The 72,089-nt window shown below is 38.2% G+C and overlaps 1 protein-coding gene and 1 long non-coding RNA gene across 2 annotated transcripts; one reads left to right on the top strand and one right to left on the bottom strand.

Annotated features, from left to right (window-relative positions):
* Positions 1 to 14,872: 14,872 nt before the first annotated feature.
* LOC142554862 (uncharacterized) lies at positions 14,873 to 43,317 on the top strand. The gene is made up of 2 exons (XR_012822228.1): positions 14,873 to 15,085; positions 43,061 to 43,317. It is a non-coding gene; the product is annotated as an uncharacterized LOC142554862 (long non-coding RNA).
* On the bottom strand, positions 43,112 to 44,338 carry LOC142554861 (large ribosomal subunit protein eL18y-like). The gene is made up of 4 exons (XM_075665520.1): positions 44,256 to 44,338; positions 44,029 to 44,157; positions 43,464 to 43,646; positions 43,112 to 43,324 (listed from the first exon to the last, which is right to left on the bottom strand). The coding sequence occupies exons 2-4, from the start codon at positions 44,089 to 44,091 to the stop codon at positions 43,166 to 43,168; spliced, it is 405 nt and encodes a 134-aa protein (XP_075521635.1). The 5' UTR covers positions 44,092 to 44,157; positions 44,256 to 44,338; the 3' UTR covers positions 43,112 to 43,165.
* Between the last annotated feature and the right edge of the window lie 27,751 nt (positions 44,339 to 72,089).

The raw sequence follows: 72,089 nt of genomic DNA, 5'->3' as shown, positions 1-72,089 counted from the left end.
GTGGAATATCTTTCAATTTTAAGGTGTAGAGATCGTTTTCAAGTTCTCCAGTACCAATTAAACATTCATTCTTGTAAATATTGCAAACACCTTTGCTAAATAAACAAGAAAATCCATCTTTATCTAACATAAAAATGGAAATAATGTTTTTCACCAACTAAGGTACAAACAAAACGTCTCTTAACAACAACTTAAAATCATTGTTTAAAATTAAAGAAACATCTCCAACAGCTTTGGCAGCAACTCTTGCCCCATTGCCCATCCTCAAGAAGGTCTCACCTTTCCTGAACCTCCTACTTCTTCCCATCACCTGCAAATCATTACAGAGATGTGAGCCACAGCCGGTATCCAATACCCAAGAAGTAGAGTTAATTGAAATGTTTACTTCGATATAGAACAAACCGTTTCCAGAACTCTTCTGGGCCAGATATTCCCTTGCAATTACGCCTCCAATGTCCAGGCTTCTTGCAGTGATGACAGATGTCAACAGTCTTGTCAGCCTTAACTGCTGCGGCTGCCACAGCGGGAATCGGAGTCTGCCTCTTTAAGGGCGCGTTCTTCTTGGGACATTGGAAAGAACGCTTCTTTCCCTTCCCAGGTGGACCGGTCTTCGTACCAGATGAAGAGCCCACAAAAAGAACCGGCTTCTCTTTCTTGATGGTAGACTCAAAGGTCACAAGCATGTTCACCAACTTCTCAAGGGTCGGCTCCATCTTGTTCATATTGAAGTTCACCACAAAAGGATCAAATGAGCTAGGCAGCGATAAGAGCAACACGTCGGTGGTCAACTCCGAAGGCAAGATCACATCCATGCCAACGAGCTTGTCCACGAGCCCAATCATCTTCAAGCCATGCTCATGGACCGAGGCCCCATCTCGCATGCGCATAGTGATCAGCTCCTTGACGGTAGCATGCCTAAGAGGCCGAGTCTGCTCACCAAAGAGCTCCTTGAGGTGCAAATGAATGTCAGCAGCATTCTTTGCATCCTCAAAACGCCTCTGCAGCTCATCATTCATAGAAGCCTGCATATAACACATAGCCTTCAAGTCATAGTCACACCAATCCTTGTAGGTCTGCAATTCCTAAGGAGTGCAGCCAGTCGGAGCCTCAGTAGAGGGCGACTCAGTCAGTGTATATGCAATCTTTTCCGAGTTTAGGACGATTTTCAGATTTCTTAGCCAAGTAAGATAGTTAGGTCCGGTTAACACATGTTTTTCGAGTATAGCGGATTGCGAATCAAAGACATTGTCAAAGTTTTGTACTGACAAGTAAAACAGATAAATGTTAATGACTATTTTAAAATATTTAATAAGATATAAAGTTTGGACTTTAACTTTATAAATTTTCGCTCCCACTGTTTTGACATTTTCACTACCCTCTTGTGAAAACGGGAAACTTCTTTCCTCAGTAGGTACGTAAGGTCCAATTAGCGAATTATGATCCCGAATAATATCAGCCAATCATAATTCCTAAAAGGTAGTTTCCAATTGCATCACAATGCAACCCTTACGTAAACTTTTGTCTCACGTTTGATTAGGACCCAATAATATGACGTCGTTCATCTTTATGTGTCAAGCCTAACCCATCGATATTGAACCTTAATGGACGGTCGCCATAATTTCCCTCAATAATATGAGCCAAAATCATTGGAGTTCCACGTAGTTCACATCACCATGTCAATGGATGTCACAGCTTTCCGGCACCCAGGGCCCCCCCAATAATATGAGCCGAGCCCCGAGTACGGGTAGCGTTCATCATGCACCCATTGTCGATGGAAGACATGGAAATTATAAACAAATTTATAATTCCCCTTTTCGGGCTTGATATTAATTTTGAATCTTAATAAAAATGAGAGTTTTTAATTTTGAAAGGTCTCATCATTAATTTTATTTAAAAGATCGCCATGTTTGATCGTATATTTGACGGATTCATGCAACTTTGTTATTATCATAATAATAACGCACATACTCATTATTTATAACATATCATGCATAATATATAAACAGTAAACAAAACAAGGATGATCAATCGCCCCAAAACTAATGGCCCGTGTGAGCTAAACACAGGCCTAGGTCCAATCCTAGGGAAATGCATGGGATGCAAATGCAACTATTACATTAGCTTCCAATATTAACATGTCTTCGATCTTCATAATCATCATGGCCACCATCTTCCAATCTTGATCATCCACTATACTAATATTTACAAATAAATATCCATGGCAAATAGGGATACATCTCATGGGGGTGGGAACTGGCCATAAACCAAGCCCACTTTATAAATTGATAATTATTACAATCATTCAACACAAAATATCATAGCATACACCTAGCAAATTGGGCTTGGGCTTTTGATCATCCTTCATGCATAATATCACATATCATACACCATCAATTAAGTATCACAATAATTAATTGATCCAATATTATATATCTTGATCCAATCACTAACCGCCACGATTATAAGCTAAATTAACAAAGTATACAAACACCTTTGTCTACTTTCCAATTAATTTATTTATAACCGAATTTCTTATAAATCACAATTTACTATAAATAATTAATGTCCAACTTCAATTATTTATTTTATGAGAAAAATTTGCAACTTTTGTAATTTTAAACTTAAGGGCCCAAAAACTTATTTTTCACCAAAAAACATTTTGGCCCATTTAAAATTCACAAATATGTTAGCCATTCAATGGCCCAACAACTCAAGGCCCATGACACTTTGATATTCCAAAACACTTTTGGAAACCCTAGTCGTCATCGCCGTCGCCGGAGCTCCGTCGCCGGATTCCGGCAACAAAATTATTTTTTTTTATTTTCGATAGAGGGGTTCGGGCAGCCTCTCGGGCTGCTCTTGCTGCCCGAAACGGGCAGCCCCTCGGGCAGCCCGAGCTGCCCGAAATACCCCTTTGTCATGCCTTGATTTTTGTTGCAAATTTCATTCTCATGCGCTTAGAAATCAATCTCAATATAATATCTTGTAAATGCTACACAAAATCGTAACCATAGCTCGTATACCACTTGAAAGGGGATCGATTACGGTGACCAGAAGCGCAACGGAAGTTAAAAATTTTGATTTTTCATCAAGAAATTTCGGCCTCCTCATATTTTGTGTAGCAAATACAACAAACACCAAATATCATACAAAAGGTGTTTTAGAATTTACCTATCAATCTCAAGAGATTGATGAATGGCACCAACCAAGTTGTAAACAACTTGGCTCTTCAAGGATGACAAGTTTACAAGCTCTCCTTCCTTCAAAAATTAGGCCCACCACTTGCTAGGTAAATCCCCTCTTAATTTGCACTAGAAAATTAAGAGGATTTTTCAAGGAGAAGAATATTTCTTCCTCAAACTTGAAGAAGAAATTGAGAGAAAAACTTGGAGAGAAAGATCCCTAAGATTTCGGCCAAGGTGGTTAGAATGAGGGAGGGAAGAGTTGTCTTGGTAGTGCAAAAGGTTTATCCAAAAAGTTGCATGCCATGCAATATTTTAATCAAAAGTATTCCCCAACTCTTCACCTCCGAAGCATGCAATGTGACTTGGGCTTGTAACTATTACAAGGCCCATGGACTATTTAAATTGTCTCAAACATATTGAGCCCAATTAGACTTTACTTGATTTTACTCAAGCCCACTAGTTAAATAATTATTTCCAATTGGGCTTTACAAGGCCCAATGTTATTTAATTAATTCAACACTTGATTTGATTTAATTATTTGGACTCTACTAGGCCCACTAGTGTTTAATTAATTCAACACTTGAATTAATTTAATTTAGTCCATAATAATGTTTATGAAATCACAATTTTCAAATACATTATTCACTTGGACAACTTTTAATTTAGGAACACATTCATAAATTAAAAGTGCATTTCTCTCATAGAAGTCATACTTCTATTTTTCCTTACGCTTATAAACTCATTTATAAGCCGTTCAACACATTGAACTATTTTACTTCTCAACGAGATCTAGAAAGCTAGTACTTGTGTGGCCCTCAATGGTTCACTGATACAACTAGCCGTGGGTTCACATCTCCATGTGATTTGGACTAAACATGTCCTTATTTGAGCATACCCCAATTGCTCTCCATTCTTACTTATCAACTCCTTGATAACAAGAACGTCAGAACTCAAGTCTGATAGTACCCAACCAATCATGTTAAACGCCTAGCAGTATCGCTTACATGATTTCCTAGGTATCAAATGATAGTGCATGCAAGAACCATTCTATTATGGTTAGCGTACAGTATGGTCCCTTCAACTCATATATACCGTCCGATTCGACAACCATTGGTATATCGAGAGTTTTCAATGAATCGATACTATGTGTCATGTCGTAGTTGCATCGATGGTGTAATCTAAGAAACCCCTTTCTTAATTACCACCATATTCTGATCAGAGATTTCAAACTACATATACATGAGAACACATAGGATATCCATACCCGAAGGTAAGCGGTGAATCCCCGACTACAATGCATCGACTCCTATATGTTTCGACAGAACACCCAACATTGCCACCTGATGAACCCATGAGAGTCGGTAAACAAGTCAAAGTGTAATTCTAGCACATAGAGTCTCAATGTTGTCCTGGGTCATAAGGACTAATGGTGTACAACCATAAACTAGGACTTTTCCACTCGATAAGTGAGAACCACTTGGAAAGTCCTTTATGAAGGGTTGTTCAGTGAACTGTACAAGGAGCACCTATCTGCATGTTCAGACATCACAATGTCCCCTACCAATGAAACATGGTACTCACATCGCAGATACTAGTCTCGAACTCGAGCAGCCTATATCTTACTTAGTGGCAGCTGAATCGACTAGGAACCGTTTAAAATATACAGTATTACAAATATGAGTTTCATGATACTCATCATATGAGCATCTCATATTCTTTCTACTATTTGTATATTCAAGGGCTTTATCTATGCAAATAGCATGGGTATACAGATAAAAAAGTACCAAAATAATAATTTCAAATATTATTTAAATAAAAACTGTTCATACATAGAGTTTTAACATGAACCCTCGGCCAACACTTGGCTCGACGGGCACCTACTCTAACATACCTGGCATGAGATCAATTGTAAGGCCCGAGATTTTAATTACGGTAATCTGAGATTAATCTGAAATGATTTATTGATTACTTGATGGGACACGTTGGAATTGGATTTTGTATTGTGAAGTGCGGGTTGTGCGTGACCAGAAGGTCTCGCGCATATGCGCGGAAAGTGTGCGCGCATATGCGCGAGCCATGCGAGAAGCCAAGGGAGAATTCCAGAGAGTTCGGCGGATATGCGCGACGTGGATGGGCGCACATGCGCGAGGTAGGCAGAACATTGCGCGCACATGCGCGACTTGAAGGCACGCACATGCGCGAGGAAAAAAAAACCATGCGCGCACATGCGCGGCTTGAATGCGCGCACCTGCGCGGAACGTCCAGAGAGTTTGGCGCACATGCGCGGCGGGAGGCACGCATATGCGCGAGTGAAGGGATGTGCGAGACAGAACATCTCGCACATATGCGCGAGATATGTCGCGCATATGCGCGAGAAGATAAATGCAGAAGGTGCCGGGCTGAACCTCCGGCGCATATGCGCGGCTTTGTGCGCGCATATGCGCGCGACATGCAGAACAAGAAGAAGCCACTTGTCATTTTAGGTGCAACGTGTATATATATATATATGTATATCCAAGCAATTTCCTCAGAATTGAGAAGGGAAGCACCGAGGAAGGTTTGCGTGAGATTTGAGATTTACGAGTGATCCGTACTTCTGATTTTGAATTCGAGTACGGTAACGAGTTCCTATCAACGCAGGCTACAACTGGACGTAAGTTTTGTTATGTTTAGATACGATTTGAAATTATGATGTTGTTAGAATTGAATAGGAATCATATATGGTGTTTCTGATACTGTGGACATCGTATAATCGAAGTCAGATTAAAGAACAGACTGGTTATGTAATTGATATGATTTTTAGAATTGATTGATTGAGATTCGATATCAGATTTGTATTGTTATTGAAATTATGAGTTGCACCGATATTTATTATGAGTTCTGGTATTATATCTGTAGTGTTGGAAGTGACGGGGTTATCGAGACTGTATTGTTATGCCGTCGAAACATCCGTAAATTGATATTGATCAGACTCGGTATTGCTTGAGATGGTATTGTGGTATCATATGTCTATTGGCATTGATCAGATTATGTTTTGATTTTAGTATTAATCAGAACAGGTTTTGAACTGAGTTATATACTGATATTGTATCTATTCGATTGTCATTATCAGATTGGGTATGGACAGAGTTGAATTCGGGACTTCGTATTCATCGGACCGAGAAGATAAAGGTATAAATTAATGTTGAGTTGGGATTGCACAACTCTAGTAAGGTTTGGCTCGAGTTTTCCTAAATCACATACTTTACCTTATTGCATTGATTTGACTGATTTACTTGTTCTCTTGATTTATAGATAGCAGGTATTAGACGAGTAATCTTGTGACAGAAGTGCCTGATAGTGGTGGGATTGCCACGGGCACATTGCACGATGTCACAAGATAGTGTATTGGCGATAGTGCCAAAGTCTGTCACCGGATGTTTGGCTATCGATGTGAATAGAATTGTAGTTTCTTCTATTACTGGTGATCGGTACCGTATCGATGTGGATAGAATCATAACTTCTTTTATTAATGATGGTCGATATCATATCGATGTGGATAGAATCGGAGTTCCTTCTATTACTGGTGATCGATACTATACCGATGTGGATAGAATCCCAGCTTCTTCTATTACTGGTGATCGATACCATATCGATGTGGATAGAATCGGTATTTCTTCTATTACTGGTGATCGATATGGAATGCTAACATCTGGAACCGGGATCCCTAGACTAGGATTGAGTCTAGTCTAAAATGTAGAGTCGTGAGTCTAATTGACAGTTTATATTGAGTTATGTTGATTATGTTCCTGAATATTGTACATGATGAATTATGTTCCTGATGATGGTACATGTTTAGAATAGGATTTATTATTGATATGGATTTATATTCTGATTTGAATACATGTTAGAAATATCTGTTATATGCTTTTATATTGTTTTTATGATTGCATGTATACATGATTTATACTGAGAATGTAATTCTCACCGGAGTTATCCGGCTGTTGTCTTGTTTGTATGTGTGCATGGCAACAGGTGGGATAAGGTTAGGGTCAAGAAAAGAACGAGGCTGGACTAGATAGCGTGGAGATTCGGGCTCTGAGGCAACTTAGGATTCAGCACTGTCATATAGTTGAACCTAGTTGAATTCTTGTAGACAATACATGATTTGTATGTTTATATTTAATATGTAATTTGAATTGAATTACATTACGTTTTCGTTTTGTATTTTAAAAAAAAATTTAGACTCTGTTTATTATAATTGTTTGAATTATTCCTAAAGATGATTAAAGAATGAATTAGCGTCCGGGTCCCCACAACAGGTGGTTTTAGAGCATTAGGTTCCAGAACAGTAGGTTCTAGAACTGTCAGTTCCTTAGATTGAGATAGAGGAGAATGAGCGGGGTAGATTGAGTTTTCTTTCTTGCTTTTGATTGCTAGCATGTGATTTACTTATAATGTGGAATTACATTGTGTATGCTAGCATGCTATTATGTCTACTGCTTTTAAATACATGTTATCTGAATACCTGAGTTGATTTGGTAATATGTCTGATTTGAAAATGAATCAGAACCAATTCTTGATTAGAAGGTAAGCTGATCAGAAAGGGACTGAGATTGATGTATCTCATGTGATACTAACCCTTGTGTTAATCAGATATACCTCCAAGAAGAATTCGAGAATTGGGTAGTACTTCGACTGATCAGATGGATGAGACAGAAACTCTGATGAAACACAGTTGAAGAAATTTCAGTCGTTTCAACCGCCGATTCTGAAGGGTAATGAGACGCCAGTGGAGTGTGAGAATTGGCTAGAGGATATAAAAATGTTATTTGAATTTCTTGGTTTTACAGATGATGGTAGAGTTAAACTGGTTGGAAATCAACTACGGGAAGTCGCTAGGAGTTGGTGGATTACAACCAAAAGAGTATTAGAATAGCGGGGTACGATGATTACGTGGGAAGTCTTTAAAGCTAAATTTTATCGAAGATTCTTCTCAGGATCGTACCGAGAGGACAAGAGAGCAGAGTTTGAGAATTTGAGACAAGGCCAACTGAATATTGAAGAATATGTTGCTAAATTCTCTACTCTACTGCGTTTTGTTTCTCAGATAGCTGGGAATGATGAAGCTGTAACTGAGCAGTTCATCAAAGGATTGAATTCAGAGATAGCTGCATTGATAAATATGCAGCGACCTAACCATTTTGATGATACTTTGAATAAAGCAAAAAGAGCTGAGGCGAGTTTGATTAGACAACAAGAAAGGTTGTGTGCAATGCAACCCCAAACACAACAATTCCCTCTCCGATTGGATAGTGGAAGTACGAGTGGGAAGCAAGATTTGCTGAAAGCTTGAAAGAAACAGTTCAAGAAGTTAGGGAGCGGTTCATCTAGCTCCAGTGGTTCTAGTACGAGTTATACCGGAGTTTATTGTAGAACCTGTGGAGAAAGGCATCCCACAGAACAATGCCGAGGTGTACTTGGTAGTTGTCATGTTTGTCGACAACCAGGACACTTTGGTAAAGTCTGTCCACAGAAAGGTTCCCGAAGATTTTAGGGAGCAGAATCATCTGGTGGTAGTGATCGAGGAACAGACCCAGGACACACGTGATGATATAGTGGCAGGTAACAATCTTTTATGTTTATATTGCATAGGTATTGATATATACTAATGCATTCCCTACGATTATCTTTGACTGAGTTGTATTGATATATGTTGTACCTGCTGGGTCTGTATTACTGTAGTATTGATCTTTGTACCTTTTGGGGAGAGGAATTGATATCAGTGAATTCTGTGATATATTGTGTACTGCAGTAAAAAGAGAATGAGATTGAATTAGATTGTATTGTACTTGTGTTATCTGATTCTGACTACATTATTGATATTAATATGCTAACAAGTACATAACTATTATAGATTCTTGCCAGAAGATGGTAAGATTCGAACCTGAAATATCCGATGACCGAATGATGTACGGTAAGGATTTTTGATTTTGAATTCCTTGATATCCGTATTATGTATGATTCGATGATTATCGAAAAGAATGGAGTAACTCCTTATGTATTCAGTTGATTACTGAAGTTGAGCCTATCTGGGAATGATTTGTCAGTAGCAGGAGAGTTGCTATAGTCGTTCCAGATGAAATTCCGGGTTTGTCTTATATCAGGGAGAGCGACTTCAGCCTTGATTTGATATCAGTTCTGTGTATGGGTTGATAAATCATGTGTTCCGAATTGTTCTGATGACCTTATGCTCGTTTTATCTATGATATTTTGATATATTCGCAACGTATGATTGATTGAATCGAACAGTTGAAATTTGTATTGAATATTCTGGGAACTGAGATTGTTGTATACAGAATTGTTCGGCTATGAATTCAGATTGCAACAGATTGTATTCAGAGTCTGTTATATCTGAAAATAGTATACTGAGTGATTGTAGCACAGTTGAGACGATGATCAGTGGCTGAAAATGACCTTAGTAATGGCAGAACTTCAGAACGTTCAAGCCGACTCAGAGCTGATGTTGAAAATTACAGCAGTTCCGAAGTTGATCAGATTGTTCAGAACTTGATTTCGATTGTCAGAACAGTGTGACAATTAGAATACCAGGTAGGTAATGCTTTATTTTATATAATTAGCTGATTGTTTGTGCCAGATATTTCGAATTTGAAATAACAGGTATTGTCAGATGCACACAGTAGTAGATTCAGTATTATTCTTGTAACAGGAAATGTGTGATAATTCGAACGGACAGTTTTGATGTAAATAAACGAAATCAGTTATGTCAGAATTTGTATTGAAATGTCGAAATCGCTGACAGATGAAGACAGGAAGATAGAAACCAGGAGATTGAATATACAGATTATCGATTCCTGAGTAGAAATAGGAGTATAATTCTATGGATCTGGTGATAGACTTACCGAAATCGTGCCAAGAATGTACCAGGATATGGTTATGATTGAACGATTGTTCAAATCGGCATATGTATATTGTACAGGATGACATACAGATATGACAAGACGACTGAGAGGTATGTCAAAAAAAAAAGGGGGTCAGATGGTATTTCCAGAGTTAATTATATCATACCGTGATTTTGGTTGATTTTATACTTTTGGCAGAATGTATGCATGATTTTCATCTATGGTTATAGATGGACGGATAGTAGGAGCAAACTATCTAGATACTGGAGGATATCCAGGAACTGTAGTGCTGGATTTTTGCAATAGTGACCTGATGTCTTGTCACTTTATTAATTATTGTACAATAATAGCTATTAGATGAGTATCGAGATAGCTCTAGTCGAGGTATTGTACAGTGAGAACTGCGAATTTCCTTCATATGGGGATGATACTGCGGTGATACCTGAGATTGGATTTGACGGGATCCAAGATCTGATAAAGAAAATGAAACTGAATCAGAAGCAAATGAAGATAGTTCGGAAATTGATATGAACTAAGCCAACGTCGGGCGATGACTGTTGGTGTTTGAGGCCGAGATTGAGTTGTTAGGAGCTATTGATTGGTATATACGGATGTTGTATAGCCAGTATTTGCAATTAACTTTATCAGAATGGTTTGGTAGAATGAGTTTTCTGAAGTAACCTCTATTATACATTCCTTCTTTATCTGAATAGATTGTATGTGATTTCGAGGACGAAATCATATCTTAGAGGGGGAGAAATGTAAGGCCCGAGATTTTAATTACGGTAATCTAAGATTAATCTGAAATGATTTATTGATTACTTGATGGGATTTAGATGGGACACGTTGGAATTGGATTTTGTATTGTGAAGTGCGGGTTGTGCGTGACCAGAAGGTCTCGTGCATATGCGGGGAAAGTGTGCGCGCATATGCGCGAGCCATGCGAGAAGCCAAGGGAGAATTCCAGAGACTTCGGCGCATATGCGCGACGTGGATGGGCGCACATGTGCGAGGTAGGCAGAACATTGCGCGCACATGCGCGAGGAAGACAGAACCATGCGCGCACATGCGCGGCTTGAATGCGCGGAACGTCCAGAGAGTTTGGCGCACATGCCGCGCATATGCGCGAGTGAAGGGATGTGCGAAACAGAACATCTCGCGCATATGCGTGAGATATGTCGCGCATATGCGCGAGAAGATAAATGCGGAAGGTGCCGGGCCGAACCTCCGGCGCATATGCACGGCTTTGTGCGCGCATATGCGCGCGACATGCAGAACAAGAAGAAGCCACTTGTCTTTTTAGGTGCAACGTGTATATATATATATATGTATATCCAAGAAATTTCCTCAGAATTGAGAAGGGAAGCACCGAGGAAGCTTTGCGTGAGATTTGAGATTTACGAGTGATCCGTCCTTCTGATTTTGAATTCGAGTACGGTATCGAGTTCCTATCAACGCAGGCTACAACTGGACGTAAGTTTTGTTACGTTAAGATACGATTTTAAATTATGATGTTGTTAGAATTGAATAGGAATCATATATGGTGTTTCTGATACAGTGGACATCGTATAATCGAAGTCAGATTAAAGAACAGACTGGTTATGTAATTGTTATGATTTTTGGAATTGATTGATTGAGATTCGATATTAGTTTTGTATTGTTATTGAAATTATGAGTTGCACCGATATTTATTATGAGTTCTGGTATTATATCTGTGGTGTTGGAAGTGACGGGGTTATCGAGACTGTATTGTTATGCCGTCGAAACATCCGTAAATTGATATTGATCAGACTCGGTATTGGTTGAGATGGTATTGTTGTATCATATGTCGATTGGCATTGATCAGATTATGTTTTGATTTGAGTATTAATCAGAACAGGTTTTGAACTGAGTTATATGCTGATATTGTATCTATTCGATTGTCATTATCAGATTGGGTATGGACAGAGTTGAATTCGGGACTTCGTCTTCGTCGGACCGAGAAGATAAAGGTATAAATTAATGTTGAGTTGGGTCGGACCGAGAAGATAAAGGTATAAATTAATGTTGAGTTGGGATTGCACAACTCTAGTAAGGTTTGGCTCGAGTTTCCCTGAATCACATACTTTACCTTATTGCATTGATTTGACTGATGTACTTGTTCTCTTGATTTATAGATAGCAGGTATTAGACGAGTAATTTTGTGACAGAAGTGCCTGATAGTGGTGGGATGGCCACGGGCACATTGCACGATGTCACAAGATATTGTATTGGCGATAGTGCCAAAGTCTGTCACCGGATGTTTGGCTATCGATGTGGATAGAATTGTAGCTTCTTCTATTACTGGTGATCGGTACCGTATCGACGTGGATAGAATCATAACTTCTTCTATTACTGATGGTCGATATCATATCGATGTGGATAGAATCGGAGTTCCTTCTATTAGTGGTGATCGATACTATACCGATGTGGATAGAATCCCAGCTTCTTCTATTACTGGTGATCGATACCATATCGATGTGGATAGAATCGGTATTACTTCTATTACTGGTGATCGATATGGAATGCTAACATCTGGAACCGGGATCCCTAGACTAGGATTGAGTCTAGTCTAAAATGTGGAGTCATGAGTCTAATTGACAGTTTATATTGAGTTATGTTGATTATGTTCCTGAATATGGTACATGATGAATTATGTTCCTGATGAAGGTACATGTTTAGAATAGGATTTATTATTGATATGAATTTATATTCTGATTTGAATACATGTTAGAAATATCTAATATATGCTTTTATATTGTTTTTATGATTGTATGTATACATGATTTATACTGAGAATGTAATTCTCACCGGAGTTATCCGGCTGTTGTCTTGTTTGTATGTGTGCATGGCAACAGGTGGGATAAGGTTAGGGTCAAGAAAAGAACGGGGCTGGACTAGATAGCGTGGAGATCCGGGCTTTTAGGCTACTTAGGATTCAGCACTGTCATATAGTTGAACCTAGTTGAATTCTTGTAGACAATACATGATTTGTATGTTTATGTTTAATATGTAATTTGAATTGAATTACATTACGTTTTCGCTTTCTATTTTAAAAAAAAAATTTAGACCCTGTTTATTATAATTGTTTGAATTATTCCTAAAGACGATTAAGGAATGAATTAGCGTCCGGGTCCCCACATCAATAGTTCTCTGGTGGAATACCAGTAACGTCATCAGGGAATACATCAAGAAAGTCCCTCATAAACATCTGATAACAACGGACTGGGAGCATCAGTGGCTGAAATAGTACTGGCTAAGAATGTCTGATTATAATATATAATTAAAATTTTCTAAAAATGCAGGAGTCCAAATTAACTTACAAGTTGGGTCTTATTTTACTCAGGAATCCGATTTTGTTAAACGAATGACTTATAAAGACCGAAAGTTTTTATTTTTGAAAGTTTCCTTAATAAACTTTTATTTTATAATTAAATGGGCCTAAATTGGTGTGATTCATCTAGAATTAATAGGCTTAAATATTTCTAAACTTAAAACCTAAAACCCTAACATCTCATTAAACCTAAATTTCGAAAAAAAAAACAAAACAAAAGAACTAGGGTTCTTGGCATCTTGCAGCAGCCGGAAGCACACACCGTATTTTCAAGAATTCAAGAGCAAAATTTGAAGGCTAGTCGTCGCACGTTCGCTCTTCTTCACAATCCGCGCCAACGATTGAATATTCGAACATTTTTAACACAAAGACACGTTTTAAAACTTTCTTTTTGCACCATTCAAACCATATTATGTATGATTTAATTTTTTAAGCATGAAAAATGTGTGGATCAAATATATTTAGTTGTTTAAAGGTTTATTTTAAAAATTTTGACGTTTTTACACTCGTTTGAGACGTGTTATGATTTCTAAAGAACATGCTGCTGTTATGAGACGTTAAAGGATTGGAAAAAGATTGGAACGAGGGCTGGACAATAGCATTAGGGCCGTTGATCGCCGCCATCGTGATCCTATCACCTTCTGCCTTCTAACTCTCAACGCCAAATTTCTTCTATCTTCTGTAGTACGAATTAGAAGATGAATCATGTTTCGATTGTGGAATGGAAAAGGAGAATGAAAAAACGGTGGTTAATCCAATAGATCGATTGTTTGAACTTACTAGAATGATCATCTACATTAATACCGGAATAATTTGGTGTACATCATTTAGAATACAAAGGTAAATAACAATAAACATCATATACATAGATTTGAATCATATTACGCCCAAAAATTTTGATTGTCAAAACGTAAATTTCTTTGAAAATTTTCAACTTCTGTTACGTCTTATGTGCGAAAAAATAGTATTCCCGAGCATTTTCCAACTCACATTTCCTTTTCTTGGTTACATTTTGCAGAATTTCCCGCAACACATTTATCTTTTTTGGTTAGTTCAATCCTACCCTCAAGGCATTTCGATCTTACCCTTTGAGCAACGACATACAAAGAGACATGATTTCTCATGAGGACTATAAATTGGACGAACACTTGTACGCCATTGGATGAACACTTGTTAGAGCATCACCCTCGATACCCTTTCTTTTCTCCTTTCAGGTTCTTATGGAATAACCATGACAACAAGTAATCATTCACCAGGTGAGTTGTATATTCAAATTTCAATAAGATGGGAATTAAGGAACTAAATAATTAAATCGAGTGGCTTAAGATATTTTGGGTTTTATTCCTTTGGGAATGCTTGTAAACTTGGCTAGTTGGTGAACTTAGTTAGAGATCCTCAACGCAAAATACTAATTCATGTCATTCTTTCTTTCCTCTCTTTGAATGCAGCATTGAAATGCATATTCAGTGGCACAAGTGAACAACTCGTATCTTTATAATAAAATAAATTTTACATTTGAACATGAAAATTAAATAACAAAACATATAATTTAACAAGTTCCACTTATAGAAAGTAAAATGTTTCAACTCGCAACAGTTCTTTAGACAAAATTTCAAAGAGTTGATAAAGAGAAAGGCGTTGCCACTGTTAGAGTAGATGTCCTGCAAGCCAACTGTTGGCTAGGGAATTTATTGATTCAAGTGTAATAAACAATCTTTATTTTGATATAATTTAACTTTTTATGGTCTTGTTATACTTTATCTGTATACTCATGCAAACAGCATAGATAAAGTCCTTGATTATGCTTTAATACAAATGAATCGTAATTCGATGTTGAAACTCATTTGTAAACACTGCATATTCTAAATTCGTTTCTAGTCGAGTCAGCCGCTTAAAACAGGGATAAAGGTCGTTTGAGCTCGAGACTAGCATCTGTGATGTTGTGTACTGCGTTTCTTGGTAAGGACATGGAGATGTCCAAACATGCAGATGGGTAGTCATATGATGATTATACCAAACAACCCTCGCTCGGACTTTCCAAGTGGTTATCATTCATCGAGAGCATAAGTCCGTGATTATGATTGTACACCATTAGTCCTTACGACCCGGGAAAACACTGAGCTCTATATGCTAGAGCTGTGCTTTGACTCGTTTACCGGCTCCAGGAGATTCATCAGGTGGCGAGGTTGGGTACAGCTGCGACATATATAGGAGCCAGTGCATTGTAGTCGGGGATTCAGCGCTCACCTGCGGGTGTGGATATTCTATGTGATCTGATGAAATAATAGTGCATGGAATCTCTGGCCAGAGTATGAGATGTACGTTAGAGAAGGAGTTCTCAAATAGTACACGCGATGCCACTATTATAGTTATCACATAGTTATCGAATTATTATGCAACCCTCGATGAACCAATGGTTGCAGATTCGATCGGGATATATGAGATGAAGGGACCGTACTATACGTTAATCATAATCAACTGGTTCTTGCAGTCACTATCAGTAATACATAGGGGATCATGGGGCGATGCTACTAGACGCTCTTACCATGATCCGATGGTTGCAATCAGAAATGAGTTCTGGCATTCTTGATCAAGGCGTTAATGAAAAGAATGGGGCTAACTAGGGTAAGCCTGAATAAAAGATTATATCCTGAATCACAAAGAGTTGCGAACCCACGGCTAGCTGTATCCCTGAACCTTTGAGGGTCACACAAGCACTGGATCGTTTGTTCCTGTTAAGAGAATAAATTCAAGAAGTTGAATTTATATTATATAGTAAATTTAAGGAGTTGAATTTATGATAATTAAATTTTGAGAGAATAAATTCAAGGAGTTGAATTTATAAAATTTGAGAATTTAATTTATTAAACTCAAATGTTGAGTTTATTAAATATTAAATTTTGGAGGTGATGAAAATTCAAGTAGTTGAATTAATAATTTAAATAATAAATTCAAATGTTGAATTTATAATTTATTTAATTTATTAAGCTCAAAAGTTGAGTTGATTAATTAATAAATTAAATATGGTGGGTAATATGTTTAATGGGCTTGTCGGAGTATAAGTCCAACATAATAAATAATTAAAGTTTTAATAGACCTTGATTAAATTAATCAAACTAGTTGGACTAGCCCAATTAATTAAATCAAGCCCATTAATGTTAATTATGTAATTAAGCTATAATTTAATTATAAATAAAGGTTGATAGGTCAACCCTAGCCTCCACCACAACAAAACTCACGAGAACTCCACTTTTCAAAGATAGAGAATTTCGGCCACTTGTTTTTGAAAAGAAATATTGTGTCGTCTCTCAATTTGTTTTCTCCAACGTAAAATCTCTTCCAATATTTCTAGTGCAATTTGGAAGATGAACAAATCATCTAGTCGTGGACCTGATTAGAAGCAAGGAGTCCTTGAAGAAAGTTCGTAGGGATTCATCAAGAGCTAATCCGTTTATACCGGATTAGTTGGAGCCACGTGATTAATTCACCAAGGTATAATTACTAAATATCCTATGAATGTTTATGATAAAATCATACGAGCGCCCAAAGCAAAATATATTTTGATTGTCAAAATAAATAAAATTTTTAAAACTCCCGCTGCGTTTGGGATTGTAGAAAACTCAGATCCAACAGTAGTATCAGAGCCAGGCTTTCTGAATCGTATGATTTTAAATTATATTGAATAATTTGTTTCTAACCACACAAGAAAATTTTCAAAAAATTATAGCACCATAAAAAATTATTTTTTCCAGAAAACAAAAAAAATTATTTTTCGTATCTGCCTGGAACTGTTCCGTGCAGACCCGCGCGTGCCTGTGAGCGCAGGTGTGCCGCCACTGCCCGAAACGTTCGGGCAGCGGGCGCGCAGCGAGGGCGGCTGCTCGGGATCATCTCGGGAAGCGTGCTGAATGGCGGGCTTGAATTGTTTGGGCCCAAGGTGCAATTTTCTGATTTTTCCAAATTTTTGGGCAAAATTGATATTTTTGGAAAATGGTTCAATTTTTATTTTGGAAAATTAATTTTTGGAGAATTAATAATTTTCTTGTAAAATAAATAATTAGAATATGATTTTAATTATTTATGGTAAAAATAAGTTTTATAAGAAATCAGTTATTATTGATTTAATTGGAAATTAAATAAAGGAGTTTATTTAATTTATTAAACTCTTTAATAATTGTGGTGGTTAGTGATAAAGTTATTAGATATATGATTTATCAATTAAATAAATTGTTTAATTAAATTGATTTTAATATTTGATATTAAATGCATGAAGGATGATCGAGAGCCTTGACCATTGTGTTAGGTGTATGTTAGGATATTTTACTGTTTTATTCGTTTTTAATATTTGATATTATTAAAGTGGGCCTGGTTTATGGCTCGTTCCCACCCCCATGAGATGTATCCCTTATGTGTCATGGCTATTTAAATGTAATTTTTAGAAATAATGGGAGATCAAGACTGGAAGATGGTGGGCCCGATGAACGAGATGAAGACAAGTAAAATATTGGAAGCACTTGTAATAGTTGCATTTGCATCCCTGCATTCACCTAGGTTTGGACCTGGATCCATGTATGGCTCACATTGATCTAATAGTTTTGGCGATCGATCATCCTTATTTATTGTTGAATGTCATATTATGATATATGCGATATATAGTAGTATGCATGTATGTATATTATTAAGTAATATAGTTGTATGAATCCGGCAAACATACAAACTCGTGGCATGCGATTTTAAATTAAAATGATGAGACAATTTTAAAAATTAAAAAACCTCATTTTGAATATGATTCAAAATTTATATCAAACTGAAAAAGTAAAAATTAAAAGAGTTTAATTTTTCCTTATCTTCCATCAACCGTGGTTGCATGTTGATCGCTACCCGCGGACAGTATCTGGCTTATATTATTGGGGAGGCCTGGACGTCGGAAAGCTGTGACTTCCACCGGACATATGATGTGAATTGAGTGGAACTCCCATGACTTTGGCTCATATTATTGGGAGAACTCATGGCGACCGTCTACTACAATTCAATATTGATGGGTTGGTTTGACACGCGAAAATAAACGGCGTCATATTATTGGGTCCTTATTAAACGTGAGGCAAAACACGCGGAAGTTGCATAGGGATGCAATTGGATTCTACCTTTTAGAAATTATAATTGGATGATATTATTCGGGATTATAATTGGCTAATTGGACTCTACGTGCCCACTAAGAAAATACGATTTCCCTTTTTCATCAGAGGGTGGTGAAAATGTTAAAATAGTGGGAGGGAGATTTATAAAATAAAATCCATATTTTATATCTTAAATTTATTTTAAAATAATCAACAACCATTATTCTGTTTTCGTATCAGTATATTTTCGATTTCGCCACGTAATACATTTCTGTTATTAACAAGCTAACCGAATCTAATTTTCAAGACTGGTTGGGAAATTGTTCTGAATTCGGAGAAAATAACATACACACTAATGTCAATCCTGCTGAACTGACAAAGCTTGCAAGATGGTAGGACCATAGTATGCAATCTAAAGTGTAACATGCTCGCTTCTATGTCAAATGAACTGTAGGGACAGTTTGAGGAAATGTTGAATGCTGCTGACATTCGAATACACATGCAAGAGTTTCATGGTACATGAAACCCGTACATTGATGCACACCATTTTTAAAACCTCATGATTACATGCATGCAAGATGGGGCTATGGCCCATGAGCATGGTGTACGTATAACTGGGCTTATTGAGAATGTGGTGGACCTGAATATGTGATTCCTAACAAGTTACTAGATAACATCAATTTGTTGTCTTTCCCTTCCTCATTTGACAGGGTTATGGTGAACTTCAATTTGAATAAGACAGATGATAGCCTTGAAGAGCCAGTCAATACGCTTATAACTTATGAGATCACCATAAATCAGGGAATTGTTGTTTTTCTAATGGGCCTCTCGTCAGATGAAAAATGGCCCACCAGGTAAGGGAAAGAAATGTTCTGCCACTCACAAGAAAAACAAACCCAATAAGAGGCAAAGTCTAAAAGACACTTAAAAGGCCTGCAAAGCCCGGTAAGTTAGAACATATTTATTTCACTGCAAGAAGTCCAGACATAAGAAATTATATGTGCCAGAAATGTTCTGGAAATGATAAGTGAATGTCCAAGTAAACATAATTTCAACAACAAACAAAAGAAAAATAGAAAACCCGAATCCCGCTCAAATATGGCAAGCTAGACAAGGTCATATTTCCCAAAGAAGGATGCACAAGCTAGTGAGAGAAGGCATGTTTGACTTGTCAGACATAAATTCTCTACCAACTTGTGAGTCCTGTCTAAAAGGAAAAATGAATAAATTCCATTCAATGGAAACATGGAACATGCGCATGGTCTACTGGATTTGATCCACACGAACGTTTGTGGTATGGGTACGTTTATTTGATGAAACACAAATCTGAAGCATTTGAAAAGTTCAAAGAGTTCAGATCTGAAGTAGAAAATCAGCTGGAAAGAAGTATTAAGGCACTTCGATCTGATTGAGGTGGAGAATACTTAAGTGCTGAATTTTTGGGTTATCTAAAAGAGAATGAGATTCTGTCACAGTGGACTCCACCAGCAACACCACAATTGAATGGTGTTTCTGAACGTCGAAATCGAACCTTGATGGACATGGTTCGATCTATGATGGGATTCACTGAATTGCCTATATCGTTTTGGGGCTTTGAGCTTGAAACTGCGGCAATGTTGTTGAATAATGTCCATACTAAAGCAGTTGATAAAACATCATATGAGATATGGATTGGAAAAACTCCCAAATATTCTTACGAGAGAATATGGGGATGTCCTGCTTGCGTGAAGCAGACATTGGGAGACCAATTGGATAGTAGATCCACTTTGTGCTACTTTGTAGGATATCCAAAGAATTCAGTTGGATAATATTTCTATCACTGCACTCCCTCAACTATAGTAGTTGAACCTAATCCCCAACAACCAGTAGTTGAAGTACAAGCTCCTAGAAGGTCTGATAGGCTTATTAGACCACCTGCAAGATATACACTTCTTCATGAACAAGGTCATGATGAGCCTTGTGTTGGATGTGATCCAATGAACTTTAAAGAAGTAATATCTGATACTGATTCAACCAAACGGCTTGAAGCCATGCAGTCAAAAATGGACTCTATGTATTCAAACCAAGTCTGGACATTAGTGGATCCAACTGAGGGAATCGTTCCCATAGGATGCAAATGGATCTACAAAAGAAATCTTGGGGCAGATGGAAAGGTAGTGACCTTCAAAGTAAGACTGCTTGGAAAAGGTTATACTCAAAGATAAGGGGTTGTCTATGAGAAAACTTTTCCACCAATTGCTATGTTTAAGTCCATTAGAATACTACTAGCCATAGCAGCATGGTATGACTATGAGATTTGGCAAATGGATGTAAAGACTGCATTCCTCAATGGAGACATCAAAGATGAAATTGATATGTCTCAACCTGAGGGATACACATCAGTGGGAAGTGAGCATAAGGTATGCAAACTTCAGAGATCAATATATGGTCTCAAGCAGACGTCAAGGAGTTGGAACCTCAGATTTGATAGCATTATCAAAGAGTTTGGTTTTGCTAAGAATCCTAAGGAACCATGCGTGTACAAGAGAGTTAGTGGGAGTGCAGTGATATTCCTTGTACTTTATGTTGATGATATCCTGCTCATTGAAAATGATGTAGAATTATTGCAATCAACTAAAGTATGGTTAGCCAGTAAATTCTTCATGAAAGACATGGGTGAAGCATCCTACGTATTGGGAATACAAATCTATAGTGATAGATCAAAGAGGATGCTCGGCCTCACCCAAGCCACCTATATCAATACCATTATAAAACGATTCTCTATGGAAGAGTCCAAAAGAGAATACTTACCAATATGTCATGGTATTACTCTATCTAAGGCAATGTGTCCCAAAATTGATGAAGAGATAGAGATGATGACACGCATTACATATGCGTCAGCCATTGGTAGTGTCATGTATGGTATGATATCGACACGTCCTGATGTTTCTTACGCTTTGAGTGTTACAAGCAGATATCAGGCGAACCCTGGTCCACTACATTGGAAGGTCGTGAAAGAAATTCTTAAGTACTTGAGAAGGACTAAGAACTTGTTCATGGTCTATGGGGGTGGAGAATTAAAATTGGAAGGCTACAATGATTCTAGCTTCCAATGTTACGTAGATGATTCGAAATCGACCTCTGGGTTTGTATTCATGCTTAATGGTTCGGCTGTCTCTTGGAAGAGTTCCAATCAAGACACCGTTGCGGATTCCACCACTGAAGTTGAATACATTGTTGCATATGCCGCAGCAAAAGAGGTAGTTTGGATGAGGAATCTTGTCCAAGAGTTGGGTGTTATTCCTAATGGAGTTGATCCAGTCCCGCTGTACTGCGACAACACTGGTGCCGTTGCGCAAGCAAAGGAACCACGGTCTCATCAGCGATCCAAACCTGTACTGAGGAAGTTCCACATCATACGGGAGATTGTGGGAAGAGGAGACATATCGGTCGAAAGAGTCCCCTCTGCAGATAATGTAGCTGATCCACTTACATAGCCCATGCTAGGACCATTGTTTGAAAAGCATCGCGAAGCAATGGGATTAACGTTTATGGGTAGTTGACTCTAGGGCAAGTGGGAGATTGTTAGAGTAGATGCCCTGCAAGCCAACTGTTGGCTAGGGAATTTATTGACTCAAGTCTAATAAAAAATCTTTATTTGATATAATTTAACTTTTTATGGTCTTGTTATACTTTATCTGTATACCCATGCAAACAGCATAGATAATGTCCTTGATTATGCTTTAATACAAATGAATCGAATTTGATGTTGAAAATCATTTGTAAATACTGCATATTCTAAATTCGTTCCTAGTCGATTCAACCGCCTAAAACAGGGATAAGGTCGCTTGAGCTCGAGACTAGCATCTGTGATGTTGTGTACTGCGTCTCTTGGTAAGGGCATGGAGATGTCCAAACATGCAGATGGGTAGTCATATGATGATTATACCGAACAACCCACCCTCGGACTTTCCAAGTGGTTATCATTCATCGAGAGGATAAGTCCGTGGTTATGATTGTACACCATTAGTCCTTACGACCCGGGACAACACTGAGGCTCTATATGCTAGAGCTGTGCTTTAACTCGTTTACCGGCTCCAGGAGAGTCATCAGGTGGCGAGGTTGGCTACAGTTGCGACACATATAGGAGCCAGTGCATTGTAGTCGGGGATTCAGCGCTCACCTGCGGGTGTGGATATTCTATGTGATCTAATGAAATAATAGTGCATGGAATCTCTGGCCAGATTATGAGATGTACGTTAGAGAAGGAGTTCTCAAATAGTACACGCGGTGCCACTATTATAGTTATCACATAGTTATCGAATTATTATGCAACCCTCGATGAACCAATGGTTGCAGATTCGATCGGGATATATGAGATGAAGGGACCGTACTGTACGTTAATCATAATCGACTTGTTCTTACAGGCACCATCAGTGATACCTAGGGGATCATGGGGCGATGCTACTAGACGCTCTTACCATGATCCGATGGGTGCAATCAGAAATGAGTTCTGGCATTCTTGATCAAGGCGTTGATGAAAAGAATGGGGCTAACTAGGGTAAGCCTGAATAAAATATTATATGTTGAATCACAAAGAGTTGCTATAATGGCCCGAAAATTCGTGTTTGAAAATTTGCGGAAAAATTTTTAAATTTTCTTTTTAAAATAATTAAAATGCCTCATTCACAAAATAAACTGATAAATCAAGTTTAATGTTCAAAATAGCAGCGGAAGAAATTATTGTTCGCAAAATAACAAGTTAAAGTAATCCAACAACTGATAAAAATGTTTAAGCATAAAAATGGTAAATGCTGTAAATGAGGTCCTCGGGTTCCACTACTGCCGACCCAAGCTAGCTCACTGGTCCCCGCCCTTGGTCCCGACCTCATCAGTACCTACAACAATCAAGTCTAGTGAGTCTAAAGACTCAGCATGCATATATCGTAAATAACGAGTAAATAATATAATAAAATTGCATGAGAGTAAAAATATAATGTCATGAGGCATAACGTAAAATATCGTGTCATGATTAATTATAATACGTGCATAACTGAACTGAAAATCATAGTGAAAATGTTTGCTCCTTGGAGCCTTGTAATGAAATAGCATGTAATAATTTTCTGGTGAGATTATGGTATACGCAAGTGGCCCCTGCACTGAACTGACCGGTAAGTGACCACCGGGTGAAGTAATGTTTGTCTGATCAGACTAATGCCACAGTATACTGGGTGAAACTGAGCTGAATCGGTAAGTGACCACCGGGTGATACAATAATCTCATGATAGTGAAATGGCCACAAGCAATATCGCATAAATCTTAAAAATGAATATTTTATATTTTTATGCACGTAATATAATTAAATGGCATAATTAAATATCCTGTATTATTTTACCACATGGATTGGATCGTTCCTAGGCTTGCTGCGACCTAAATTTAACATGAAAAATATGCAAATGATTTTCTTGACCAAACTTTGTAATTGAATCCAAAAACGAGACAATTACGCCCAACGACTTTGTATTTAATCATGACTCCGTGCCAACCCGAAACAACACCGAACCATCATTTAGTCATGATTAAAATTCACTTCAAATGATGAAATAATGCTCCTAAAATGATAAAACGTGAAACGCTCTTTCGAGAGTCAATTTGGCACATCGCACCGTAATTTCTCGTACGACCTCTAAAATGATCTGAATCACAAACGTCCAAAAAAATGACCTTCCTAACTTGATGAGGCACTGTCCAGTTCAAGGCCATAGGCTAAAAGCCAACCAAAAACACGGAACACACCTCTGAACCGCGACGTCACTTTCTGTCAAAATATAGCAGCAGCGCCTTTGATTACTTGCGTCGTTTTCGAGACTACCGGCCATTGGGTCTTGAACCACTGACCAGAGCCTCTTACCAACGTCCTAAGGAATGATTTGAACCATGGCTAAGGGCCCTAGGCCAGCCACAATTCGAACCACACCATGAAACCAGCCGAGAAGTCCCACCCGAGAGCACCCTTGCGTGCGTGAGGTGTATTGCTTCGCTTGCTGTCTTGTGTCGTTCCAGTGGTCATTTGATTGACCATGGCACGATCTAGACATCAAGAGGTATGGTATGAACCGTAGCTAAGGGCCAGAGGCCAAACAAGATCCACACCACTCTACAAAACCGAAACATTACATGCAATAAGGGGAAAGGGGCCGAGGGGCTGTTCTTGTTTGTTTTGGTTAAAAACCGATTCCACCATGGACCATGCCTCGAAAGGGCGACTTGGTCACGTCTTAGACATGACCAGGAGATGTTCTAACCATGGCTATAGCCCTTAGGGCAGCCAAAATCAGATCCATCAATCTTTGACAGCAATCAAGAAAATCGAATGCAAATGGGACATGTTTGGGGAGTTGCTGTCATTTCTGGTTTCCAGCGGTTATGGGGCTTGAACGAATGGATCATTATGATCCTAACATGTCCTAGTACATGTCTAGATGCAGCTTTGGGAGCCTGGACACGAGCCAATCATATGTACTCAAAGAAACAAGCAAACCGTAAAGAACAAGAGGGCCGAAGAAATCTGCACTTCATGTTTCGAAAATAGCATGGAAAAATTTCGGTTTTTGCTTGAATAAAATCATGAGTATGTTGTTTAAAATACTAATATGGCTTGATTGAAGAGCAAATAAAAACATATACATGCCTTGGTTTCGTTTTGAAAAGAAAACGAACGAATATGACGACGCGGCGCGGAGGAGACGGAGTGTTCTTCTTGTTCTTGCTTCTAATCGATTTCTCTCTTGTTCCTTCTATGAGGCTCACGATTTTAGCTCTAAATCCTCTCTGAATTTCGGTGGTGAGGAGTGGGAATGATGGTTAGGAGAGATGGAGGGGAGTTGCAATATAAAAGGGATTCAAATGGCATGACCAAGTCTTGCTCCCTTTTGAATTTGAAATGTTTTGATATCAAATATTCTAGGAGGGATATAGGAGGTACAATGACCGATTCATCATTTCATCTCAAGGCTAGGATAATGATTTATTATTAATAATTAATGGTGATAAAAGTGAAAGGATTATCATGCCAAGAAATAATAAGGAAAGGGTCAAAGGTGGTGAGTTGTCAAAGAATTGATAAGTCATCTATGAGGTGGCCGAATCATGCTATTAAGTGGAGGGGAAATATTGCTTAGTTAGTGTATTTTAAACCTTTATAGCCTTACCTATCCTTTAAATAATTTAGTGAATTAACACATTAATTATGGAACCTAAATGAACTTATTTCCTACTTACCTCAAGTTACTTAAATAATTCCTTAAACCTTCTTTTAACTTAAATTAACTTATTAGTTAGCTAAAATAAATTCTGGGAATGTTTTCTTAATATTAAATTTTATCTCAAAACTCCAACTCCAGTCCGGCCTCACTTAATTAACTGAAAAGACAATATTTAAAGTACTGCATAAAATAATTAAATTTAAAAGAAGAATTTAAAACCTCAAGCAATAAAATCATTTTAATTTAAAATACTAGAATTATGCATGACTTATACGTAGTCTAATTTACGGGTTCTACAACTCTCCCCCCTTAAAAGACATTTCGTCCTCGAAATTAAAACTCACCGAATAACTCAGGGTACCGACTCCTCATCTCTGGCTCAGACTCCCACGTTGGTTCCTCCTCTGAATGGTTGAGCCATTTGACTTTCACTCACTTAACCAGTTTGTTCTGAAGCTTCTTCTCCTGTCTGTCTAAGATCTGCACTGGTCTCTCCTCATAAGACAGGTTCGGAGTAAGCTGCAACGGCTCAAAGTTCAAGACATGCGAAGGATTCGCCATATACTTCCTCAGCATAGAGACGTGGAACACATTGTGTACTCCGGCCAGATTCGGCGGAAGAGCCACACGATAAGCTAGCGTCCCTACTCTGTCGAGGATCTCAAATGGTCCAAGAATCTCGGGCTGAGCTTTCCTTTCTTCCCAAATCGCATGACACCTTTCATAGGTACTACTTTCACAAAGACATGGTCGCCCACGGCTGTAAGGCTTGAGATTTATTATTCTTCATTGATGTGATATTCGGAAGATATGAGTATGCATGACATGTAATGAGAAGCACTAAATGAGATTATGAAGTGTTGCATGAGATATAGACTGCACCCGCGGTAAGGAAAGGACCGCACCCGCGGTTGAGCTCATAAATTGTGAAAGAATTACAGTAGCATGAGCGCACATGCGCCTAAAGAAGGACTGCACCCGCGGTGCATGGACAGAAAGTTGAATAGAATTACAGTAGCAACACCGTACCCGCGGTCCCAGAGGTAGCGCACCCGCGGTGCTGCTACACTAGGGTGAGCGTACCCGCGGTGTAAACCAAAGCTCCCCCGCGGCCGATGGCTCTGCATTTTGGATAGGGCTGCCGAGAGCAGACCGCACCTGCGGTCAAGAAGCCACCGCACCCGCGGTGCAACGTGTTTATTGAAAAATAATAACATTTGTCCTGGCCGTGCATATAAGGTGTATGTGTCTTCATTTCCTTCTTTGCTAGCCTAAGAACCGAGAGAAAGGGAGAGCAAGTTCAGCAAATTCCCTCAAGTTTCATTCCATCTTTGAATTGTGATTACTCAAGATTTAACCATCCCAACTTCAATCCAAACATAGATTATTGCTCCTCTCATCAAGTGCTACAAGGGGATGTAAGTATTGTTCATTTCCAGCATGTTTTGAAATCTATATGTTGGAGGAATGATGATTTGAGTAGAGATATATGTTCTTGAGATTTTGTACATCGTAGAAACGTAAACGGATTGAAGAAATGATATCGTATATGATTGTTCTCAATTTCCAGCATATACATATTCCGATTTCTGCAGATTCTAAGATGCTAACGAGTATATTATGTTGGTTATGAATTGAGGATTATGGTTTGTTGATATATGTTGAGATTCTTATTGTTTGAGTTGATCGGTATCGAAAGATTACGCCGTTATACCGTCAAGATTGATCATTGATTCGTAGATGTGTTGAATTGAATAGAGATTGATAGAATGCATCTCGACATTGCCATTTCAGATTTGATATTGACAGATTCGACATCATGACTTCGATCACGATAAAGATTGAACGACAAGAAGGTATAATTCATGTTTTGTTTGGGGAAGACACAACTCAAATGAGATTCAATTTGAGTTTCCCAACAAAATCACATACTAGAATTGTTGTTTAATTTTTATATGATTATGCTTTGTTTATAGATTTATATTCAAGCATTTGAGATAGGAAAGTCATTTGGTAGATTCGCCAAATCACTAGATGTTCGGTGTTATCGACGCTTCGGATCAGATTCAATCCGATTGTAGACATTCGATACAGACGGGGCCGAAGTCTAGGAATAAGACGTACAGTTACCCTGATTGGGATGGTAGGTGACAGACAGTGACGTCTTATTCACACCGGGATCCCTAGAGTTAGAGTTGAGTTGAGTCAAGATATGAATTGAATTGAGTTGCATGCTTGTGTTAATTTGGTTTCAGAGATTATGGAACCCATTGTTACTGCTTGCTTATTTTGATTTAGTTTCATAGACTATGAAGCCTATTGTTATGAATTTTATGCATGATAATATGCTTTATGATTTATATTGTGTATATGCATGTATACATGTTTTATACTGGGATTTATTCTCACCGGAGTATCCGGCTGTTGTCTTATTTTGTATGTGTGCATGACAACAGGTGGGACAAGATCGGGGTCAAGAAGATGATGAGAGAAGATGAGTTAGAGTGGTGATTCCGGACTTATTGTAGACTTGGTTTAATACTTGAAATTTAGTAGTTGAACCTTAGACTAGTTTGAATAATTGTTGTACATTATTGTACTTTTATACTGAGATTTATATTAGTTAAATTCCATTACGGTCCTCACTTACATTTTAAAAAAAAATATTTAGACCCTGTTTAGCTTAATTGATAATTAAATCCCAAAGATGATTAACGTCCGGGTCCCCACAACAGGTGGTATCAGAGCGATAGATCCTTTAGACTGAGATAGAAGAGAATGAGAGGGGTAGAGTGAGTTTTATTTCCTTGCATGTGATTGCTAGCATGAGATTTATTTTAATGTTGACTTACATTGTGTGTGCTAGCATGACATTATGCTTTACTGCTTTAAAATACATGTTATCTAATTATTTGATTTGAATTGGTAATATGTATTATTGAGTATTAATCAGATTTGATTCTTGATCAGAGAAAGATTGGAACAGATTTGTAGTATTTGAGTACTAATGTTTTGAAAAGCAGATATACCTCCACGGAGAATTCCAGAAAGGGGTAAGTACCTCGACTAAACAGATAGATGTATCAGAAACTCAGATGGAAATACAGTTGGAAGAATTTCAGTTATTTCAGCCGCCGATTCTGAGTGGTGTCGAGACGTCTGAAGATTGTGAGAACTGGTTTGATGACATAGAAATACTGTTTGATTTACTTAATTATTCAGATGAGCAGAGAATTAAACTGATATTCCACCAGTTACGAGAGACTGCCAGAAGTTGGTGGATTACAAGTAAAAGAATGCTAGAACAGAGAGGTACAGTGATTTCGTGGGAAATATTCAGAACTGAATTTTCTCGAAGATTTTTCTCAGTTTCGTACCGGGAGGACAAGAAAGCAGAGTTTGAGAATTTGAGACAAGGTCAACTGAATATTGAAGGATATGTTGCTAAATTCTCTACTCTACTGCGTTTTGCTCCTCATGTAATTGGGAATGATGAAGCTGTAGCGGATCAGTTCATCAGAGGATTGAACTCGGAGATATTTGCATTGATGAATATGCAGCGACCTTACCATTTTGTTGATGCTTTGAGTAGAGCGAAGAGAGCGGAGGCGAGTCTGATTAGACAACTAAAAAGGGTGTGTGCGATGCAACCCAAGATACAGCAATCCCCTCTCCGATTTGATCGCGGCAGTACGAGTGAAAAGCAAGATTTGCTGAAAGCTCGAAAGAAGTTATTCAAGAAGTTAGGGAGCGGACTGAGTGGTTCGTCTAGCTCCAGTGGTTCCAGCCCGAGTTGTACTGGAGTATATTGCAGAACTTGCGGAGGGAGACATTCCACAGAGCAATGCCAGGGAGTGACAGGTAGTTGCCATATTTGTAGACAGCCGGGACACCTTGCTAGAGTTTGTCCTCAGAGAAGTTCCCGAAGATTTTAGGGAGCAGAAGACCGAAGAACAGACCCAAGGCACACTTGATGATATAGTGATAGGTACTGTTCTTTTATGATGATATTGCATATGTATTGATATATACTATGCATTCCATATGATTATCTTTGACTGAATGACATTGAGATATGCCCTATCTGTTGGGTTTGGTTGTACTGTAGTATTTATTCTTTATCTTTTGGGGGAAATGTTGACATCAGATATTTCTGTGAAATAGCGTATACTACAGTAAGAGGAGAATGAGATCGAGTTAGATTATGATGTACTTGTGTTTTCTGATTTGACTGCATTATTGATATTAATATGCTGAACAAGTACAGAACTGTTATAGATTTCCTTCAGGAAAATATAAGATTCAGACCAGATAAGGCTGATAAATAGAAATTCTACGGTAAGGATTCTAGATTCAGAATTCCTTTTATATTTAGATTGTCTATGACTCGATTATTACAGAAAGGAGCAGATGGCATCCTTATGTATTCAGTAGACGCACTGAAATCGAGCCTAGAATTGGCAGATTTGCCAATAATGTACGAGTTGCTGATATTTTCCAGATGAGATTTCGGATTTGCTTCTGATTGAAAGATATACTTCAGAATTGAAATGAGATCAGGTACTGGTTGTGTTTTAGAATTCAGTACAGAATGATATTGAATGTGCAGAATGTCATTGAATGAAGTGAAAGAATTGAAAGATCAGTAGAAGAGTACGGGCCAGGAGTTACATTTGATTTAGTGTTTCTCGGTGGCATATTTCAGTATGTTCAGAGATATTCTGATGATTTCATGCTCGTTGTATCTATGACATTTTGATATATTTGTAGCATCTGATTGATTGAATCGAATATCTGAAGATTGTATTAAATACTCTGAGAACTGTGATTATTATATACAGAAATTATTCAGATAAGAATCTTGCTTAAAAATAGATTGTAGTCAGAATAAGAGATATCTGAAGTCAATATACCGATTGATTTTGACATAGATTGAGATTGTGATCAGGGACTGAGAACGATACCGATATCAGAAATTTCAGAATGTCAGAAATTTATTTTGGTCTTAGTTGGCAGATTATCTTATACGATTGTTGTTTTGTATCTGCTTGAGTATTGTAATCGTTCTAACACAATATTTGAGACAACTTATATTGTTTGAGGGCATATTATATTTGCAAATGATATATAGCAGTTGATCAGAACGACATGAAGACGTGATTGATTAGTCAGAATTGACAATATTGCCAGGAATTGCCGTTTTATGAGTTTACTAAACTCACTAGATCAGTATAGATTATTGATATTATGAATCTGATTTGATAGTACTGTTATTCTGAGTCAGTGTTTGACATAGATTATTCAAACCGAATCAGAGTTGAACTCGAGAATTTCGGCAGTTCAGAGATTTAATCAGAATGTTCAGAACTTAAATTCGATAATCAGAGCAGAACATCGATCAGAGTGACAGATATGTGATTTTGTTACTGTATGAGAATGATTATCGTGTGATATCAAATGTTTCAGAATTGCATGACAGAATTTGATATCGATAGTCAGAACCGAATACCAGGTAGGTATATTTTTTTTAATTTATATTATTAACTGATCTGTTTGTACCAAATGGTTCGAATCTGAAATGACAGGTAGTGTCTGAAACGCACCATAGTGGATTCAGTTTTCATTTTGGTGACTGAGAATGTATGATATTCGAACAGATAGTTCTGATCTAGACAGATTAAACCAGTTGTGACAGAATTTGTACTGAAATGTGGGCAGAATTTGTACTGAAATGTCTGAATCGCCAATAAATGAAGATAGAAAGATATAAATCAGAAGAGTTATTACAGAATTGGTATATTTCTGACTAGACATGGGGAGTATAATTCGATGAATTTTGTAATGAGATTACTGCAATACTTTCCAAATTGTAAATATGATATGATTGTGATTGACAGATTGTTCAATCTATATTTATTAGTTTGTACAAGATGACGTACAAACATGACCAGAGGACAAAGATCGATGTCAAAGAAATGGTCAGATTGACCAGAATGTAGAACTAGACTATATCAGATTGTGATTTTGATTGAGTTTGTAATTGTGGCAGAACGTACCATGAACTCATTCATATATTATCCACCGACTGACAAATAGCCAGAGCGTACTATCCGGATATTGAGAGATATCCAGAGAGCTGCAGTGCTGGATGCTAGCACCAGTTGAGATGACATATTGTCGCGGTGTGATTTATTGTACGATAATAGTTAGCAGATAACCAGTTGGATAATGAAATATTTACAGACGATATATTGTACAGTGAGTACTGCAGATTTCTTTGGTATAAGAATAATATCTCGAAGATACCTTAGATAGGAGCTGATACGGTCAGAGATATGACAAAGAAAATGTAGCTAATTCAGAAGAGAATGAAGATAGCTCAGACCAGACAGACTTAATACGCCAACGTCGGATGATGACGATTGGTATTTGGGGCCGAAGATTTAATATATCCTTGACTGGGATAAACAGATCTGATATCAGCTGATGGTATTGATTTAGTATAAGCTGTTGATTGGTATATACGGATGTTGTATAGCCAGTATTGTGAGATTGATTCTGTCAAAGTTATTTCGAAGGGTATTATGATATTATGCTCTTGAATTATTATTCCAATTTAGAATCACAGATCCGTACAAGAAAGATATTTCAGAATAAAGACTATTCTATTATTGAAAATACAATAAATTGACAGGGCATCAAAGAGACTATCTGAAAGACAGAATTTGTCATGAGATTAAGATTTCAGAATGGATTCATTGAGATGAGTTTCTGATTTAAACTCTGTATACATTCCTTCTGATAGGTCTGAATTGATTACTTGTGAATTCGAGGACGAACTCAGATCTAAGAGGGGGAGAAATGTAAGGCTTGAGATTTATTATTCTTCATTGATGTGATATTCGGAAGATATGAGTATGCATGACATGTAATGAGAAGCACTAAATGATATTATGAAGTGTTGCATGAGATATAGACCGCACCCGCGGTAAGGAAAGGACCGCACCCGCGGTTGAGCTCATGAATTGTGGAAGAATTACAGTAGCATGAGCGCACGCGCGCCTAAAGAAGGACTGCACCTGCGGTGCATGGACAGAAAGTTGAATAGAATTACAGTAGCAACACCGCACCCGCGGTCCCAGAGGTAGCGCACCCGCGGTGCTGCTACAGTAGGGTGAGCGCACCCGCGGTGTAAACCAGAGCTCCCCCGCGGTCGATGGCTCTGCATTTTGGATAGGGCTGCCGAGAGCAGACCGCACCTGCGGTCAAGAAGCCACCGCACCCGCGGTACAACGTGTTTATTGAAAATAATAACACTTGTCCTGACCGTGCATATAAGGTGTATGTGTCTTCATTTCCTTCTTTGCTAGCCTAAGAACCGAGAGAAAGGGAGAGCAAGTTCAGCAAATTCCCTCAAGTTTCATTCCATCTTTGAATTGTGATTACTCAAGATTTAACCATCCCAACTTCAATCCAAACATAGATTATTGCTCCTCTCATCAAGTGCTACAAGGGGATGTAAGTATTGTTCATTTCGAGCATGTTTTGAAATCTATATGTTGGAGGAATGATGATTTGAGTAGAGATATATGTTCTTGAGATTTTGTACATCGTAGAAACGTAAACGGATTGAAGAAATGATATCGTATATGATTGTTCTCAATTTACAGCATATACATATTCCAATTTCTGCAGATTCTAAGATGCTAAAGAGTATATTATGTTGGCTATGAATTGAGGATTTTGGTTTGTTGATATATGTTGAGATTATTATTGTTTGAGTTGATCGGTATCGAAAGATTACGCCGTTATACCGTCAAGATTGATCATTGATTCGTAGATGTGTTGAATTGAATAGAGATTGATAGAATGCATCTCAACATTGCCATTTCAGATTTGATATTGACAGATTCGACATCAAGACTTCGATCACGATAAAGACTGAACGACAAGAAGGTATAATTCATGTTTTGTTTGGGGAAGACACAACTCAAATGAGATTCAATTTGAGTTTCCCAACAAAATCACATACTAGAACTGTTGTTTAATTTTTATATGATTATGCTTTGTTTATAGATTTATATTCAAGCATTTGAGATAGGAAAGTCATTTGGTAGATTCGCCAAATCACTAGATGTTCGGTGGTATCGACGCTTCGGATCAGATTCAATCCGATTGTAGACATTCGATACAGACGGGGCCGAAGTCTAGGAATAAGACGTACAGTTACCCCGATTGGGAGGGTAGGTGACAGACAGTGACGTCTTATTCACACCGGGATCCCTAGAGTTAGAGTTGAGTTGAGTCAAGATATGAATTGAATTGAGTTGCATGCTTATGTTAATTTGGTTTCAGAGATTATGAAACCCATTGTTACTGCATGCTTATTTTGATTTAGTTTCATAGACTATAAGCCTATTGTTATGAATTTTATGCATGATAATATGCTTTATGATTTATATTGTGTATATGCATGTATACATGTTTTATACTGGGATTTATTCTCACCGGAGTATCCGGCTGTTGTCTTGTTTTGTATGTGTGCATGACAACAGGTGGGACAGGATCGAGGTCAAGAAGATGATGAGAGAAGATGAGTTAGAGTGCTGATTCCGGACTTATTGTAGACTTGGTTTAATACTTGAAATTTAGTAGTTGAACCATAGACTAGTTCGAATAATTATTGTACATTATTGTACTTTTATACTGAGATGTATATTAGTTAAATTCAATTACGTTCCGCACTTACATTTAAAAAAAAAAAATTAGACCCTGTTTATCTTAATTGATAATTAAATTCCCAAAGATGATTAAGAAGATGATTAGCGTCCGGGTCCCCACAACGGAAAACTCTAGATCTCTCCTCCTCTGATCCGCATAACTCTTCTGTCGACTCTGAGCAGTCCTCATCCTATCACGGATCTTGACTACTACATCGGCAGCCTGGTGAATAATCTGTGGACCCAACTCTGCTCTCTCTCCTACTTCATCCCAATGAACAGGAGATCTACATTTACGGCCATACAGTGCTTCATACGGTGCCATACCTATAGATGACTGGAAACTGTTGTTATAGGTGAACTCTACTAATGGCAAGTTCGACTCCCAACTCCCTGAGAAGTCAATAACACAAGCACGGAGAAGATCCTCCAAGATCTGAATAACTCGCTCTGACTGCCCATCTGTCTGAGGGTGGAAAGCTGTGCTAAACAGCAACTTCGTACCCATAGTCGAATGCAAACTCTTCAAAAATGAGGAAGTGAATCTGGGTCGCTGTCAGATACGATAGAAACTGGAATACCATGAAGTCGGACTATCTCCCAGATATACAACTTTGCATACTGAATCATGGTGAAAGTCGTCTTAATAGGCAAGAAATGCGCTGATTTGGTAAGACGATCTACAATCACCCAGATGGCATTTGATCCTCGGACTGACTTCGGCAAACCGGTCACGAAGTCAATGGTAACATTCTACCACTTTCACTCGGGAATAGGAAGAGGCTTGAGCAAACCTGCTGGTCTCTGATGCTCCGCTTTCACTAACTCGCAAGTCAGGCACTCGGATACAAATCATCTGATGTCCTTCTTTATTTCGGGCCACCAATACAATAACTGCAGATCTCTGTACATCTTCGTACTCCCAGGGTGAATAGAGTACGACGACATGTGAGCCTCTGATAGAATATCTGCTCGGAGAGAATCACTGCTAGGAACCCACATCCTGTCTCGATATCTTACTATGCCGTCGCTCACTGTATACAAGACACTGCCCTTGGCCTCATCTCTCTACTTCCACTTTGCTAACTGCTCATCTGCTGCACTGACCACTGCGAATACGATCTAGAAGATATGACTGAATAGTCAAGGTAGATAGACGAAGAACTCTACCTCGAGGATAAGTCTCTAGACCAAACCTCTGCATCTCAGTCTGAAGAGGTCTCGAAACTGTCAAATAAGCCATCACTGCGACTTTTCTGCTCAATGCATCCGCAACTACATTAGCTTTACCCGGGTGGTAGCTAATGTCGCAGTCGTAATCCTTCACAAGCTCCAACCAACACCTCTGATGCATGTTCAGCTCTTTCTGCGTAAAGAAATACTTGAGGCTCTTGTGGTCGGTAAAGATCTGGCACTTCTCTCCATACAAATAGTGCCTCCAAATCTTCAAGGCGAAAACTACGGCGGCCAACTCTAGATCATGGGTGGGGTAGTTCTTCTCATGGATTTTCAACTGACAAGAAGCATACGCTATCACCTTCCCATGCTGCATCAATACTGCGCCTAAACCGAGCTTCGAAGCATCGGTGTACAGAACAAACTCACTGGGCCCTGACGTCATAGCCAAAACTGGTGCTGAGATAAGAGCTTGCTTCAAAGTATCGAAGCTCTTCTGACACTCCTCGCTCAACACAAATTTAGCATTCTTCTTGGTCAATGATGTGAGTGGAACGGCAATAGAGTCGAATCCCTTAATGAACTTTCGATAATATCCTGCTAGCCTAGGAAAACTTTGGATCTCTGATGCATTATGCGGCACAACCCAATCTCTGACTGCTGCCACTTTTGCTGGGTCTACCTCAATACCACTGCTAGAAACAATGTGGCCTAAGAACGCCACCTTCTCTAACCAGAATTCGCACTTACTGAACTTTGCAAATAACTTGTGCTTCTGCAAGGTCTGCATGCACTGTGGTCAGATGTCTGCTGTGATCCTCCTGATTCTTGGAGTAGACGAGAATGTCGTCTATGAATACTATCACAAACTGGTCAAGATATGGCTGAAATAAGCGATTCATGAAATCCATAAAGATCGCTGGCGCATTCGTCAAACCAAACGACATCACAAGGAACTCATAGTGGCCATAACGAGTCCTAAAAGCAGTCTTGGAAACATCATCATCTTTCACTTTCAACTGGTGATAACCGGAGCGCAGATCTATCTTGGAGAATATCGAAGCTCCCTGCAACTGGTCAAACAAATCCTTAATCCTCAGGAGTGGGTATTTGTTCTTCACTGTAACCCTGTTCAATTCCCAGTAATCAATGCAAAGTCTCATCGTGCCATCCTTCTTCTTTACAAACAAGATTGGCGCGCCCCATGGTGAAAAACTCGGGCGAATGAACTCCTCGTCTAGAAGTTCCTGAATCTGCTTCTTAAGCTCTGCCATCTCTGTCGGAGCTAGTCGATACGACGCTTTGGAGATCGGAGCTGTACCTGGCATAAGCTCAATAGAAAACTCCACCTCTCGCTCGGGTGGTATACAAGAGACGTCTTCTGGAAAAACGTCAAGAAAATCTTTAACAATAGGAACATCTCCGGCTTGACTGACTGGGTGCCTTGGGGACAGCTATAAAAGTTGCTAAAAACGCCCGACCCCCTCTATGCATGAACTTCCTAGCCTTGACATAAGGAATAATGCGCGGTATGGGAAATACCTGTCCGGCTCGAATAAGAACTGCGTCATTCTAGGCGGTCGGACTAGAACAGATCTCCGAGCGCGGTCAATCAAAACTTTGTTCCGCAATAGCCAGTCCATCCCTAGAATGATGTAAAACTCTGGCATCGGCAACACGATCAGATCCGCATAAACAAGGTTGCCATGGAACTCAAGATCTATGTCTCGGATCACATTGGTAGCTGCCATCTCCTCACCAGAAGACAATACTACTAAATAGGCTACATCTAGCCCAACGGTCTTGACCTTGAGGAAATTAGCAAAGACCTCCGAAATAAATGAGTGAGTGGCCCCTGAATCTATCAAGGCCATCGTAGCGGAACCAGATATAAATATCTCCCTGAAAGGTTGGAATACTAAGCTGAATCCAATAATCACAAGAACTAACTTATAAACATGCAAAGGTCAAAGTTCTTCTAACTTAAATTCACAAAATAATACTGAGTAGAGCATGCAATCCTACTGCAATTCTATGTTCAAAAATCTTAACCCAAAATTTAATTCCCAAATTTAAACTTAAAGCTTAAAGGTACCTGTCATAAGCATGGTCTCCGGGTTCGTCTCCGTGGCATGGAGAGCAAAAACTCTGCCTTGGGCAGGCAGATTCCTCTGAGGGCACTGCAGAAGTAAGTGGTCTGGACTACCACACTTATAACACTTCCTTGAACCATACATACATGCTCCAGGATGGCGGCGTGAGCACTTGGGACAGACTGGGTGCTCAAAGGCCCTTGGGACTGCAAGTCCCTGATACTGCTGCCTCTGTCCTCTGTTCTTGGGTGGGCCATGGAAATGCCTCTTGTTCTGATGCTGCTGCTGAGGAGGAGGAGGGCGGTGTGGTACTGGGACTGGTCGCTTACCCTGGCGGTCCCTCTCAATGTCGATCTGATCTTGCTCTGCAGCAAGAGCTCTGGAAACTGCGACTTCAAAAGTAGTAGGGCCTGCCACTCTAACATCACGGCGCAAGATCGGCCGCAGACCATCCATAAAGTGTCTCAGTTTGGCTCCAGCATCACTGGCGATTATGGGCACAAAGTGGCAACCCCTCTCAAACTTACGGACGAACTCCGTAACAGTCAGATCACCCTGCCTCAGGGTCATGAACTACCTGGTCAACCTGGAACGCACCTCATCAGTAAAATATTTGGAGTAGAATACCTCCGTGAAGCGCGTCCAACTCAGTGTAGCCAAGTTCAAAGCTACTGATGCTCCTTCCCACCATAGGCGTGCATCTCCTCCGAATAGATAGGTGGCACAACAAACTCTGTCTGCATCTCCAAGCTCCATGAACTCGAAGATAACCTCGAGGGACTTGATCCAGCCCTCGGCAATCATGGGGTCCATCGTCCTTGAAAACTCCTTAGGACGCATCTTCATGAATCTCTCATAAGTAGCCTTGGGCCATGTCGGCCTGGCTGCCACAGCATGGTTCCCCGCAAACTGTGCGAAGAACTGAGTCATCCCAGCTAGCATCTGGGCATTCATGTCAGGTGGAGGTGGAGGTGGTAAGTCCCTCTCCCGCCTCTGGTTCATGCCGTCCTCCTAGCGAGGCTCATCCTCTCTAGTGCGCTCGAGGATGCGTCTAGGGGGCATATTGTTCCATACATAACCCATACGTAACTACCATGCATAATTCTATAATTTATTTAAATTTAAATACAGAACAATAAAAATCTGGATGTAAAATATTTCATGAAAACATGCTGTCCTAATATTTCATGCTTTAAATAAAATGCGTAAATGTAAAACTTACAGACCGAAGACGTGACTCCATGAGCTTCTCGTGGTCAGTAGTAGTACAACCCTTTACAGAACCATTGCTCTGATACCAGCTATAATGGCCCGAAAATTCGTGTTTGAAAATTTGCGGAAAAATTTAAAATTTTCTTTTTAAAATAATTAAAATGCCTCATTCACAAAATAAACTGATAAATCAAGTTTAATGTTCAAAATAGCAGCGGAAGAAATTATTGTTCGCAAAATAACAAGTTAAAGTAATCCAACAACTGATAAAAATGTTTAAGCATAAAAATGATAAATGCTGTAAATGAGGTCCTCGGGTTCCACTACAGACGACCCAAGCTAGCTCACTGGTCCCCGCCCTCGGTCCTGACCTCATTAGTACCTACAACAATCAAGTGTAGTGAGTCTAAAGACTCAGCATGCATATATCGTAAATAACGAGTAAGTAATATAATAAAATTGCATGGGAGTAAAAATATCATGTCATGAGGCATAATGTAAAGTATCGTGTCATGATTAATTATAATACGTGCATAACTGAACTGAAAATCATAGTGAAAATTTTTGCTCCTTGGAGCCCTGTAATGAAATAGAATGTAATAATTTTCTGGTGAGATTATGGTCTACGCAAGTGGCCCCTGCACTGAACCGAACTGAACTGACCGGTAAGTGACCACCAGGTGAAGTAACGTTTGTCTGATAAGACTAATGCCATAGTATACTGGGTGGAACTGAACTGAACCGGTAAGTGACCACCGGGTGATACAATAATCCCATGATAGTGAAATGGCCACAAGCAATATCGCATAAATCTCAAAAATGAAATTTTATATTTTTATGCACGTAATATAATTAAATGGCATAATTAAATATCCTGTATTATTTTACCACATGGATTGGATCGTTCCCAGGCTCGCTGCGACCTAAATTTAACATGAAAAATATGCAAATGATTTTCTTGACCAAACTTTGTAATTGAATCCAAAAACGAGACAATTACGCCCAACGACTTTGTATTTAATCATGACTCTGTGCCAACCCGAACTAACACCAAACCATCATTTAATCTTGTTTGAAATACACTTAAAATGATGAAATAATGCTCCTTAAATTATAAGGTCCGAAATTTTGGTAATTGGAGGCCAAAACATGAAACGCTCTTTCGAGAGTCAATTTGGCACATCGCACCGTAATTTCTCGTACGACCTCTAAAATGATCCGAATCACAAACAGCCAAAAACATGACCTTCCTAACTCGATGAGTCACTGTCCAGTCCAAGGCCATAGGCTAAAAGCCAACCAAGAACCCGGAACATTCCTCTGAACCGCGACGTCACTTGCTGTCAAAATACAGCAGCAGCGCCTTTAATTACTTGCATCGTTTTCGAGACTATCGGCCATTGGGGCTTGAACCACTGACCAGAGCCCTTACCAACGTCCTAAGGAATGATTTGAACCATGGCTAAGGGCCCTAGGCCAGCCACAATTCGAACCACACCATGAAACCAGCCGAGAAGTCCCACCTGAGAGCACCTTTGCGTGCGTGAGGTGTATTGCTTCGCTTGTTGTCTCGTGTCGTTCCAGTGGTCATTTGATTGACCATGGCATGATCTAGACATCAAGAGGAATGGTATAAACCGTGGCTAAGGGCCAGAGGCCAACCAAGATCCACACCACGCCACAAAACCGAAACATTACATGCAATAAGGGGAAAGGGGCCGAGGGCCTGTTCTTGTTTGTTTTTGTTAAAAACCGATTCCACCATGGACTAAGCCTCAAAAGGGCGACTTGGTCACGTCTCATACATGACCAGGAGATGTTCTAACCATGGCTATAGCCCTTAGGGCAGCCAAGATCAGATCCATCAATCTTTGACAGCAATCAAGAAAATCGAATGCAAATGGGACATGTTTGGGGAGTTGCTGTCATTTCTGGTTTCCAGCGGTTATGGGGCTTGAACGAATGGACCAATATGATCCTAACATGTCCTAGTACATGTCTAGATGCAGCCTTGGGAGTCTGGACACGAGCCAATCACCTGTACTCAAAGAAACAATCAAATCGTGAAGAACAAGAGGGCCGAAGAAATCTGCACTTCATGTTTCGAAAATAGCATGGAAAAATTTCGGTTTTTGCTTGAAAAAAATCATGAGTATGTTGTTTAAAATACTAATATTGCTTGATTGAAGAGCAAATAAAAACATATACATGACTTGGTTCCGTTTTGAAAAGAAAACGAACGAATATGACGACGCGTCGCGGAGGAGACAGAGTGTTCTTCTTGTTCTTGCTTCTAATCGATTTCTCTCTTGTTCTTGCTATGAGGCTCACTATTTTAGCTCTGAATCCTCCCTGAATTTCAGTGGTGAGGAGGGGGAATGATGGTTAGGAGAGATGGAGGGGAGTTGCAATATAAAAAGGATTCAAATGGCATGACCAAGTCTTGCTCCCTTTTGAATTTGAAATGGTTTGATATCAAATATTCTTGGAGGGATATAGGAGGTGCAATGACCGATTCATCATGTCATCTCAAGGCTAGGATAATGATTTATTATTAATATTTAATGGTGATTAAAAGTGAAATGATTATCATGCCAAGAAATAATAAGGAAAGGGCCAAAGGCGGTGAGTTGTCAAAGAATTGCTAAGTCATCTATGAGGTGGCCGAATCATGCTATTAAGTGGAGGGAAAATATTTCTTAGTTAGTGTATTTTAAACCTTTAGAGCCTTACATATCCTTTAAATAATTTAGTGAATTAACACATTAATTATGGAACCTAAATGAACTTATTTTCTACTTACCTCAAGTTACTTAAATAATTTCTTAAACCTTCTTTTAACTTAAAATAACTTATTAGTTAGCTAAAATAAATTCTGGGAATGTTTTCTTAATATTAAATTTTATCTCAAAACTCCAACTCCAGTCCGGCCTCATTTAATTAACTGAAAAGACAATAGTTAAACTATTGCATAAAATAATTAAATTTAAAGGAAGAATTTAAATACTCAAGCAATAAAATCATTTTAATTTAAAATGCTAGAATTATGCATGGCTTATACGTAGTCTAATTTACGGGTTCTACAGTTGCGAACTCACGGCTAGCTGTATCCCTGAACCATTGAGGGTCACACAAGCACTGGATCGTTTGTTCCCGTTAAGTGAATAAATTCAAGAAGTTGAATTTATATTATATAGTAAATTCAAGGAGTTGTATTTATGATAATTAAATTTTGAGAGAATAAATTCAAGGAGTTGAATTTATAAAATTTGAGAATTTAATTTATTAAACTCAAATGTTGGGTTTATTAAATATTAAATTTTGGAGATGATGAAAATTCATGTAGTTGAATTTATAATTTAAATAATAAATTCAAATGTTGAATTTATAATGTATTTAATTTATTAAGCTCAAAAGTTGAGTTGATTAATTAATAAATTAAATATGGTGGGTAATATGTTTAATGGGCTTGTAAGAGTACGAGTCCAACATAATAAATAATTAAAATTTTAATGGACCTTGGTTAAATTAATCAAACTAGTTGGACTAGCCCAATTAATTAAATCAAGCCCATTAATATTAATTATGTAATTAGGCTATAATTTAATTATAAAAAAAAGTTGATAGGTCAACCCTAGCCTCCACCACAACAAAACTCACGAGAACTCCACTTTTCAAAGATAGAGAATTTCGGCCACTTGTTTTTGAAAAGAAACATTGTGCCGTCTCTCGATTTTTTTTCTCCAACGTAAAATCTCTTCCAATATTTCTAGTGCAATTTGGAAGAGGAACAAATCATCTAGTCGTGGACCTGATTAGCAGCTAGGAGTCCTTGAAGAAAGTTCGTAGGGATTCATCAAGAGCTAATCCGTTTATAACGGATTAGTTGGAGCCACGTGATTAATTCACAAAGGTATAATTACTAAACATCCTATGAATATTTATGATAAAATATACGAGCGCCCAAAGCAAAACATATTTTGATTGTCAAAATAAATAAAATTTTTAAAACTTCCGCTGCGTTTGGGCGTGTAGAAAACTCAGATCCAACAGCCACAGCTATCAAGTGCATCCATAAGCAGTAAATAAGATTGAATTAACACACGGGGAAAAAAAATCTCACTTTTTTTTAACCGACAAATTAACTGCAACCAACTTCGCTTATTAAACCCGGAAGCCCTTGATGTTTCTTCTTCCTCTGGCGCGCTCAAACTTCCTACCCTTTGCTAGAACGTAAGGCTTGGTGTGACTGTGTGGAACACCAGGTGTTGGGCCAAAATGTTTCACTGCTTCTCGAGCCTTAGTTGAACCCCTCAGGAGTACCTGATCATAGATCATTTGTAAGTCTCTCGCGATCCACTTCGAAGTTTTTCCCATTTTGAAGTATCAGAAAACAAAAGCCCTCGCAAACTATTCAATCAACATTACAAACTAGAGATACAAAAGCTCGAAAAGTCTTTACCGTATTCTGCCCAAGAGGAGCTCTAAGAGCGAGCTGATCAAAAGTCAAACATTCTCCACCGGCCTTCTCAATCCTAGCCCTCGCAGTCTCTGTAAACCTGAGAGCAGTGACCCTCAGTGTTGGGACTTCGCATACACGAATATCATCAGTGATAGTACCCACGATAACTGTAATCTTGTCTTCCTGGCAATGACCATAACAGAGTACAGAACGTCAGCCAATGAATGTGAAATGTTTAATATGAAATGAAGGTGTTAACATAAGGTTCTACGTTGAAAATGTGGACAAGAGTTGCAAATAAAGATAGCTGTGCAACTTAGAATTTGCATGGAAGTAACCATACTAAAACAGATGCCATGCCAATGAAAAAAAATCACAAGACCCAAAAGTAATACAAAACAAAAACTTAACAAACGTTATAATTAAATTTCAAACCCTAGCACCAATCGCATTTCTTCGAATAATTTGTTAACTTGCTAGTGTCACAAACGACAGTACTTATCCGACTTCTTGAAATTAGACAAAGTAGCACAGAAACATAAAAGAAAGACTTGCGAAAATGTACCTTGCCCTTCATGAGAGCTATCAGACGGGAGAGAGAGAGCGGTGCCTTGTTGACCTTACTCATGATCAGTCTCTTCAGAATCACCGCATCGAACCTGCTCCCAGTTCTCCTCACAAAAAATCGGTACAACTGCAAGCGTTATCACATGCACTTATCAGATCTAGAGTTTGAACCCAACAGCTCAATAATAACAAATCAAACCAACATGACAAAAACAAAAAAGATACCTTGACGAGGAGTTTAAGATATATATCATTGGATTTCGGGACGGTGCGCTTGGTCTTCTTGCACTTACCTCCGGCAACTAGATCGACCCTGGATCAGGGGCGGAGCTAGAATTTTGATTCAGTGTAGGCTATGATATGCTATAATTAATAAAACAAAAAAAATCTTTTAATCATAAAACATCACAAAATAACTACCTTACAATTGTTCTTTTCGAGTCTTCATATTTTACAATAGATTCATTATCTAACGGTCAGCAATATATCTTTCTCTACATAGACAATAAGACTATCATTCATCCAATCATCACACATTCGATTGCGCAATCTTTCTTTCACAATTCTCATGGTAGAAAACACCCTCTCTACTGTCGCCGTTGCAACCGGTAGAATTAATGCCAATGTCAAAAGCTTATAAACCAATGGGTACACCATATTTTTCTTTGACATAAACCTGATCCTGCATTAAAGATATGAGAGGACTTATGACTTATCACCACATCAGTCTTTTTTGCAACGAACGGAAGAGGAATTGGCCCACTTATATTTATAAACCCTATTATTTTTTTTTCCAAAGTATAGAGGGCTTTTAAAAAAAATTATTGGCCCACTTATATTTATAAACCCTATTAATTTTTTTGGCCCACATTTATAAATATTATTAATTTTTTTGGCCCAGTGTAGGCAGCAGCCCACACTGGGCCTTAATAAGCTCCACCCATGCCCTGGATCACAAATGTTCAAACATTATTGAAAAGGAATTTCGGGTGAAATACTTCTAGAGAAAGAAAGAGAGGTAGAGTTGATTTCGAACCATGAATGCCGATGTTGCTTTCCGACGGTTAATGAGATCCTACCTATGTGATCCTACCTACGTGGACATTACCCTCATTTCATTTCAATGGGTAAGATCTTGTCACACATACAATTTTAAAAAAAAAGTGGGTGCTATATATGCATGGGCAAATCTTGGTCATCCATTCTATCATGTGGGCATTACCCACATGGGGATAAATAAACCCTTTCCGACCGAATGGGGGGTGGGTTGATTTCGATTGAGCAGAGGTGAATCCCTCGTTAGGGTTTTGTGTTGTTTAGAAAGTGGCGAGCTAAAATAATGGCCCATTCATCTCAAATTAGGCTTTTAAGTTTAGGCCCAACGCATTTTAAGTTTATGTCCAATTCATTTCAAATTAGAACCGTATCAATTGAATTGAAATTGACCCAAAATTTTGAGGGTTAACTTAAAATATAAGCCTGGTATTTTATTTTCTAATCCTAATAATCATTGTTATTAAAAAAGTTCCTCTGCAGTTTATTTTAACAAAAAAATTTATAAATCAGATCCATTTTCCTAAATATCACGATAATAGCTCAAATATTTTACCTTCCAACAATTTAATTTGTAAACCAACCTTCATTTAAAGTTTCATCACATTCGGTCAAAATTACCCTTACATTGCTCAAACCTAATTAATCTAACTAAATTACTCATTTACTCTAATCTAAAATTTGATTTCCCTCCTAAGTCTGTCACATTTTTTGGGGCTTCCTTCTCCTATTCCCTTTTTTTCGATTTTTTTTCGTATTCTTGATTATTTTATTTCTTCTTCTTTCTCCTGGATATTTTTCATATCCAAAAAAAAAAAACAATCTGACATCATTCGCTTATCCTCAGTAACGATTGTATATATAATTTATGTTATTTGTTTACTTCGATTATTTATATTATTTTTGTTCATTTGTCTTCAAACCATGTAAAAAACTAGGAGTTCTAAGAGCACGTGACTTGCCAGCATCTGCAACTCATGTTCATTCCATCATTTTTTTAAAAAAATAATAAGATAAGTAGTTATGAAACAACTGCTACTCGTTTTCTTAAAACGTGCTAATTTCTTTTTTCAAACCTCACATAGCATTCGACCGAACCATAAAATATTTTTGACATCATTTTAAAATAAAACACCCAAATAACATTTGAAAATCAAAGGAAATAATTTAGCATAAAATTATCCAACATTTTACTAAACCTAAATATAACATTTGAAAAGTATAGCCCATACTATAACCTCTCAAAAACCACTCATAAATCAATCGTCGTAAAAATATCTTTAACATCACTTAAAATCATGAATCGAAAACTAGTGCGGAAAACTAGCTTAGGTCCTCGGGTTATGTGCACATTCAGTCCAGCAAAGTCAATCATCAAGACCTCTATTAACATTATTATCATAATCACCTGCATCAATCACACCTAGTAAGTCTAATAACATGCACTACATATACAGATCACATACGACAGTAAAAAATACTTGTAATTTAAAATATTGTTTTCATGAAGATGGATAAACTTAAAACATAACATTTTCGTAAACATTTTCATGATGCATAAAACTTTCAATAAAAACGTTTTCATAATCTTATGCATAAACATTTTCATACACATTTTCATATAAACTTAAACATATTCATATTCGTATCGACATATTTATAGTCGTGTCAATATATTTATATCATGTTCGTGTTTTATTGAATTCAGATCGTGATTGTGACTCGTACTCTTGATCGTATTTGGCGATGGATCCATCTAGAGAAAACCACAGTACTGGGCGGCGGGAGACACCAGCAACACTCTCACCGGTCAACTGCGCCCTGACCAACGTATTAACATATTCGTATTCGTATTCGTATCCGTATCCAAGGAAACACGATCGTCGGGCTCCCACTGGGACCATAACCCTTACGATATTTCCAACATATTTAGTCATAATCCCTTCACGTCCTTCAACATTTCATATTTCCATTATTTAATAAAAACATTCATATAATATCATTTTTCTTTTAAACAAGCATTCAACATATCTTTTAAATGTCCAAATTAAATCATAAAATTCATTAACATCTAAAAATCATAATTTAACATATTAAAATCATAAATATCCATAAATATTTCAAAATAAACATTTTTAATAGATTAAAAATCCGTAAACATTTAAAATAAACGTTTTAACGTATAAAAATCATAAAAAGCCATAAACTTTTCAAAATAAACATTTTAACATCATAAACGTTTAAAATAAATACTTAAATCATAAACATTTAAAATAAACATTTTAACGTATTAAATCATAAAACATTTAAACATATTAACATCTTAAAAATCCATAAACATTTAAAATTGACATATTAACATATAAAAATTCCATAAACATCCATAACCATTGAAAATAATCATATTAGCACATAAAACAGCATTCAGGACACTCAGGCTGAGCCCCTGCTACCTGCGCAATTCTGCAAAATTGTGCGCCTCATGCATCTCTCGGGTAGGAGTCCTTGCCAACAAGGACTCCTCCCAGCCCACTTAGCTCGAGTCCTAGAATGGCTATGACTCCACCCTGGACTCACCCACGGACATGGCTGGCCCCTGGTCCCAACCAAACCAAGCCCAGCCCTCCAAACATAGAAACCGAACCCCCATGATAATTTAGTGCAGAAAAGTGTTTCCCCTCTTGTTTGATCTGGTGCAGCGTGTGTGCGCATGGTTTGGTGTTCAAAATCACGTGAAAGCATGTTGGTCTATTCCTATATCATGGCAGCCCTTAAACCATACAAAAACATGAAATGGGAAACAAAAACTTTGCTTGAAATTTCATGTGACATACAAAAACGAAAATACACAAAGTGTCACTTGTTTTCCATATTTTATTTTCATGCATAAAAACATATTATGGTGTGATGATGAGTAAAAGGAGAATATGACGTGCCTTTGCATTTTAAACACATGATTATTCGTTGACAATTTGCGAAGAACGGAGCAATACCTTTGGCTTGAATTCCTCCTTGCAAACTCTCGATTTTTCTTCAAAAAATATGATGGTGTGTGCCATGTGTTTGAAGGATATTGGGGTGCCAAATTCTGAAAAGTGCCGTGGGTATTGTGTAGAGTTTAGGATGTGTTTTACATATTATATACTAATCAATTCACTAATCAAGGCTTTAGGCTTTTTAAGCATAAGTTTAGGCTCATTAGTGCTTGATTAGGATTTAATTAAAATATTAAAATAGTTTTGTTTAAATAAGTTTTTGAATTTATTAGCCGGGTTCCAATAAGTTCGTATTTTTGTTGAAAAACCAACATCGATAAAATTTACGTCCCGGCATATAAAATCACTTAAAAACCCCTTATTTTCAAAAATATGAAAAACCATCAACCATGTTTTAAATAATTAAAAACAAATAATCAATAAAAACATTTTCTATTTTTCGGTCCTCGGTCTCCGTTCCTCGATCGCAACTGAAATAACCTTTAAAAATACATTTTAATGCAACCATGTAGAAAAATATAATTTAAACATGTCAATATGAACAACATAATTAATTAATGCAATTAAAACAATTAATCGAAATACAATAGAATTTAATAATTGAATGAATGTGGTTTGCGTGGACCTTTAAATTTTCGGGATGTTACACTTTAGTCATGGACGTTCCTGAATATTAATATTCTATTGATTTAAGAATAAGACAAAAGGTGGAAAAAAAACTAAACGGTCAACTTTTAATGTCCTATTGCTTCAGAATTTCCAAAGAATGTCCTGGAAAGCCATAAATTTGATGATGTTGAAATAACTATGTCAATGTGAAAGATCAAGTATACGCGAATTGTGTCTTGAGCAAAAGTGAGCTCAAATTAAAATTCAGTTACTCAACACATATTTGTGATCATATTCTTTGTCCGACATATTTAAGATGTGAAAAATGTATGTTGACCTATCTATTGTTTGGTGATACACATCATCACGATTTTTTGGTTCGACAATTCTTTTTTCAGTAAGATGTGTAGATGATAACTGCAGTTGGAGGGTGTGTGTAGCACAAAAAAAAGATCATCACGTTTTTCGGTTCGACAAACAAGTGCAGCTATAGTAGCAGATATGATGGTGGAAAATTTCAAAGGACAACAAAAAATGCTCGCCATGAAATCAGTACAACAATGATATAAAATAAGAGCGTCAAGATTAGCTACTTAAATCTTGGAAAGGCAAGCAGGTTTCCATAAATTAACTGAGGGGAGATTTTGTCTAAATTTTCAAATTTGCGTCCTACATATCTGTATATGATGTTAGAGTAGGTGCACGTCGAGCCAAGTGTTGGCCGAGTGTTCACAAGAAACTCTATTTATAAACCATCTTTATTTTAATAATATTTGAAATTATTATTTTGGCACATCTTTATCTGTATACCCATGCTAGTTGCATAAATAAAGCCCTTGAATATACAAATAGTAGAAAGAATATGAGATGCTCATATGATGAGTATCATGAAACTCATATTTGGAATAATGTATATTCTAAACAGTTCCTAGTTGATTCAGCCGCCGCTAAAAAGGATATAGGCCGCTCGAGTTCGAGACTAGTATCTGCGATGTGAGTACCATATTTCATTGGTAGGGGACGTTGTGATGTCCGAGCATGCAGATAAGTGCTCCTTGTAGAGTGCAATGAACAACCCTCCATGAAGGACTTTCCAAGTGGTTCTCACTTATCGAGTGGAAACATCCTAGTTTATGGTTGTACACCATTAGTCCTTATGACCCGCGACAACATTGTGACTCTATGTGCTAGAATTACACTTTGACTTGTTTACCGACTCTCATGGGGTCATCAGGTGGCAAGGTTGGGTGTTCTGTCGAAACATATAGGAGTCGATGCATTGTAATCGGGGATTCACCGCTTACCTTCGGGTATGGATATCCTATGTGTTCTCATGCATGTGTAGTATGAAATCTCTGATCAGAGTATGGTGGTAATTATGAAAGGGTTTCATAGATTACACCATCGATGCAACTACTACATGACACATAGTATCGATTCATTGACAACTCTCGATATACCAATGGTTGTCGAATTGGTCGGGATATATGAGTTGAAGGGACCGTACTGTACGCTAACCATAATTGAATGGTTCTTGCAGGCACTATTATTTGATACCTAGGGAATCATGTAAGCGATGCTGCTAGGAGTTTAACATGATTGGTTGGGTACTATCAGACTTAAGTTCTGACATTCTTGTTATCAAGGAGTTGATAAGTAAGAATGGAGCAATTGGGTGCTCGTATAAGGACATGTTTAGTCCGAATCACATGGAGATGTGAACTTACGGCTAGTTGTATCAATGAACCATTGAGGGCCACACAAGTACTAGCTTTCTAGATCCCGTTGAGAAGTAAAATAGTTCAATGGGTTGAACGGCTTATTAAGGAGTTTATAAGCTTGAGGAAAAATAGAAGTATGAGTTCTATGAGGGAAATGTAACTTTCAATTTGTGGAAGTGTTCCCAAATTAAAAGTTGGCCAAATAAATAATGTATTTGAAAATTGTGATTTTCATAAACATTATTATGGACTAAGTTAAATTAATTCAAGTGTTGAATTAATTAAACACTAGTAGACCTAGTAGAGTCCAAATAATTATATTAATTCAAGTGTTGGATTAATTAAATAACATTGGGCCTTGTGGAGCCCAATTAGAAATAATTATTAAACTAGTGGGCTTGAGTAAAATCAAGTAAACTTTAAATGGACTCAAATATGTTTGGGACATTTAAATAAAAATCAATGGGCCTTGTAATTGTTACAAGCCCAAGTCGAAAGCATGCTTGGGAGGTGAAGGGTTGGGGAATACTTTTTTATTAAAAAATTGCATGGCATGCAAAATGTTGTCTCTACTTTTTCAAACACCTAAGAAAAAAAATCCCTTCACTCCTCCTACACACCATGGCCGAAATTTCTTGTCCCTTTTTTCCCTCAATTTTGTTCTTCAATTGTTGAGGAATTCTTGCACTTCTCTTTGAAAAATCTTCTTACTTTTCTAGTGCAAAGTAAGAACGGTTCTAGTTAGCAAGTGGTGGGCTTGATTTTGAAATAAGGACTCAAGGACTAGGAAAGCTTGTAGATTTGTCTTGTCTTTGAAGAGCCAAGTTGTTTACAACTTGGTTGGAGCCATTACGTTAATCCTTGTGATTAATAGGTACTTTCTTAACACCATATGTATGACATAGTTGTGTTGTTGTATATGTTACACACTAGTACTAAGGTGTTCGAAATTTTTCCCTTTAAATTTCGGTAGTCTTGCTTTCAAAACATTTTGAACTTCTGTTGCGCATTTGAACACCTAAAATCGATCTCTTTCAAGTGGTATCAAAGCTAAGGGTACTAGTTTTTGTAGCATATACATAATATTATGTTGAGGTCGATTTCTAACCACATGAGATTAAATTTTTTCAATAAAAATCAAGGCATATTTGGGCGATTTTTGGGCAGCTTGGGTTGCCCGAGGGGCTGCCCGAAACGGGCAGCAAGGGCAGCCCCTCCTTTGAAAAATAAAAAAAAAATTTTGGCCGGAATCCGGCGACGGTGATGACGACTAGGGTTTTCAAAAGGTGTTTTGAAATATCAAAGTGTCATGGGCCTTGAGTTGTTGAGCCATTGGATGGCTAACATATTTGTGAAATTTAAATGGGCCAAAAATGTTTTTGGTGAAAAATGATTTTTTGGGCCCTTAAGTTTAAATTTACAAAAGGTTGCAAATATTTTCTCATGAAATAAATAATTGAAGTTGGACTTTAATTATTTATAGTAAATTGTGATTTGCAAGAAATTTGGTTATAAATAAATTAATTCGAAAGTAGACAAATGTGTTTGTATACTTTGTTAATTTAGTTTATAATCGTGGCGGTTAGTGATTGGATCAAGATATATAATATTGGATCAATTAATTATTGTGATAATTAATTGATGGTGTATGATATGTGATATTATGCATGAAGGATGATCAAAAGCCCAAGCCCAATTTGCTAGGTGTATACTAGGATATTTTGTGTTGAATGATTGTAATAATTATCAATTTATAATGTGGGCTTGGTTTATGGCCTGTTTCCACCCCCATGAGATGTATCCCTATTTGCCATGGATATTTATTTGTAGATATTAGTATAGTGGATGATCAAGATTGGAAGATAGAGGCCATGGTGATTATGAAGATCGAAGACATGTAAATATTTGAAGCTAATGTAATAGTTGCATTTGCATCCCATGCATTTCCTAGGATTGGACCTAGGCCCGTGTTTAGCTCACACAGACCATTAGTTTTGGGGCGATTGATCATCCTTGTTTTGTTTACTATTGATAATATATGCATGATATGTTATAAATAATGAGTATGTGCGTTATTATTATGATAATAACAAAGTTGCATGAATACGGAAAACATACGATCAAACATGACAAGCTTTTAAATAAAAATTAATGATGAGACCTTTCAAAATTAAAAACCCTCATTTTGAATAAGATTCAAAATTAATATCAAGCCCGAAAAGGGGAATTATAAAATTTTTTATAATTTCCATGTCTTCCATCGACAATGGGTGCATGATGAACGCTACCCGTGCTCGGGGCTCGGCTCATATTATTGAGGGGCCCTGGTTGCCGGAAAGCTGTGACATCCATTGACATGGTGATGTGAACTACGTGGAACTCCCATGATTTCGGCTCATATTATTGGGGGAACTCATGGCGACCGTCCATTAAGGTTCAACATCGATGGGTAAGGCTTGACACGTGAAGATAAACGACGTCATATTATTGGGTCCTAATCAAACGTGAGACAAAAGTTTACGTAAAGGGTTGCATGGTGATGAAATTGGAAACTACCTTTTAGGGATTGTGATTGGCTGATATTATTCGGGATCATAATTCGCTAATTGGACCTTGCGTACCTACTGAGGAAAGGTGTTTCCGGTTTTCACTAGAGGGTAGTGAAAATGTCAAAACAGTGGGAGCGAAAATTTATAAAGTAAAAGTCTATACTTTATATCTTACTAAATATTTTAAAATAGTCATTAACATTTATCTATTTTACTTTTCAGTACAAAATTTGACAACGTCTTCGATTCACAATCCGCTATCCGCAATATTCGAAAAACACGTGTTAACTGGACCTAATTACCTCACTTGGCTAAGAAACCTAAAAATTGTCTTGAATTCGGAAAGGATAGCTTATACACTGACTAAGTCGCCCCCTGTTGAGGCTCCGACTGACTGCACTCCTGAGGAATTGCGGACTTACAAGGAATGGTGTGACCATGACTTGAAAGCCAGGTGTTATATGCAGGCTTGTATGAATGATGAGCTGCAGAGGCGTTTTGAGGATGCAAAGAGTGTTTCTGACATTCATTTGCATCTCAAGGAGCTCTTTGGTGAGCAAACACAGCCTCTTAGGCATGCTACCGTTAAGGAGCTGATCACTTTGCGCATGCGAGATGGGGCCTCGGTCCATGAGCATGGCCTGAAGTTGATTGGGCTCGTGGACAAGCTCGTTGGCCCAGGATCTGATGTTGCCTTCGGAGTTTACCACCGACGTGTTGCTCTTATCGCTGCCTAGCTCATTTGATCCTTTTGTGGTGAATTTCGACGTGAACAAGCTTGAGCCGACCCTTGAGGAGTTGGTTAACATGCTTGTTACATTTGAATCCACCATCAAGAAAGAGAAGTTGGTTCTTTATGTGGATTCTTCATCTGGTACGAAGATTGATCTACATGGGAAGGGAAAGAAGCGTTCTTTCCAACGTCCCAAGAAGAACGTGCCCTGTTGAGGCAATCTCCGAATCCCGTCGTGGCATCCACACCAGTTAAGGCTGACAAGACTAGTGATGTTTGTCATCACTGTAAGAAGCCTGGACATTGGGGGCGTAATTGCAAAGAATATCTTGCCCAGAAGAGTTCTGGAAATGGTATGTTCTACATTGAAGTAAACATTTCAATTAACTCTACTTCTTGGGTATTGGAAATGTAACTTTTAATTTGTGGAAGTGTTCCTAAATTAAAAGTTGGCCAAATAAATAATGTATTTGAAAATTGTGATTTTCATAAACATTATTATGGACTAAATTAAATTAATTCAAGTTTTGAATTAATTAAACACTAGTGGACCTAGTAAAGTCCAAATAATTATATTAATTCAAGTGTTGGATTAATTAAAAAACATTGGGCCTTGTGGAGCCCAATTAGAAATAATTATTAAACTAGTGGGCTTGAGTAAAATCAAGTAAACTTTAAATGGACTCAAATATGTTTGAGACATTTAAATAAAAATCCATGGCCTTGTAATTGTTACAAGCCTAAGTCAAAAGCATGCTTGGGAGGTGAAAGGTTGGGGAATATATTTTTATTAAGAAATTGCATGGCATGCAAAATGTTGTCTCTACTTTTTCAAACACCAAGAAAAGCAATCCCTTCACTCCTCCTACACATCATGGCCGAAATTTCTTGTCCATTTTCTCCCTCAATTTTGTTCTTCAATTGTTGAGGAATTCTTGCACTTCTCTTTGAAAAATCTTCTTACTTTTCTAGTGCAAAGTAAGAAGGGTTCTAGTTAGCAAGTTGTGGGCTTGATTTTGAAGGAAGGACTCAAGGACTCGGAGAGCTTGTAGATTTGTCTTGCCTTTGAAGAGCCAAGTTGTTTACAATTTTGTTGGAGCCATTACATCAATCCTTGTGATTGATAGGTACTTTCTTAACACCCTATGTAAGACATAGTTGTGTTGTTGTATATGTTACACACTAGTACTAAGGTGTTCGAAATTTTTCCCTTTAAATTTCGGTTTTCTTGCTTTCAAAACATTTTGAACTTCCGTTGCGCATTTGAACACCTAAAATTTATCCCTTTCATATGATTGAACAAGTAAATCCAGGATCAACAACACATTTGAAGTCAAGGAAGATAGTAGCTTCAAATATACTTTTTTAACCTACCATGTGAGTATTGCAGGATATAGATATTTGAGAAAGGTTATATCACTTGATGGTACATATTTGATAGACAAATATAAAAGTGTTTTACTGATAGCTTAACACGGTGGAGAATCATCCAGACTCAACATACCAATGAAGAATCTAAAGTGCCTCTGCTTCAATATGGAAACCAGCACCAGTATCCTATTGACTGGGCAGTTGTTGATTCATAATACGAAGCATCTTGGACTTGGTTTTTTTAAAAGCTGAAAGAATTGATATTTGATTGATGCGATCATGAATGCAATCAATGATGCTCCTAAGAAAGCATCATGGGATCTGTTTTGGAGTTCATGTCATGAACAATTACGAGGGGATGGAGAAAGAAGTTCAACGTAACTATTTAAGGGTTCATGGCAAGCTACAAAGAGCATATCAAACAAGTTTGGAGCCATAATAATGTCATTCAAGTGATGAATGATAAAAAAAGAAAGAATCCAAGCTGAGACAGGCGCGCCAAAACGCACCAAATGAATCGAAAGATTCATGTTTGGTTTGGGAAGGTATCGAGGATGTGGATTAGAGCGGAAGAAGGTGTACCCTCATTTTGACACGGAATTAATTATTGAAACCAAATTTTTTTCGTTTTGAAATATATCTTTCCATGTTTTGATTAAATATACCTTGTAACATTACATTATGGGATACCGAAGAATTTTATCAAATTTTGGAGTTCTCTCAGATTCAAAAGACTTTGTTTTGTTCATCAAAATCAAACTTGTCAAAGATTCAATCTTTGTGGTATTTTTTGATTGTATTCACGTGGATTGTCAAAGTCGATTTCTTTGAAGTTTCACTTGAATTTCGATTGTTTCATATCGTGATTATTTGTTACTAAGTTTTTTAATAGTTTAGGGATGAATATCACAACCAATTACTTGTTTCAAAAGATCGGGACACACAAAGGTTCTTTATTCATTGAATCGAGGGTGTGGTTTTTGTTTTAGATCGTGTTTGCTTGTTTTGTTTGAAGAATCACATCACTGATGATGTTGAGATACTTTTTATTTTTGAAAGACATAAAAGAATCTTCAATGGTCTTTCCTTTGTATAGAAGCAAGCACGACATGGGCATTGTGTTGGAACATTTCATGTTCGCATTCTTGATTTTGATGTTAACAAAATTTGTTATTTTGTTTCTAATAAATTTACCTAAGTGCGCATAAAGCAATCGAGCCAAAAATGAAGCTATCGAGATGCAAACTGAAAGTGCCAACTGATTGCTCAAACTGAACCAGTTCAACTGATTGTCCAGCTGATTTGTAGTTCAACAGAGGACCTTCAGAATCCCAGCTAGCTGATGAAGAGCTCAACTGATGAAGAGCCCAGATGACTTGTTCAACTGAAGTAGTGAAATCAGTTCAGCTGACGAGCCAACTGATTTCACGGAACCAGTTCAAGACCAGTAGAACTGACCAGTTCAGAACAACAGTTTTGAATCGACCAGTTTGCAGAATATGAAAATCTTATATAAGTGGAAACCAGTTGTGCGCATTAAGGAAGGCTATTGTCCAGTCAAAAGACAATAATGAACGTTGCAACAAAACTTAAAGTCAAGGTGTTCCAGAATGACTGTCAGAAAGGACAAGTCTCAAATATAGAGGGACAGATTCAACTGCAACGGACAAATTTGACGAGTCTTGATGTACGGATACATATACCTCTATATATACAAGATCAAGACCATCAACAAAATACACAACAAGAGAAAAAGAAGTTTGTGAAGAAGAATAGCACGGTAAATTCATATCATCTTACAAGAAGCAATCAGACCAGATTTTAGTGAACACTTCAAAGTGTTATCAGCTTAGATAAGAAGCATATTTCCCTCAGTATGTGGGAACACTTTCGTATCAGTTCTTGTTAGGAACGGTTAGGAGGTGAAAAATTGTTTAGAAGGAGGGTTTGAATAAACACTTGAAAATTTTCACAACCTTTTCGAATAATGAGTCAGTTTAGTGATAAATTAATATAAGGAATCTTGTTGTCAATGTCAATAAATTAACTAAGGAAAGTGCAAAAATAAACTGAATGACATGTAGAATAAAATTTAAATAAAAGGACTCAAGATTTGTGGATGTTCGGAGATTTCAAATACTCCTACGTCATCTCTTCTATTTCGAAGATAGGATGTTTACTAAAAGACTTTGATCTATACAAAGATTTGTACAAACTCACTACAGTTTGGACTTAACAATGCAAAAACTGAAACAATTAGATTCAATACAATTTATCAGTACTCAACCGATATGTAACTTCTTAGCAGAACTGATCTCTACAAGATCAAATAATATAACAATGACTGTTTGTTTTTTTAAGCTCAAAGTATAGCCTGAAATCTATGAATGCGTATACTAAGCGTGAGCTTTTGAGAGCTTTTAAACTTGTAAGAATATGCACAGAGTTCTGCTTGATAACTTGAAAAACTTCGTAGCTTGATTAATCTGCTTCAGCCGATCTTCTCGGCTATTTTTAGGCTTTACTTCCAACGGTGACAATGAATGCATTTTGAATCTTTATATCCATTGTATAGCCATGTCAACATTCTTCTGAAAATCTTATATTATAGCTTTTCTGAAATGTTGCGTTCCATCTATGCGTTACAGTCTGCTTTTGTACAATTGTCGGCTGATAGCTACGTTCCTTAACTTATGACATGTAAAGCTGATCAGTGGTCTTCTTTAGCCGATAGGATCAACTTATCATTCTCATTTGTTTGTATTGTAACTGATTAGTCTCAACTGATCGTTCATTTGGCAGCACAGTTCAGTTAGCTCTGCTCAGTTCAGTTGCCTTGAATTATATACGCATTAATCTTCGGTTTTGGGCAACCATCAGTTCACGAATCTTTCATTTAGTTACTTTCAGTCTTCTTGATCAGTTGCTCAATCTTTTCATGTTTCAATTTGTCAAACTCTGAAATTAAGTTTCCAACAATTTCCCTTTTTAGGTGTTTGACAAAACTTAGAATTTACGAACTGATCAAATTGAACTCTTCGTAGATAAAATAATCTTTTATTGATAACTCTTTCAATGTACAGATTCATACAAGGAATAAAAGAATAACTGACTGAGAAATCTGTCAGAACTTTCAACTGAATAAAAGGCCGTCTTCCAATTGACCTGGACTTCTTCATTTCTTTATTCTTTATCAGCTGGTCTCAGTCGGTTGACTAGGTCTCTTCTTAGATAACTTCTGATGTTCTTCCTCTTCCCCTTTTTTGTCAAACTCACCAACCTTGGTGGATAATGCATGGACCTCCGAGGTGACATTAGATATGAAAGTCATTATTTGTTCTTGTATCAGATCCATTCTCTTTGTCACTATTGTTTCCAAAAATTCTATGCGATTTTTGAACGTGTCTTGAGTCTAAAATGTGCTTGAACCGTCACTCAGTCTTTCTTTAATTGATCTAGTTGGAGAAATAAGTAAGTGATATCCTTTGTAACCTGGTGTAGGTTCTTCATTGTATTCCCCTTCATAGAATCAATATTTAAAGTGTGCTGTAGTTGGGTGGATCAGAAATAGATGAAATCAAATGGAGAAGGTTGGACTGAATGTCTTCTATCATGGAATCAGTAGCTATTGGTATCTGAGGAGACAGAGCTTCAGATGATTCTGGTTCTCGCTCCTTGTCTTCTTCATTAAAGATTACCAAGGCCCTATTGGATGACTCAGTCACAACCGTAACCATTTCTGGAACAATTTCTGCAATTACATTTTGTTTAAGTTCTGAAGGAGGAGTGAAAGTCTGAACAACAGTTGAGCTGGTAGGCTCTTCAGTTGATTTATCAGGTGATACTTCATTCGTCTCTCAAGTTGGCACTTTTTCAGTTAGTTCCGAGTACAACTGAGCCACTTTATTTTCAGCTTGAACTACTTGTTCATTCATTGCAGGAGACTGAACTGATTATTCTATTTCTTGTAAAATAGCCTCTGAGGCTGGTTGTTCAGTTTGGCTCGGGTCTTCAATTGATTCTTCAGTTAGAACATTCAGCTGGATATCAGAGGCATCTGATTGTATAACTTCATCGATATTTGCCAATGATAAATCAGCATCGGTATAAAGATGAAGACCTACCGGAGGAGAGGAAAGAGCATAGATGTAGACTGAATATCCTTGGAAGAAGGATCAGTTGCTTGCGCAGACTGTTCAGAAACTGCTTCATGGGATTGCTCTGGCTGATGTGTTGAAGGTTCATCCTACTTGTCGGAAGATGGACTTTGGGAAGTGGCTGGAATCACCAATTCTTGTTTCATTTCCCAGTTTTTGATCTTCATCTGCAGTGATATGAGATCCATGTCCAACTAGTCATAAACTGCTTTGTCATTGAAGGCAGTTGGACTGGTAGGAACATAGTTTTTGTGTAGCTGATCGATGACTTGCGCTAGATTCTTGGCACACATTAGATCAAAAAAATAGGTTCTCCTCTCCAGTGCTTGAGCAATGGTGGCAGCTTTGACTACCTTTAGGACTATAGTTTCCAAGGCGATGAATTTATCAAAATTGATGTCTTTTGTAATCCCTTGGAAAACACTTCGATCCTAAATCTAACCCATTCATTATATATCTTCAACTTCGATTCAAAAAACTTATTTACCTCTTCCCATATTAAGTTGATGTGAGTCTGAATCGAGTTGGTCAATCTGGGCTCTTGAATCATCGTGCTCTTTCCTTTTCGAGTCAGTGAGGACATGAGAAATACTCAGTCCTGACATTGTTGAATCCATCTTTTCACGTATCACCACTCCCCTGGGTCTGGCAAAAGGAAGTGTAGTTGGTCCGATGATAGTGATTAGTGGTGCCTGCAATCAAACTTGTTTTTGTTTATCACCAGATTCAGTGAAAGTCTTCTTAGATAGAACAGTTGGAGGCGGTAACTGACTTTCAGTTGATGATGCAACTGGAACAGACCTGATTGGTATGGCACCGATAGGCTGTTCAGCTCCAGTTTGCCTCAATCTTTCAACTAGGACAGTTGTTACAGTAGCAGATGGTTTGGTCTTTTGGGACCTTGGCTTCTTTAAGATTTTCGAAGATGGACTCTTCTCTGAGTCAGTTTCGTGGACAATCAGTTTCCTTTTGATTGTCTTTTGCTGAGCCAAGTCCTTGGTCTTTTTGAGTGATTTGGGAGCTGCCTGTGTCCCAATCTCCTTCTTGACTTTAACTAACAGCTCAGGAGACATGTACAGCTTGGTTTTTGGTTGCTGAACATTCTTTGAAACGTATCGTACTTTTTACTACTTAAAATTTTCTGAAAAATTAAAAATTTTCTAAATTATAAAATAACTCTCGATTTCGATTTAAAATAAACCGTACGTCTCAAAAGTAGATGCAACAAAAGATCTAAAAATAAAGTTTGACAAAAGTATTCGTTTAAAATCTCATAACCAGTAGCGTGAAATCAGAGTGTTTGACATTTCATAAAAACTTAAAAACTTGGGCGGTCCTTGGGTCTAGCCTCCTGCTCAGTCCAAGCCAGCTCCTTGGTCCCCACCCCTAGTCCCCTCGAAATCATCCTCACCTGCATCGATCAAGTCTAATGAGTCTAAAGACTCAACACGTATAAACTCGAATTAACGAATAATACGTAATAAAATCACATGCAGCTTTAAAATAGAACATACATACGAGAACTTGAAATTTCATAAATAAACTTGAACATATGTACATACATACATAGAATTGCCATAACATGTAACTTTCCTTAAACGTCCTTGCATACTTGTACATACTTGAACATACTTAAACTTCGTCATTTTGCGTAGAGGAATGTTTCAAAGCAAGTGACCCATAACATAAATCGCCTGATCAGACTAAACCACAGTACTGGGCAGACAGGGAAGAATTCACTACCACATACATGAGATCCCCGTTAATGCTTTAACGGGTGGATTGTTCCCCGTTCATGCTTTAACGGTTTCCAATCTTGATGTAAACCTGGTCATGATTTAACAAGGTGGATTGGTCCCTGGTCATGCTTTACCTCTTTCCAATCACATACATAATTGATCACAATACATTTAGCATACCTCAAAAACTTAAAAATATTTTCTTTGCACGTCAACATACTTACTTGGCGTTGAGGGATTCGTTGGACCTCGCTTGGGGCCACTGCTGCAACATACTAACATGAATTTCAACACTTAACTTGCATAACTTAGACATAGGTACTCAAGCTCACCACCGAAGTGCATGAATAGCTTATGACATTCTAGATCACTCGGGACTTGACCTCGTTTACTTATACTAACCATGACATCGAACCCCGAACAATACCTAAAGCGTTGTGTGAACATTTTCAACAATAAAGACATGAACTTACTATTTGAAATTGAAAAGAAGTGGAAAACCAAAAACCCTCACAGAATCGGCAGCGCTCGGGCGGTAATATATTACCGCTTGAGCGCCAGGTCTACTGGACACTACTCTCGGACAGAAAGGGTGGCGCTCGGGCGGTAAGAAATTATCGCTCGGGCGCCGAGCATACAAAAATAAACTCTCGACAGTGAAGGTGGCGCTCGAGCGGTAAGAAATTACCGCTCGGGCGCCGAGTGTACTGTGCTCCGTGATTTAGAAACTTATTCTCCCCAAATTCGATTACACCGACAGTGAACAACACCTCGAGACCCATCCTAGGACACTAAGACATCGACTCGACTCCACAAAAACACCCCGAACATTCTCAAAGAAACAACGCACCACACGTAACACAATACACCCATAAACTCAATTTTTAGCACCAAAATATTTTTCACGACCACTGGCTCTCCCAAGTGCCTAACGACGCGATACAAAACGTCAATGACCCTCCCAACCACATTAACCACATACCCAAATGCAGCAGCGATCACCCGTCAATCCCCAACCAAGCCTGCAACCATAAAACTTCAAGAACGCATCAATATCATAATTTTCAGAAAACGCAGTTTGAGCAGGCCCACGAAAAATGTCATAACTCACTCAATTTTTATTCAAATACTTTGAATTTTATATCAAATCGAAGGAATCAAAAATTTTTACGATTTTTATGTTGAAAGTTTTCTCAAAATCGCGACCGAAAAATCGCAGTTCTTAAAAGAACAGTAAAAACGAGATTTTCAGATCCAGAAATGTTCAAAATGCGATCTAAACAATTTCCGCTCAAACTTTACACTTCACACATGTATTTTAACGCATAATAAACATCACAACACATAACATGACGAGATCGATGCAGAAATAACAGAATATACGTGCCTTTTGATATTAAAATTTATCGAACCATCGGTACCGAAGCGGAGACGGAGCGAAGGTTGATCCGGGGGGATGGTGGCTCGATTTTCTACGAAGAAAATACACGAAAATTTGCTGAAAATTCCAAAGGGAGGGGGTGGCTGCTCTCTAGGCCAAGAACCCTAGATTTGCTCTCCCAAAATAAAATGAAAGTGCAAGGGAAAATGTATGTGTGTGTAGGCGTTAACATGTGTGTGTAAAAGTGTGTGTGTGCATGTGTTTGGGTGATCATTAGGGAGTGAAATTGCTTAATTAAAGTTTAAACACTAATTAAAATACTAACATTCCTCTAACTTTTAATAACATATCTAGATTTAAAATAAAATGTACAAATGGCAAACCTTTAAATTTTAAAGTCATACAAATCTCTTAATAATTAAATTAGGCCTTTTAAATGGTAAAAATTAATTAAACATTTTATAATGCCCCAAACCCAACTTAAAATAAAATATCACGTTTAAAATCACTAAAATCGTCACCGGTCTCTTTTCCTCGATCCCGCATCGAATAATCGTCTGAAACATGAAACTCGAGAAAATATTTTAACGTGCATCACATAAGCATAATTAATTTAAAATAATGCAATTTATTAAATCATGCATCACTAAAATCATTTTAAATTTAAATAAATGATTTAACAATTAAATAAATGCATGTATTTTACGTGTACTGGTTTTGGGCTCTATAGTTCCTCCCCCACTTATATAAATTTCGTCATCGAAATTAAATCTTACCAAACAGTTCTGGGTAGCGATTTCTCATATCTGTCTCGGTCTCCCAAGTGGCCTCCTTTACTGCTTGATTCAGGCACCGGACTTTGACCAACTTGGTCATCTTGTTCCGAAGTCTCCGCTCCTGTCTATTAAGGATTTGGACAAGTCTTTCCTCATACGACAGATCTGGAGCAAGCTGCAACGGTTTATAGGTCAAAACATGCGAAGGATAGGCTAGATACTTCCTCAACATCGAGACGTGGAACACATTGTGTACCCTGGCAAGATTCGGCAGTAAGGCTACACGATAAGCTAGTGTCCCAACTCTGTCAAGAATCTCGAACGGTCCAATAAACCTCGGACTCAGCTTGCCTCTTTTCTCAAATCTCATAACACCCTTCATAGGTGCTATCTTTATAAAAACGTGCTCACCTACCGCAAAATCGAGATTTCTCCTCCTTTTATCAGCATAACTCTTCTGACGACTCTGGGCGGTCTTCATTCTGTCTCGGATCTTGACCCCCACATCTGCAGTCTGCTGAACTATCTCCGAACCAAGTTCTGCTCTCTCTCCGACTTCATCCCAATGAATCGGTGATCTGCACTTCCTCCCATACAATGCCTCGTAGGGAGCCATACCAATAGATGCTTGAAAATCAGTTGTTGTAGGTAAAATCCAGTAGAGGTAGCTTCGATTCCCGAGTCCCCCGAAAATCGATTATACAGGCTTGCAATAGATCCTCCAAAATTTGAATCACTCGCTCAGACTGGCCATCGGTCTGCGGATGAAAAGCTGTACCGAAAAGCAACTTCGTCCCCATGGCTGCATGAAAACTCTTCCAAAAGGACGATGTAAACCTCAGGTCCCTGTCGGACACAATAGAAACTGGGATCCCGCGCAATCGAACGATCTTCCTCATATAAAGCTCCGCATACTGCGTCATGGAGAAAGTCGTCTTCACTGGCAAGAAGTGCGCGGACTTAGAGAATCGATCCACTATGACCCAAATGGCATTAAAACCTCTGACTGAATTTGGCAAACCAACAACGAAGTCCATGGTAATATTCTCCCACTTACACTCGGTGATAGGGAGTGGCTTAAGCATCCCTGCTGGCCTCTGATGCTCTGCCTTCACCTGCTGACAAGTGAGACAATCAGACACAAATCGACGGACGTTTCTCTTCATACCTGGCCACCAATACAAGATCTTCAAGTCTTTGTACATCTTGGTACCTCCTGGATGAATGCAATACGGAGATGTATGTGCCTCTGTCAGAATATCCTCCCTGATCGAATCAACGCTAGGCACCCACATTCTACCCCTGTATCTCACAATACCATCAGACACTGTGTAGAGTACACTGCCCTTGGCTTCATCCTTCAGCCTCCATTTCTGTAACTTCTCATCTGAAGACTGACCTGCACGGATACGGTCTAGTAAGAAAGACTGGACTGTCAGATTAGATAGTTTAGGAGCCCTGCCCTTAGGATAAACCTCTAACTCAAATATCTGAATCTCTGACTGAATAGATCTCTCTACTGAAAACTGTGCTACGACTGCAACTTTACGGCTCAAGGCATCTGCCACAACATTAGATTTCCCAGGATGGTAGCTAATTTCACAATTGTAGTCTTTTACCAACTCCAACCACCGTCTCTGTCTCATATTCAGCTCTTTCTGTGTGAAGAAATACTTGAAACTCTTGTGATCGGTAAATATCTGGCATTTCTTCGCCGTAAAAGTAGTGTCTCCAAATCTTCAATGCAAAGACAACGTCGGCTAATTCTAAATCATTAGTCGGATAATTCATCTCATGCACCTTCAACTGTCTGGAAGCATAAGCTATCACCCGACCATGCTGCATCAATACTGCGCCTAACCCGAGCTTAGATGCATCGGTATATAACATAAAATCTCCTTGCCTTGATGGCATGGCTAACACTGGCGCTGAAATAAGAGTTTGCTTCAAAGTGTCGAAACTCTTCTGGCACTCGCAACTCCACACGAACTTAGCATTCTTCTTGGTCAGTGAAGTGAGCGGCACTGCTATCGACTGAAAACCCCTGAATAAAATTATGGTAGTAGCTTGCTAAGCCTAGGAAACTACGGATTTCTGACGCATTCTTTGGCTCAATCCATTCCTTAACAGCTGTCACTTTAGCTAGATCCACCTCAATACCGCTGCTAGATATTATGTGACCCAAAAACGCTACCTTCTCCAACCAGAATTCACACTTACTGAACTTCGCAAATAACTTGCGACTCTGCAGGGTCTGCAAAACTATCCTCAAATGCTGGTTGTGCTCCTCATTGCTCTTCGAGTAAATGAGAATGTCGTCAATAAATACTATGACGAACTGATCAAGGTAAGGTTGAAATACTCGGTTCATGAGGTCCATGAAAATAGCTGGAGCATTCGTCAATCCAAATGGCATCACTAAGAACTCGTAATGCACAGATCTGGTTCTGAACGCTATCTTATGAACGTCTGCATCTTTCACCTTCAGCTGATGATACCCCGATCGAAGATCTATTTTAGATAACACTGTTGCTCCCTGCAACTGATCAAACAAGTCCTCGATCCTTGGAAGTGGGTATTTATTCTTGATCGTTACCTTGTTCAGTTCTCGGTAATCGATACACAACCTCATGCTCCCATCCTTCTTCTTTACAAAAAGTACTGGTGCGACCCATGGTGAGAAACTAGGGCGAATAAATTCCTTGTCAAGGAGCTCCTGAATCTGCTGTTTGAGTTCCAATATCTCAGCTAGAGCTAATCGATACGGTGCCTTAGAGATTGGCACAGTGCCTGGCATAAGATCGATTGTAAACTCCACCTCTCTCTCTGGTGGAAGACCTGTGACGTCGTTATGAAAGACGTTTGGGAAGTCTCTAACTACTGGCACCTCTGATAATGACGGAGTGGGTATGTCAGGTGTTGAAATGACGCTGGCCAAGAAAGCCTGACAACCCTTGGAAATAAGTTTACGCGTCTGCATGCACGAGATCATGCAAGGGAAACTCCTCCATCTAGTTGGCTCAAAGAGAAACTGCTCCGTATACAGCAACTGCATAAGTCGTAGGACCAGCAACTCGAACATCACGACGTAAGATCGGCCGCAACCCATCCATAAAATGCCTCAGCTTCCCCTGGGCATCATTAGTTATCAGGGGCACAAAATTACACCCCCTCTCAAAATTCCTCACAAATTCTGCAACACTACTGTCTCCCTGTTGCAGTGTCATGAATTCCCTGGTCAGCCTGGATCGTACTTCTTCAGTGAAGTACTTGGAGTAGAATACCTCCTTAAAGCCATCCCAAGAAAGGTCTGCAAGTTTGCTGCCACTGACGTGCTCTCCCACCACAGTCTGGCGTCCCCGGTCAGTAGAAATGTGGCACACCTGACCCTATCTGCATCTTGCAACTCCATAAAGGCAAAAATCACCTCGATGGATTTAATCCATCCCTCGGCTAACATCGGGTCAGTGGTCCCCAAGAACTCCTTTGGGCTCATCCGTCTGAACCTCTCGTATACTGCTTCTGGTCTGGGCCTCGCTTCTATATTTTTCCGCTGCCTGGTTCCCCGCAAACTGTGTGAAGAACTTCGTCATACCTGCAAGCATCTGTGCCTGCATATCTAGCGGTGGAGGAGGTGGAGCGTCTCTCCCCTCCTCTCGAGCCTCTCTATCTTCATCCCTAGCTTCCCGGTTAATCATGCGTCTAGGAGGCATACTGTTCCAACAATTACCCAACACGTAAACCCCGTAAGCATGAACATACTATCAATAGCATAAGATGCACATAATCTGAACTTAAAACATGAGCATGCTGAAATCATGACTTAATGCTTAATACATGGAAAAATTCAAAAACTTAAAACTTACAAACTTGAGGTATGACTTCGTGAGCTTCTCGCAACTGGCAGTAGGCATAACCCGTTACAAGAACACCGCTCTGATACAAACTGTAACGTACCGTACTTTTTACTACTTAAAATTTGCGGAAAAATTAAAAATTTTCTAAATTATAAAATAACTCTCGATTTTGATCTAAAATAAACCGTACGTCTCAAAAGTAGATGCAACAAAAGATCTAAAAATAAAGTTTGACAAAAGTATTCGTTTAAAATCTCATAACCAGTAGCGTGAAATCAGAGTGTTTGACATTTCATAAAAACTTAAAAACTTGGGCGGTACTCAGGTCTAGCCTCCTGCTCAGTCCAAGTCACCTCCTTGGTCCCCACCCCTAGTGTACTCGAAATCATCCTCACCTGCATCGATCAAGTCTAGTGAATCTAAAGACTCAACACGTATAAACTTAAAGTAACGAATAATACGTAATAAAATCACATGCAGCTTTCAAATAGAACATACATACGAGAACTTGAACTTGCATAAATAAACTTGAACATACGTACATACATACATAGACGTGTCATAACATGAAACTTTCCTTAAACGTGCTTGCATACTTGTACATACTTGAACATACTTAAACTTCGTCATTTTGGGTAGAGGCATGTTTGAAAGCACGTGACCCATAACATAAATCGCCTGATCAGACTAAACTACATTACTAAGCTGACAGGGAAGAATCCACTGCCACATACATGAGATCCCCATTCATGCTTTAACGGGCTGATTGGTCCCCGTTCATGCTTTAATGCTTTCCAATCGTGATCTAAACCCGTTCATGATTTAACGGGGTGGATTGGTCCCTGGTCATGCTTTACCGCTTTCTAATCCTATACATAATTGGTCACAAGACATTTAGGATACCTCAAAAATTAAAAAATATTTTCTTTGCACGTCAACATACTTACTTGGTGTTGAGGGATTCGTTGGAGCTCGCTTGGGGCCACTGCTGCAACATACTAACATGAATTTCAACACTTAACTTTCATAAATTAGACGTAGATACTCGAGCTCGCCACCGAAGTGCATGAATAGCTCATGACATTCTAGATCACTCGTGACTTGACCTCGTTTACTCATACTAACCATAACATCGAACCCCGAACAATACCTAAAGCGCTGTGTGAACATTCCCAACAATAAAAGACATGAACTTATTATTAGAACATGAAAAGAAGTGGAAAACCAAAAACCCTCACAGAATGGGCCGCGCTCGAGCGGTAATATATTACCGCTCCAGCGCTAGGTCTACTGGACACTACTCTCGAACAGAAAGGGTGGCGCTCGGGCGGTAAGAAATTACCGCTCGGGCGCCGAGCTTACAAAAATAAACTCTCGAGTGAAGGTGGCGCTCGGACGCTAAGAAATTACCGCTCAGGCGCCGAGTGTACTCTGCTCCGCGATTTAGAAATTTATTCTCCCCAAATTCGATTACACCGACAGTGAACAACGCCTCGAGACCAATCCTAGGACACTAAGACACCGACTCGACTCCACAAAAATGCCCTGAGCGTTCTCAAAGAAACGACGCACCACACGTAACGCAATACACCCATAAACTCGATTTTTAACACCAAAATAGTTTTCACGACTACTCGCTCTCCCAAGTGCCTAACGACGCGAAACAAAACTTCAATGACCCTCCTAACCTCATTAACCACATACCTAAACGCAGCAGCGATCACCCGTCAATCCCCAACAAAGCCTGCAACCATAAAACTTCAAGAACGCATCAATATCATAATTTTCAGAAAACACAGTTTGAGCAGGCCCACGAAAAACGTTATAACACACTCAATTTTTATCCAAATACTTCGAATTTTATATCAAATTGAAGGTATCGAAAAGTTCTACGATTTTACTATTGAAAGTTTTCCCAAAATCGTGACCAAAAAATCGAAGTTTTTAAAAGAACAGTAAAAACGAGATTTTCAGATCCAGAAACGTTCAAAATGCGATCTAAACAATTTCCGCTCAAACTGTACACTTCACACATGTATTTTAACGCATAATAAACATGACAACACATAATATGACGAGATCGATGCAGAAATAATAGAATATACGTGCCTTTTGACATTAAAATTTACCGGACCGACGATACCGAAGCGGAGACGGAGCGAAGGTTTATCCGAGACGATGGTGGCTCGATTTTCTTTGAAGAAAATACACGAAAATTTGCTGGAAATTCCAAAGGGAGGGGGTGGTTGTTCTCTAGGCCAAGAACCCGAGGTTTGCTCTCGCAAAATAAAATGAAAGTGCAAGGGAAAATGTGTGTGTGTGTAGGCGTGAACATGTGTGTGTAAAAGTGTGTGTGTGCATGTGTTTGGGGATAATTAGGGAGTAAAATTGCTTAATTAAAGTTTAACCACTAATTAAAATATTAACATTCCTCTAACTTTTAATAACATCTCTAGATTTAAAATAAAATTTACAAGTGGCAAACCTTTAAATTTTAAAGTCATACAAATCACTTAATAATTAAATTAGGCCTTTTAAATACTAAAAATTAATTAAACCATTTAAAATGCCCCAAACCCAACTTAAAATAAAATACCACGTTTAAAGTCGCTAAAATCGTCACTGGTCTCTTTTCCTCGATCCCGCATCGAATAATCGCCTGAAACATGAAACTCGAGAAAACATTTTAACGTGCATCACATAAGCATAATTAATTTAAAATAATGCAATTTAATAAATCATGCATCACTAAAATCTTTTTAAATTTAAATAAATGATTTAACAATTAAATAAATGCATTGGTTTTACGTGTACTGATTTTGGGCTCTACATTCTTGGCAGTGAAGACCTTGAATTTGGATGACTTTTTAGAATAATCATCCACCAAACCTTTGTTCTTCAGAAGCTAGCTAAGTGGTACAACAAAACTTTTGGACTGTTTAGAGAACTGAAGCATGTTCTTGAGGATATTGAAAATGATAGCTGACCTCTTCAGTCTCTATCCAGCCAAGATAGCAGTCATTACTTGAAACTTTTCAAGGGTTATGGCAGCAAATGAGCCTGCTTGACGAGTAAACACTTGGCGACAATATCAACAAGTAACTGAATCTCTGGCTTCAGTTGGGGAAGTTGCTATGGATGTTTGCTTCTTGCTGAACCATGAAATCAGTTTGTCTCCTAGAAAATTACATGATCCACTGGCTCTTTTACGATCAAGCTTACATCCTGCATAATCTGCATCTGAATAGACAAATAAAATGAAAGATGAGTTCGTAGTATACCATAAGCCCATATTTTGTGTTCCTTTAAGATATTTCAATATGCGTTTGGTAGCTGAAAAATGCGATTGCTTAGGATTTGCCTGAAATCTAGCACACATGCAAGCAGCAAATACAATATCAGCACGGCTAGCAGTTAGGTAAAACAAAACCCCTATTAAACCTCTGTCGGATGTCGTCTCAACTGTTATTTCCCCTTCATCTTATGTAATTTAATCGATGAACTCATCGGAGTACTTGCAGCTGAACATCTCTCCATGCCAAATTTCTAAGCAGTTCCTTCGTGTATTTGATCTGATTGATAAAAGTACCAGTTTCCAGTTGCTTCACTTGCATACTGAGAAAGAACGTCAATTCATGTGGGGACCCGGACGCTAATTCATGTCTTAATCATTCTTAATGTCAAATGTAACAATTAAGAAAAGTGGGACTAAATTTTTTTTTCTTTTTAAATATAAATGCGGAAACGTAATAATAATCTATCTGATATGAATCTTTGTACGAACGAATAGCAAACACGATTAAAATCGAATCGCGCCCTCAATTCAATAACGAACAAAGAATCGTTGTGTTGTCCCGATCTTTTTGAACAAGTAAGTGTGTAATAATCACCTCTAAATCACGAAGAATTTAGCAACAAATATTAACGAAGGATAAACAATGGAAATTCAAGCGAACCTTCAAAGAACTCGTCTTTGACAATCCGAGTGAAGAACAATCGGCAAACGCCACAAAGTATTAAACTTTGATAAGTTTGATTTGAGAAACACACGAATGTGTATACAAAGCCAAGCTTTGAAAAAGTTGAGAGAAAACTCAAAACTATGATTAAAACTCAATGAATAATGTATTACAATGTCAAATTTTCGTGTATATATTGTTTCAAAAATCAAAAGATATCAAAAAGATAATTTGTAAACAAAATCTGAACCAAATCTGCGCCAAATCTTCGCGTGTATCTTAAGACACGGACCCCGTGTAGGCCTCCGGGTAAGGGTCCGTGTATACTCGGGAAAAAAATACTCTCTGGAAACAATGGACACGGACCCCGTGTACAGGTCCGTGCTCGGGTCCGTGTAGGCTCGGTAATTCTCATCTTCGAGGATGACGGACACGGACCCCGTGTACAGGTCCGGGATGGGGTCCGTGTAGACTCGGTCATTTTTGATGGTATTCGTTTGGCCTTCAAGCTTACTCCCATGCATCACGACTCCTTCAAGGCTTGAAACCTTGCTCGCAAGCTCTTCTCGATCGCTCATGCCCCAATGCAATGCATCCTTGAATATTCTGTCAATCATTAGCACGTCATGCCAGGCCAGATTCATATCATATTCCCCTTCTTCAAAAAGATTTGTCCTCAAATCGTGACTACCTACGCAAAAACGTAGCAAGTTAGTAATAAAAAGAATTAAATTATCAACATGCTTACCTTTAAACTCAAGTTTGTAGACGTTATCAGGTGCTCGCTTCATCATTACTGGAATTCCCAACTTCACGGTCGCCTTCCCTATGTATTCATACTTTGATCCATACGATAAATAATACATGACACAAAATGACATTAACAAAATCTCATTAAGCATCATGAAAACTAAATTCCTCCCCTTCTTAGACCTAGTTAACAACACAAAAATTTCTACACAAGTGCATAACCCTATTTCACTAGGAATAAAAATTACTTCATACCACACATAACAATTAAACTTAAGTGCCTTTTCTCTATATGCAATGCATCTCTCACTACACAAATTAACATACCTCATTATATGCAACCAACACATATAATCATGCATTTTATCAAAGATAAAAACACCACTATATGCACCACCAGTAAGTAAC

This window comes from Primulina tabacum, chromosome 8, assembly GCF_025594145.1.
Source record: "Primulina tabacum isolate GXHZ01 chromosome 8, ASM2559414v2, whole genome shotgun sequence".
Taxonomy (NCBI): Eukaryota; Viridiplantae; Streptophyta; class Magnoliopsida; order Lamiales; family Gesneriaceae; genus Primulina; species Primulina tabacum.
This window is presented reverse-complemented; position numbering and strand designations above follow the sequence as displayed.

Excerpts from the sequence above, each read along its gene's own strand:
- LOC142554861 (XM_075665520.1), bottom strand. The coding sequence starts at position 44,091 with ATGAGTAAGGTCAACAAGGCACCGCTCTCTCTCTCCCGTCTGATAGCT. Across the intron at positions 43,647-44,028 it reads TAGCTCTCATGAAGGGCAAG|GAAGACAAGATTACAGTTAT; the intron begins GTACATTTTCGC and ends GGTCATTGCCAG. Across the intron at positions 43,325-43,463 it reads CTCCTCTTGGGCAGAATACG|GTACTCCTGAGGGGTTCAAC; the intron begins GTAAAGACTTTT and ends ATCTATGATCAG.